This window comes from Triticum urartu, chromosome 5A (assembly GCF_056163025.1).
Source record: "Triticum urartu cultivar PI428250 chromosome 5A, HENAU_Tu73, whole genome shotgun sequence".
NCBI classification, from domain to species: domain Eukaryota; kingdom Viridiplantae; phylum Streptophyta; class Magnoliopsida; order Poales; family Poaceae; genus Triticum; species Triticum urartu.
The window spans coordinates 597,686,916-597,753,823 of NC_141877.1; the positions used below are offsets into that span (position 1 = coordinate 597,686,916).

The window sequence follows — 66,908 nt, forward strand, 5'->3', positions numbered from 1 at the left end:
AATGATACTTGACATTAGAAAAGCTTTAGCATATGAACTACACGATCTTATGCTATGCTTAGGATTGGGTCTTGTCCATCACATCATTCTCCTAATGATGTGATCCCGTTATCAATGACATCCAATGTCCATGGTCAGGAAACCGTAACCATCTATTGATCAACGAGCTAGTGAACTAGAGGCTTACTAGGGACATGGTATTGTCTATGTATCCACACATGTATATGAGTTTCCTATCAATACAATTATAGCATGGATAATAAACGATTATCATGAAAAAGGAAATATAATAATAATCAATTCATTATTGCCTCTAGGGCATATTTCCAACAGTCTCCCACTTGCACTAGAGTCAATAATCTAGTTCACATCGCCATGTGATTAACACTCAAGGTCACATCCCCATGTGACTAACACCCAAAGAGTTTACTAGAGTCAATAATCTAGTTCACATTACCATGTGATTAACACTCGATGAGTTCTGGGTTTGATCATGTTATGCTTGTGAGAGATGTTATAGTCAACGGGTCTGAATCTTTCAGATCCGTATGTACTCCGCAAATCTCTATGTCATCTTGTAGATGCAGCTACTACTCTATATTTGGAGCCATTTCAAATAACTGTTCTACTATACGAATCCAGTTTACTACTCAGAATAATCTGGATTAGTGGCAAAGTTTGCATCGGCGTAACCCTTTACGACGAACTCTTTTACCACCTCCATAATCGAGAAAATTCCTTAGTCAGTTACTAAGGATAACTTTGACCGCTGTCTTGTGATCCATTCTTGGATCACTCTTGTACCCCTTGACTGACTCATGGCAAGGCACATTTGAGGTGCGTTACATAGCATGGCATACCGTATAGAGCCTCTGACAAAGGCATAGGGGACGACCTTCATCCTTCCTCTTTCTTCTGCCGTGGTCGAGCTTTAAGTCTTAACTTCATACCTTACAACTCAGGCAAGAACTCCTTCTTTGACTGGTCCATCTTGAACACCTTCAAGATCATGTCAAGGTATGTGCTCATTTGAAAGTACCATTAAGCATTTTGATCTATCCTTATAGATATTGATGCTCAATGTTCAAGTAGCTTAATCCAGGTTTTCCATTGAAAAACACTTTCCAAATAACCCTATATGCTTTCCAGAAACTCTACGTCATTTCTGATCAACAATATGTCAACAACATATATTTATCAGAAATTCTATAGTGCTCCCACTCACTTCTTTGGAAATACAAGTTTCTCATAAACTTTGTATACACCCAAAATCTTTGATCATCTTATCAAAGCATACATTCCAACTCCGAGATGCTTACTCCAGTCCTTAGAAGGATTGCTGGAGCTTTGCATACTTATTAGCATCTTTCAGGATTAACAAAACCTTCCAGTTGTATCACATACAACCTTTCCTCAAAAATCGTCGAGGAAACAATGGTTTTTGGCATCCCATCTGCAAGATTTAACAAATAATGCAGTAATTGCTAATATAATTCCAACAGACTCTTAGCATCGCTACGAGTGAGAAAGTCTCATCGCAGTCAACTCCTTGAACTTGTCGGAAAACATCTTAACGACAAGTCGAGCTTTCTTAATGGTGACATTTGCCATCATTGTCCGTCTTCCTTTTAAAATCCATATGTACCTAACAGCCTTATGACCATCAAGTAGTTCTCTAAAAGTCTACACTTTGTTTTCATATATGGATCCTCTCTCGGATTATATGGCCTCGAGCCATTTTGGAATCCAGGCCCACCATCGCTTCTCCATAGCTCGTAGGTTCATTGTTGTCTAGCAACATGACTTCCAAGACAGAATTACGTACCACTCTGAAGTAGTACGCATCCTTGTCATCCCACGAGGTTTTGTAGTGACTTGATCTGAAGTTTCATGATCACTATCATAAGCTTCCACTTCAATTGGTGTAGGTGCCACAGGAACAACTTCCTGTGCCCTGCCACACACTAGTTGAAGAGACAGTTCAATAACCTCATCAAGTCTCCACCATCCTCCCACTCAATTCTTTCGAGAGAAACTTTTCCTCGAGAAAGGACCCGATTCTAGAAACAATCCCTTATTACTTTCGGATCTGAGACAGGAGGTATACCCAACTGTTTTGGGTGTCCTATGAAGATGCATTTATCCGCTTTGGGTTCGAGCTTATCAGCCTGAAACTTTTTCACATAAGCGTCGCAGCCCCAAACTTTTAAGAAATGACAGCTTAGGTTTCTCTAAACCATAGTTCATACGGTGTCATCTCATCGGAATTACGTGGTGCCCTATTTAAAGTGAATGTGGTTGTCTCTAATGCCTAACCCATAAACTATCGTGGTAATTCGATAAGAGACATCATGGTATGCATCATATCCAATAGGGTGCAGTTATGATGTTCGGACACACCATCACACTACAGTGTTCCAGGCTGTATTAGTTGTGAAACAATTTCCACAATGTCTTAATTCTGTGCCAAACTCGTAATTCACATATTCATCTCTATGATCATATCATAGATATTTTATCCTCTTGTCATGACGATCTTTCAACTTCACCCTGAAATTACTTGAACCTTTCAATAATTCAGACTCGTGATTCATCAAGTAAATATACTCAACATCTATTCAAATCATCTGTGAAGTAAGAACATAACGATATCCACTACATGCCCCAGCACTCATTGGACTGCACACATCAAAATGTATTACTTCCAACAAGTTGCTTTCTAGTTCCATTTTACTAAAAACGAGGCTTTCAGTCATCTTGCCCATGTGGTATGATTTGCATGTCTCAAGTGATTCAAAATCAAGTGAGTCCAAACGGTCCATTTGCATGGAGTTTCTTCATGCATATACAGCAATAGACATGGTTCGCATGCCTCAAACTTTTCAAAAACGAGTGAGCCCAAAGAACCATCAACATGGAGCTTCTTCATGCGTTTTATACCGATATGAATTACGTGGCAGTGCCACAAGTAGGTGGTACTATCATTACTATCTTTTGGCATGAACATGTGTATCACTACGATCGAGATTCAATAAACCATTCATTTTAGGTGTAATACCATTGAAGGTATTATTGAAATAAACAGAGTAACCATTATTCTCCTTAAATGAATAACCGTATTGCGATAGACATAATCCAATCATGTCTATGCTCAACGCAAACACCAATCTCGATGGTGCGATGCTTGATCATATCAACATTGGAAACACTTCCAACACATATCGTCAGCTCACCTTTAGCTAGTTTCCGTTTATTCCGTAGCTTTTATTTTGAGTTACTAACACTTAGCAACCGAACCGGTATCTAATACCCTGGTGCTACTAGGAGTACTAGTAAAGTACACATCAACACAATGTATATCCAATATACTTCTATCGACCTTGTCAGCCTTCTCATCTACCAACTATCTAGGGTAATTCTGCTCCAGTGGCTGTTCCCTTTATTACAGAAGCACTTAGTCTCGGGTTTGGGTTCAACCTTGGGTTTCTTCACTAGAGCAGCAGCTGAATTGTCGTTTCATGAAGTATCCCTTTTTGCCCTTGCCCTTCTTGAAACTAGTGGTTTCACCAACCATCAACAATTGATGCTCCTTCTTGATATCTACTTTTGTGGTGTCAAACATCGCGAATATCTCAAGGATCATCATATATGTCCCTGATATATTATAGTTCATCACAAAGCTCAAGCAGCTTGGTGGTAATGACTTCGGAGAAACATCACTATCTCATCTGGAAGATCAACTCCCACTCGATTCAAATGATTGTTGTACTCGGATAATCTGAGCACAAGCTCAACAATTGAGCTTTTCTCCCTTAGTTTGCAGGCTAAGAAAATCGTCGGAGGTCTTATACCTCTTGACGTGGGCACGAGCCTGAAATCCCAATTTCAGTCCTTGGAACATCTCATATGTTCTGCGATGTTTCAAAAACGTCTTTGGTGCCTTAATTCTAAACCATTTAGCATTACGCACTGAACTATCATGTAGTCATCAAAACGTGTATGTCAGATGTTCGCAACATCCATAGACGATGTTCGAGGTTCAGCACACTAAGCGGTGCATTAAGGACATAAGCCTTCTATGAAGCAATGAGGACAATCCTCGGTTTACGGACCTACTCCGCATAATTGCTACTATCAACTTTCAACTAAATTTTCTCTAGGAACATATCTAAACAGTAGAACTGAAGCGCGAGCTACGACATAATTTGCCAAGATCTTTTGACTATGTTCAGGATAATTAAGTTCATCTTATGAACTCCCACTCAGATAGACATCCCTCTAGTCATCTAAGTGATTACATGATCCGAGTCAACTAGGCCGTGTCCAATCATCACGTGAGACGGACTAGTCAACATCGGTGAACATCTTCATGCTGATCGTATCTACCATATGACTCATGCTCGACCTTTCGGTCTTCTGTGTTCCGAGGCCATGTCTGTACACATGCTAGGCTCGTCAAGTCAATCTAAGTGTTTCGCGTGTGTAAATCTGTCTTACACCCGTTGTATGTGAACGTTAGAATCTATCACACCCGATCATCACGTGGTGCTTCGAAACAACGAACTGTCGCAACGGTGCACAGTTATGGGGAACACCTTCTTGAAATTTTAGTGAGGGATCATCTTATTTACTACCGTCGTTCTAAGCAAATAAGATGTATAAACATGATAAACATCACATGCAATCAAATAATAGTGACATGATATGGCCAATATCATATAGCTCCTTTGATCTCCATCTTGGGGCTCCATGATCATCTTGTCACCGGCATGACACCATGATCTCCATCATCGTGTCTTCATGAAGTTGTCTCATCAACTATTACTTCTACTACTATAGCTAATGGTTAGCAATAAAGTAAAGTAATTACATGACGTTTATGTTGACACGCAGGTCATAAATAAATTAAGACAACTCCTATGGCTCCTGCCGGTTGTCATACTCATCGACATGCAAGTCGTGATTCCTATTACAAGAACATGATCAATCTCATACATCACATATATCATTCATCACATCCTTTTGTCCATATCACATCACATAGCATACCCTGCAAAAACAAGTTAGACGTCCTCTAATTGTTGTTTGCATGTTTTACGTGGCTGCTATGGGTTTCTAGCAAGAACGTTTCTTACCTACGCAAAAACCACAACGTGATATGCCAATTGCTATTTACCCATCATAAGGACCCTTTTCATCGAATCCGATCCGACTAAAGTAGGAGAGACAGACACCCGCTTGCCACCTTATGCAACTAGTGCATGTCAGTCGGTGGAACCAGTCTCACGTAAGAGTACGTGTAAGGTCGGTCTGGGCCGCTTCATCCCATGATGCCGCCGAATCAAGATAAGACTAGTAACGGCAAGCATATTGAACAAAATCAACGCCCACAACTACTTTGTGTTCTACTCGTGCATAGAAACTACGCATAGACCTAGCTCATGATGCCACTGTTGGGGAACGTAGCATAAATTCAAAATTTTCCTACGTGTCACCAAGATCTATCTATGGAGTCATCTAGCAACGAGGGAGGAGTGGATCTACATACCATTGTAGATCGCGCGCGGAAGCGTTCAAGAGAACGGGGTTGATGGAGTCGTACTCGTCGTGACCCAAATCACCGATGATCCTAGCGCCGAACGGACGGCACCTCCGCATTCAACACACGTACGGAGCAGCGACGTCTCCTCCTTCTTGATCCAGCAAGGGGGGAGGAGAGGTTGATGGAGATCCAGCAGCACGACGGCGTGGTGGTGGAAGTAGCGGGATTCCAACAGGGCTTCGCCAAGCGTTGCGGGAGGAGGGAGATGTGTCATGGGAGCGAGAGGGAGGCGCCAGGGCTCAGGTTTTTCTACCCTCCCTTCCCCCCACTATATATAGGGCCAAGGGAGAGGGGGGGCGCAGCCTTGGCCCTTCCTCCAAGGAAGGGTGCGGCCAGGGAGGAGTCCCTCCTCCCCAAGGCACCTCGGAGGTGCCTTCCCCCTTTAGGACTCTTCCTTTCCCTCTTCTCTTGGCGCATGGGCCTCTTGGGGCTGGTGCCCTTGGCCCATATAGGCCAAGGCGCACCCCCTACAGCCCATGTGGCCCCCGGGGAAGGTGGCCCCACCCGGTGGACCCCCGGGACCCTTCCGGTGGTCCCGGTACAATACCGGTGACCCCGAAACTTGTCCCGATGGCCGAAATAGCACTTCCTATATATAATTCTTTACCTCCGGACCATTCCGGAACTCCTCGTGACGTCCGGGATCTCATCCGGGACTCCGAACAACTTTCGGGTTACCGCATACTAATATCTCTATAACCCTAGCGTCACCGAACCTTAAGTGTGTAGACCCTACGGGTTCGGGAGACATGCAGACATGACCGAGATGACTCTCTGGTCAATAACCAACAGCGGGATCTGGATACCCATGTTGGCTCCCACATGTTCCACGATGATCTCATCGGATGAACCACGATGTCCAGGACTTAATCAATCCCGTATACAATTCCCTTTGTCTAGCGGTACGATACTTACCCGAGATTCGATCGTCGGTATCCCGATACCGTGTTCAATCTCGTTACCGGCAAGTCTCTTTACTCGTTCCGTAACACATCATCCCATGATCAAATCCTTGATCACATTGTGCACATTATGATGATGTCCTACCGAGTGGGCCCAGAGATACCTCTCCGTCACACGGAGTGACAAATCCTAGTCTCGATTCGTGCCAACCCAACAGACACTTTCGGAGATACCCGTAGTGTACCTTTATAGTCACCCAGTTACGTTGTGACGTTTGGCATACCCAAAGTATTCCTACGGTATCCGGGAGTTTCACAATCTCATGGTCTAAGGAAATGATACTTGACATTAGAAAAGCTTTAGCATACGAACTACACGATCTTGTGCTATGCTTAGGATGGGGTCTTGTCCATCACATCATTCTCCTAATGATGGAGAATGATGTGATCCCGTTATCAATGACATCCAATGTCCATGGTCAGGAAACCGTAACCATCTATTGATCAACGAGCTAGTCAACTAGAGGCTTACTAGGGACATGGTGTTGTCTATGTATCCACACATGTATCTGAGTTTCCTATCAATACAATTATAGCATGGATAATAAACGATTATCATGAACAATGAAATATAATAATAATCAATTCATTATTGCCTCTAGGGCATATTTCCAACAAATCAGAGGCTTGGTGTGCTAGGAACACATATGGAGTGGAGGTAATTAATCTACCAAACCATAGAATACTTCGCACATATGCATGACTGATTTGGGATGATTCCAAGGGAAACAAAACAAACCTTTCTCAAATTCATGGCGGCAACTTACATCGAGTGCACATGAATTAGAGGAAGTCACTTCTTTCATCCAAACATATGCTTCATGAACGAAACACGAAGATAATGCTTATAAAGTTTCCAATACTAGTGTAGCGTTTAACATGAATCATGGGGGAGACAAAATGCTGCTAGTGGGCTCAACAACAACTCATCGGTATTTCCATATCACTGGACTTCCACCATCATGTGAACGATGTGATAGTGTTGGTCAGACCAAAAGATGTAATGGTGTATGCTCGAGGGATCAACCACGAGTAAGACAACATTACGAACATCGTTGGTTCTGATTTGACTTGACGATAACCCATACTCAAGTCAAAGTTTTGTCAAGGCAATAGATCCAACAACTGATCACAAGGACCAATTGATGAAGATATCACCTTTCTTCAGCACACACACACACACACAAGGATATCCCTTAAGAGTGAACTAAGTAGATTAAGCTTTTATCTTCCAACTCTCCAAGTTGTTGTTTTAGCTTATCCAATTAGTCCAGGGGTATCCAACACAGGTTCTTGGGGAAAAGTGGTTTATCGGAAAACCAACTTGATCATGAACTCAACATAACGGTCAGGTGACAACCTGGTAACACTTCTGAGAAGATATTCAGAAAATCACGAACCACTGATATGTTACTAAGTTCGAGATCAATCTTGCTTTCAAGGCAAGACGATGTGATCAAAAGAGCAAGGGTTTGGCAAAATCCTAACTCATCGATCGAAGAGTGCACCAAAAATAAGGACTAGGTAGCACAATCTATCTTAGAATGATGATTCAATAACCAACACGCTAAGAGTGATATTAATGTCCATTAACTACCAAGCAACACGGTTGCTAGGAGTATTGATTTCGCACTTTATGGTTCACTTGTCGGTATTCCGGTTGCAACAACACGGAACCGAGGGATGAACAAAAATGGTAAGAAGTATCACTACGTCAAGAATTCATAAGAGAAGGTGCCATTCTCATGACGTTCCTATCATAAAGTGGGTAATACTTCTGGGTAGAATAGAGCAAAAGCTGGATGGCATTTGATCTGCAGAACACAACTACTTTGACCCAATCCTGGATATGGATGAGGTACTGGAGTTTTTTTCTCCTAGTCATTCTGAAATAGAATGGCTTGAAAGATCATGTGAATAACAGGCATCGATAACATCAATGCACAACTACTCCTGACTATCAATTGATAGACGGGGGTCAGAATACAACTAGAGAGGAACAACTCAAAGGAACATATAACTTTCTGAGTTGTGGATGCATAGATAGTATGTCGAATGAGTTCAACATATTTCTTCCGGATAACCCATGCAGAAAGGTAGGGTTGGCAGAGTCACAGCATAGAATGGAGAACTCATCAGGAGCACTCTGTCGTGACCTTTTGGTTCAAAAGAACTCCTGCCATAGGTGGTTCATAGTATTTGGAAGAAGGAAATACCACAGACCTCGAGGACTATCGCAAAGGTTACTAATATCCTAAAGGAACTATACCTCAACTCACCGGTTAGTGTGATTACACTAGCCCAAAAGGACATCAAGAACGGAAAGAAAGGGTTTGCAAATGCATCAGACTATGTAGAGACCTGGGATGACTCGGACAGCATAACGGCTGTAAATGCTCGAAAAGATTTGAGACATCTTGCAAAAATGGTGGCATAACCACTCAACATCACAATATCAAGGTTCTGAGGCCAGTTATGAATATATGGAAGTAGTAGGAACTGAACTGAGGCTTGAACTCAACAATCCTAGGCAACTATGGTTCAGTAACACGTCATCCTGATAGATAGATGAGAAGGCCTAGTTCTTAATCCCCGTAGAAAGATAAGATGACACGCATCAGAAGGTCATGAGGATAAGGAGTAAAAAGAGCCTTACGTTCCTTTCCACAACCAATTCCCTTATATAACTAAAGCATTTCTAGACTCAACTTCGACCAGTATGGCTTGGTAATCCTACAGGCAGTCGGGCTCTGATACCAACGCTGTTAGGACCTCGATTCCAAGTCACATCGATCTAGCCGGTAACACCTCATATCACTTTGCGGCCTCACGCACGGTATTCCCACGGGTGTCGCCTTACCATGGCCCGGGACCGTTTGCGCCTTTTGGCTCACGTATATGATAATGTCGCTAGCATCCATATGACAGAGAACCCGGGCCGACATGGCTAGTCGTGAACCCAAAGCGGCACTAACCTATGGGGACAGGCATACGTGAATCACATCGAGCATGTCGGTCAGTAGCGTGTGAATCCAGGCTGAAGCACTGGGCTAACAGGACTCCGGGAACCCGGGCTGTAGCAGGCTAGGCAGGACTCCGGATGTCACCGCGTGACATTTCCCCGAAGGGACAGACACAGGAACAAAGTGAAACACATGCCGGCCAGTCAAGTGATCTGAGCAGTAGTGCTGGGCTAGCAGGACTCCGGTGAACCGGGCTGTAGCGGACTACTATGGCTCGAGGAACACTAGACTACATTTCCCCATAAGAAAGGCTGCCAAGGATAAACAACTAGATTATCGGATCCCACACATACCAAGCATTTCAATCATACACACAATATGCTCGATATGTGTAAATACAACATGGCATCACAACAGAACTCTACAGCTCAAGTATTTATTCATTAGGCTCCGAGGAGCGAGATATTAAAAACATGGGTCTCATGACCCAACAATCACAGCATACAAATCAAGCACATGCGGAAGCTTAACATGTCTGAGTACAGACATCTATAAATGGAAAAAGGCTAAGAAGCCTGACTATCTACCAGATCCTGCCGAGGGCACAAGATCGTAGCTGAGGTATCAAGCTAAACGTCGAAGTCCACGCGGAACTACTAACGAGACTGAAGTCTCTCTGCAAAACATAAATTAAACAAACGTGAGTACAAAGGTACTCAGCAAGGCTTACATCAGAACTAAACTACATATGCATCGGTATCAACAAGGGGGGGTGGAGTTTAACTACAGCAAGCCAGCTTTGACTCAGTGGCTAACCTGAACTACGACTGCAAGTAACTCTTTTGAGGTGGCGCACACGAGTCCACATATTCACCATCCAATACACCACTATGGAACCACTCCCGTCTCCCTACGAGAAGGCCATCCATAGCACTCACACTTATCTTGCGAGTTTTAGAGTATCCACTTTCACTTGTCTATGAACTGTTATAGGCAACCCAGAAGTCCATTACCGCGGACACGGCTATTCGAATAGATGATGTTAACCCTGCAGGGGTGTACTTCTTCACACACGCTCTCACCACTTACCGCCGTTTACACGACATGTACTCGGCAACCTTCAAGCGGAAGCCCAACGAGGGTGTCGGCCACGGCCTACCTAAACACTCAAGTCTCTAGTCCAGGTTTATCGCCTATCCAGGTTCCATCCACAGGGAGTCCGGCCGAGGTTTCCACATACGGCCCCAAACGATGTGAACAGGGTTCCCGAGACACCAAACGGGCGCCCGGTACACCGTGCCACGGTGTATCTACCGCATCATAGCCCACCCCTAGGGTCAGCGCTTCGCACGGCCGCGAACACATATCCTATAAACACCAGAAACTAGTTGCAACTCCTGGACAGAGGACAAGGGTGATCAAGAAGCCGAGAGGGTCCATTGGTTTCGGGCCCAATGCATGGTAGTAACTGTTTCATGGATCACAAACACAGAACTCAGTTCCTAAGGATGGTTTCAATGAGACAACCCACCATGTACTCCTACATGGCCTCTCACCGCTACCTTTACCAAATCATGTTCACACACTTAGCTCTCAACAGTAGGACATGTTTACACACCTCCGATTCATCCCCGATGAACCAGACCTGACTCAACTCTAAGCAGTAGCAGGAATGACAAACAAGCATGAATGAGTAGGCACATCAGGGCTCAAACAACTCCTACTCATGCTAGTGGGTTTCATCTATTTACTATGGCAATGACAGGTCATGCAAAGGAAGGGGTTCAACTACCGCAGCATGTATAGTTGAATCATTGTTGTCCTAATGCAGTAAAAGAGAGCAGGAGCGAGAGAGTGGGCTTGTATCGGAATGAACAAGGGGGTTGTGCTTGCCTGGCACTTCTGAAGATAACATTGAGTCTTCATCAGTGTCAACGATCACAGCGTCGGAGCAGCGTATACCGAGAGGGAACAATTACCGGCAAACTAGGAAGAACACAATCAATGCGATGCAACAATATGATGCATGATCATGACATGGCAATATGCTGTTGATTGAGCTAATGCAACTAGCAACGTGTTAAATGAAGTTGGTTTGAACCCTAGGTTCAAATTCAAACTCCATATGTGAGAGTTTAAATTCCATTTATATGAATTGGCCTAAACAGCAGCCATAAGTTGCTCTAACATGCACGAAAATGCCATAAACAGATTCCTTGAATTTTTCTGATAATTTTTCATATATAATTTATTTCATTTGGAGTTACGATTGATTTTCTATGATTTTTAGAAGTTTTGGACATTTTCTGAAATAAATAAATCATTTAAGATTTATTTAAATTCCAGAAAAAGGATTACTGCGACAGCCTGACGTCATGATGATGTCACCAAGTCAACAGGGCTGGTCCGGGTCAAACCTGACCAGTGGGGCCCACTGGTCAGTGACCCAGGGCTGGTTTCTGTGGCTGACGTGTGGGACCAGGTCAACGGTGACGTGGCCAGGTCAAACTGACCGGTGGGGCCACGGTCATTAGCTTAAATTAAACAGGGTATAACCCTGTGGTTAACTAACGGGTGGGGCCCGTCTGTCAGTGTCTGTTAGGGAGGGATTAGTGGTGATTAGTCTTAATTAAGCGACCACGTCAGCGGTCGACGCCGGTGACCAAAAGCACGGCGGTGGCTCGCCGGAGATGCTCGGGACGGAGCTACAAAGCATCATTTCGCTCGTGGTTTGCGGCTACGGTGAGCTGGGAGACTCGCGCATCCAGCGGTGGAAACACCTCGCGCCGGGGTTGACTAAATCGGCGGCGGCGGCAACTTTTGCGGTGGCCGGAGTTCAGGCGAGGTCAGGGTTGGCGCTAGGGGGCACAGCAGGTCGAACGGGTGGGCACGCCCGGCTCCTGGGAGAGTGCTGAGCACGGGGCAAAGCTCGGGCGTGGGTGGCGGCAGCTGTGCCGTGGCGGCAATGAGGTACGGCGGCGGCGAGCTTCGGCCGCGGTGGTTAGTGAGGCTAGAGGAGGAAATAGACGGCGGGGAGAGAGGGGTTTGGTAGAGGAGCTCACGGCGAGGTCGAAGCGGAGCTCAGCTGGCTCGGGGACGACCGGAAGGTGACGAATTCGTCGATGGAGTCCGGCGGTCGTGCTCGGGGAAGACGACTCGTGGCGGCGATGTGGGGCTCCCGCGGTGACGTGGCTCGGGGTGGAAGAAAGAGGGGGTCGAGGCGGAGCCTCTGAGCCAGTTAGGGAGGCGAGGGGGAGGCGGTGGCTACGGTGGTGCACGTCGGCGGCGACGACGGCGTTCTCGGGCGTGAGAGAGAGGGAAAACTAGGGGAGGGGATGGGGACGAGAGAGAGTGAGAGAGAGCCGGGGAGGGTCGCGTGGTGCTGCGAGAGACGTCCAGGGGAGGAGGAGGCAGCCAAGCAGGAGGTGGAGGCTCGGGCACGGGCGCGTCGCCACGCCTCTGCCAGTAGGCAAAGGTTGAAGACGGCTCTGCCCCTGGTGGGCTGGGCCAGCGAGCTGGGCCGGCTTCAGGTAGGTGGGCCAGGTAGTCCTTCTCTCTCTCTCTCTCTTTTATTTTAGTTCTGTTTTCTATTTTCTGACATTTGTTTTGATTTAATTAAAATACTAAATCATTTTATAAAATCCTGAAAATAAATATGTGACTAGAACTAAAATATCCCAAACCACATAAAATGTTCCAGAATTATTGGACATGTATTATTTATATAAAATATATATATCCAATGCAAATAGTTATTGAATTAATTCAAAGGCCCAAAATAAATATCTCTGAGATTCCAAAAATATTGCTTTGAGTTTTTACCTCTTGCCAATATTTTCAGAGACTAAGAGGAACATTTTCTTGGACTTCTTTGAAAAGATTTTAATATTGATTATTTTTGAAGTGATTTATGAGGGTTTCAACTAACCTCAATTCTACTTTCAGAATTTAGACATGATGCATGATGCTCACTCAGGTAAATAGCTACAAGCAAATTCAAGGGTTGTGATAGCCGGCACCTGGAGGGAGAAACAAACGCGTCGGGTCTACACGGAGGGGATCTTGCTGTGGGTCAGGCCCGGATGTTGCTCCAATGTGTTCCTATGGGCTGACCTAACACAACCGGCTAGAGAGGTCCAGTGGTCAAAGCCCGTCCGTGCAGAGTCAAAGGGCTAGATCCCGTGGTCAAACGCTACAGGGTTAGGCGAGACGGGGACCCTGGGTGTAGCAATGCCACCGGAGCATCGCACCGGGCCCTCATACATGAGGGGTGGTGTGGTGGCATGTCCGAAGAGGCGGCACACGTCTCCTGGTTGTGCCCCCCCCCCCCCGTCACTAAGGGCGCCGCCGCCGGCACCTGGAGGGGAAAAACGGACGCGTAAGGGCTACACAGAGTGGATCTTGCTGTGGGTCTGGCCCGGATATTGCTCCAAAGTGTTCCTTTGGGCTGATCTAACACAACCGGATGGATAGGTCCACTGCTCAAAGCCCGTCCGTGCAAAGTCAAAGGCCTAGATCCCGTGGTCAAACACTACAGGGTTAGGCGGGACGGGGGCCCTTGGGGGATAGCAATGCCACCCGAGCGTCGCACCGGGCCCTCATACATGCGGGGTGGTGTGGTGGCATGTCCGAAGAGGCGGCACGTGTCTCCGGGGTGTGCCCCTCACGGACAGCGCCGCCGCCGGCACCTGGAGGGGGGAAACGGACGCGTCGGGTCTACACAGAGTGGATCTTGCTATGGGTCTGGCCTGGATGTTGCTCCAAAGTGTTCCTTTGGGCTGACCTAACACAACCGGGTGGAGAGGTCCACTGGCCAAAGCCCGTCCGTGCAAAGTCAAAGGGTTAGATCCCGTGGTCAAACACTACAGGGTTAGGCGGGATGGGGGCCCTTGGGGGTAGCAATGCCACCGGAGCGTCGCACGGGGACCTCATACATGCGGGGTGGTGTGGTGGCATGTCCGAAATGGCGGCACGCATCTCCAGGGTATGCCCTCCCTCACGGACGGTGCCGCCGCCGGCACCTTGAGGGGGGAAACGGACGCGTCGGGTCTACACGGAGGGGATCTTGCTGTGGGTCTGGCCCAGATGTTGCTCCAAAGTGTTCCTATGGGCTGATCTAACACAACCGGATGGATAGGTCCAGTGGTCAAAGCCTGTCCGTGCAAAGTCAAAGGGCTAGATCCCGTGGTCAAACGCTACAGGGTTAGGCGGGACAGGGGCCCTGTGGGAAAAGCAATGCCACCCGAGCGTCCCACCGGGCCCTCATACATGCGGGGTGCTGTGGTGGCATGTTCGAAGAGGTGGTACGCGTCTTTCGGGTGTGCCCCCCTCACGGACGGCGCCGCCGCCGACACCTGGAGGGGGGAAACGAACGCGTCGGGTCTACACGGAGGGGATCTTGCTGTGGGTATGGCCCGGATGTTGCTCCAATGTGTTCCTATGGGTTGACCTAACACAACCGGGTGGAGACGTCCACTGGTCAAAGCCCATCCATGCAAAGTCAAAGGGCTAGATCCCGTGGTCAAACGCTACAAGGTTAGGCGGGATGGGAACCCTGGGTGTAGCAATGCCACCGGAGCGTCGCACCGGGCCCTCATACATGCGGGGTGGTGTGGTGGCATGTCCGAAGAGGCGGCACGCGTCTCCGGGGTGTGCCCCCTCACGGACGGCGCCGCCGCCGGCACCTAGAGGGGGGAAACGGACGCGTCGGGTCTACACAGAGTGGATCTTGCTGTGGGTCTGGCCCAGATGTTACTCGAAAGTGTTCCTTTGGGCTGACCTAACACAACCGGGTGGAGAGGTCCACTGGTCAAAGCCCGTCTGTGCAAAGTCAAAGGGTTAGATCCCGTGGTCAAATGCTACAGGGTTAGGCGGGACGGGGGCCCTGGGGGATAGCGATGCCAGCGGAGCGTCGCAGCGGGACCTCATACATGCGGGGTGGTTTGGTAGCATGTCCGAAGAGGCGACACGCGTCTCCGGGGTGTGACCCCCCTCACGGACGGTGCCGTCGCCGGCACCTGGAGGGGGGAAACGGAAGCGTCGGGTCTCCACGGAGGGGATCTTGCTGTGGGTCTGGCCCGAATGTTGCTCCAAAGTGTTCCTATGGGCTGATCTAACACAACTGGATGGATAGGTCCACTGCTCAAAGCACGTCCGTACAAAGTCAAAGGGCTAGATCCCGTGGTCAAATGCTACAGGGTTAGGCGGGACGGGGGCCCTGGGGGTTAGCAATGCCACTTGAGCGTCGCACCGGGCCCTCATACATGCAGGGTGTTGTGGTGGCATGTCCAAAGAGGCGGCACGTGTCTCCGGGGTGTGCCTCCTCACGGACGGCGCCACCGCCGGCACCTGGAGGGGGAAACGAACGTGTCGGGTCTACACGGAGGGGATCTTGCTGTGGGTCTGGCCCGGATGTTGCTCCAATGTGTTCCTATGGGCTGACCTAACACAACCGGCTGGGGAGGTCCAGTGGTCAAAGCCCGTTCGTGCAAAGTCAAAGGGCTAGATCCCGTGGTCAAACGCTACAGGGTTAGGCAGGACGGGGACCCTGGGTGTAGCAATGCCGCCGGAGCATCGCCCCGGGCCATCATACATGAGGGGTGGTGTGGTGGCATGTCCGAAGAGGCGGCACGCGTCTCCTGGTTGTGCCCCCCCTCAGTGAGGGCGCCGCCGGCGGCACCTGGAGGGGAAAAATGGACGCGTAAGGGCTACACAGAGGGGATCTTGCTGTGGGTCTGGCCCGGATGTTGCTCCAAAGTGTTCCTTTGGGCTCATCTAACACAACCGGATGGATAGGTCCACTGCTCAAAGCCCGTCCGTGCAAAGTCAAAGGCCTAGATCCCGTGGTCAAACGCTACAAGTTTAGGCGGGACGGGGGCCCTTGGGGGATAGCAATGCCACCCGAGCATCGCACCGGGCCCTCATACATGCGGGGTGGTGTGGTGGCATGTCCGAAGAGGCGGCACGCGTCTCCGGGGTGTGCCTCCTCACGGACGGCGCCGCCGCCGGCACCTGGAGGGGTGAAACGGATGAGTCGGGTCTACAAGGAGTGGATCTTGCTGTGGGTCTGGCCTAGATGTTGCTCCAAAGTGTTCCTTTGGGCTGACCTAACACAACCAGGTGGAGAGGTCCACTGGTCAAAGCCCGTCCGTGCAAAGTCAAAGGGTTAGATCCCGTGGTCAAACGCTACAGTGTTAGGCGGGACGGGGGCCCTCGGGGGTAGCAATGCCACCGGAGCGTCGCACCGGGACCTCATACATGCGGGGTGGTGTGGTAGCATGTCCGAAGAGGCGACACGCGTCTCCGGGGTGTGCCACCCTCACGGACGGTGCCGCCGCCGGCATCTGGATGGGGGAAACGGACGCGTCGGGTCTACACGGAGGGGATCTTGCTGTGGGTCTGGCCCGAATGTTGCTCCAAAGTTTTCCTATGGGCTGATCTAACACAACCGGATGGATAGGTCCACTGCTCAAAGCCCATCCGTACAAAGTCAAAGGGCTAGATCCCGTGGTCAAACGCTACAGGGTTAGGCGGGACGGGGGCCCTGGGGGATAGCAATGCCACCCAAGCATCGCACCGGGACCTCATACATGCGGGGTGGTGTGGTGGCATGTCCGAACAGGCGGCACACGTCACCAGGGTGTGCCCTCCCCCCACGGACGGTGCTGCCGCTGGCACCTAAAGGGGGGAAACGGACGCGTCGGGTCTACACGGAGGGGATTTTGCTGTGGGTCTGGCCCGGATGTTGCTCCAAAGTGTTCCTATGGGCTGACCTAACACAACCGGGTGGATAGGTCCACTGCTCAAAGCCCGTCCATGCAAAGTTAAAGGGCTAGATCCCGTGGTCAAACGCTACAGGGTTAGGCGGGACGGGGGCCTTGGGGGGATAGTAATGCCACCCAAGTGTCGCACCGGTCCCTCATACATGCGGGGTGGCGTGGTGGCATGTCCGAAGAGGCGGCACGCGTCTCCGGGGTCTGCCCCCGTCACGGACGGCGCCGCCGCCGGCACCTGGAGGGGGGAAACGAACACGTCGGGTCTAAACGGAGGGGATCTTGCGGTGGGTCTGGCCCAGATGTTTCTCCAATGTGTTCCTATGGGCTGACCTAACATAACCGGGTGGAGAGGTCCACTGGTCAAAGCCTGTCCGTGCAAAGTCAAAGGGCTAGATCCCGTGGTCAAACGCTACAGGGTTAGGCGGGACGGGGACCCTGGGTGTAGCAATGCCACCGGAGCGTCGCACCGGGCCCTCATACATGAGGGGTGGTGTGGTGGCATGTCCGAAGAGGCGGCACGCGTCTCCGGGTTGTGCCCCCCTCACTGACGGCGCCGCCGCCGGCACTTGCAGGGGGAAAACGGACACGTAAGGGATACACGGAGGGGATCTTGCTGTGGGTCTGGCCCGGATGTTGCTCCAAAGTGTACCTTTGGGCTGATCTAACACAACCGGATGGATAGGTCCACTACTCAAAGCCCGTCCGTGCAAAGTCAAAGGGCTAGATCCCGTGGTCAAACGCTACAGGGTTAGGCGGGACGGGGGCCCTGGGGGATAGCGATGCCAGCCGAGCATCGCATCGGGCCCTCATACATGCGGGGTGGTGTGGTGGCATGTCCGAAGAGGCGGCACGCATCTCCGGGGTATGCCCCCCTCACGGACGGCGCCGCCGCCGGCACTTGGAGGGGGGAAACGGACGCGTCGGGTCTACACGGAGGGGATCTTGTTGTGGGTCTGGCCCGAATGTTGCTCCAAAGTATTCCTATGGGCTGATCTAACACAACCGGATGGATAGGTCCACTGCTCAAAGCCCGTCCGTACAAAGTCAAAGGGCTAGATCCCGTGGTCAAACGCTACAGGGTTAGGCGGGACGGGGGCCCTGGGGGATAGCAATGCCACCCGAGCGTCGCACCGGGCCCTCATACATGCAGGGTGGTGTGGTGGCATGTCCGAAGAGGCGGCATGCATCTCCGGGGTGTGCCTCCTCACGGACGGCGCCACCGCCGGCACCTAGAGGGGGGAAACGGACGCGTCGGGTCTACACGGAGGGGATCTTGCTGTGGGTCTGGCCCGGATGTTGCTCCAATGTGTTCCTATGGGCTGACCTAACACAACCGGGTGGAGAGGTCCACTGGTCAAAGCCCGTCCGTTCAAAGTCAAAGGGCTAGATCCCGTGGTCAAACGCTACAGGGTTAGGCGGGACGGGGGGCCTGGGGGGTAGCAATGCCACCCGAGCGTCGCACCGGGAATTCATACATGCCGTACGGTGTGGTGGCATATCCGAAGAGGCGGCACACGTCTCCAGGGTTTGGCCCCCTCCAAGTGACGGCGGCACTGCCTTGCGTGCAGGGGGGGCACACCGCGGAGCCCCAAGACGGGTGTCTACGCATGCCTGAACACTCTCACATATGCATCGGGACCCGTGCGATGTTTCGGTGACATAGCTAGACCCCGAATCCCCCCACTAACCAGAATTCCCTCCGTGTCGACCGTTACCCCCCTCCGTGACCCGGCAATAGCAACGTTCGTAATGGGGGGCAATCGATATACCATCGGGGTATGTTTTTTAGATAAGGCATAATTATCTTATGCAAAAACAAAAACTAAAATAAAGTAAAAATAAGAAAACAAATTAAAAATCTAAAAATAAAGTAAAATAAATGTATGCCGATAGCCAGGCCGTCGGCATATCTGTGCACATAGGGTGGTGCAGTCTCACGGATCGATGACGTGGCATGGCACACGAATCGATGACGTGGCAAAGGGGCCTATGCCGACGACTATGCCGTAGGCATACCTTTGCCATAGATAGCATAAAGCAAAATTAAAAATACAAGTAAATAAACATATGCTGACGGCTAGGCCGTCGGCATAGGTGCCCACACGGATCGATGACGTGGCAGAGGGCCATGTCTATGCCGACGGCTATGCCGTAGGCATACCTCTGCCATAGATATGTCGACGGCCGCCGTTACCTCCCGTCGGCGTAGTTTCAACGCCATCATACGGTCAGCGCTGACCTGGTAGGTGGGCCCGGGCTATGCCGACGGGTCCCGTAGGCGTATCTTGAGCGGTCCCGACGGCCTCGTCTATGCCGACGGGATGGATGTATGCCGACGGCTTTTCTACGCCTACGGCCAGTCCTTGGCCGTCGACATAGGTCCATCTATGCCGACCAGGGCCGTCGGCATAGACGAGGCCGTCGGCGTAAGCAGTTATAGCAAATTGGGTTAAAAATTCAAATTTATATTGCGTTTCCAAGATGATGATTTCAGATTAAAAAATCTCTAAAAGATTCAAAAGGAACATGATAACCAGATGTTCTCCAGTTGTTGTTATTTACATACCGACAATAAAAGCATTCATTTTAGGCCAAGAAGAAAGGATGCAGTAAAAAATTAAGCTTTCGTAGTAAAAAAATAGATTGTGAACAATTTTTCACTCAATGAATTTTTTGTAAATTCGTGAAAGTTTTTAAATTTTGTGTTGTTTGTAATTTGCTGATATTTTTAAAACTCTCAGTAAAATCAAATTGAAGAAATTCTTGAAATTGTTTCAAATTTCGTGAACTTGTTTTAATTCATGATATTTTTTAAAACAATTCACGAGCTTTTTTGTTAAATTTTGTGAACATTTTTAAAACTTGTGAACTTTATTTAAATCCATAAACTATGTATGATTTCCCAATTCGTTTCAAAAAATTCATAAAAAATCACACTTATTTTTTATAGGACATCAATGAACAACAGAAAATTTTGGGCGAAAGAAAACATGTGAAGAGCCGGCCAGAGTGAGCGAGAGGGCATGGCTAAGCGAGCGCTACAGCGAGATTGGGCCAACTTACATGAGGAGGCGCGTGGGAGCTGGTTGGCCAGTTGGAGCCTTAAGCACTGGAAAGGACCTCTCCCGGATGAGCAGATGTGTGAGAGGGAAAATTTGACCAATTTGATCTCTGGACAAAATCAAATCACAGAATGAACTATCCGTGAAACTATTTCACGTGGCTGATCTTTTTGTGTGATGCCCGACACGAAGGCGCCACAGTATATTGTGCAACACCTCATAGATAGGCGCTACATGCTTGGCCAGCATTGCACCCCAGACTGTCTAAAAATTGTTACGTCATTGTGCAGAGCCTAAGAGCTAGGCGCTGCACTGTATAGTGCGGCGCCTAACTCTCAGGCGCTGCACTAGTGGTTGTACAACAAAATGAAGCAACCAGTACTAGTGCAACGCCTAGAAGCTAGGCGCTACACTGTATAGTGTGGCGCCTAGCTCTCAGGCGCTGCACACTGACTTAGTAATTTCCGGATCACACGGGTGCGACGCTGGCCAGGCGTGTAGCGCCTATCTATGAGGCGTTACATAATATAGTGTGGCGCCTTCGTGTCGGACGTCACACAAAAAGGTCAGCCGCGTGAAATAGTTTCACGGGCAGTTTATTCTGTGATTTGATTTCGTCCATAGATCAAATTTGTTAATTTTGCCGTGTGAGAGAGACGTGAGCGCTCGATATGACTCATTGTAAGCCATACATAGTCGCACCCCTGTGTTGCGTGGTGAGGGCTCTCGAGGATGATCTGGTTGTTACACAGGGGCGGAACCAGGATTTGGGTTGTGGGAGGGGGGGGGGCAAGCAAAGTTGAAAAAAAATTAACAACCGAGGATCTAGAGCCCCGCTCCCGCTCCCGCTAGGGTTCCCCCCGCCGCCGCCCGCCCGACGCGGCGCCCCGCTCCCCCACGCCCGCTTCCCCGCTCCCGTTCCCCCGTTTCCGCCGCCGATCCGCGCGAGCGCGGGCGCTCCGCCCCGCCCCTTCCCCCTTTCCCCTCCTCCTCGTCCAGCCGCCTCCACCGTCTCCCCGGAAGGCGGCCGGGGCGGCGCCCGCCCCCCTCCCTCCTCGTCCGCCCACCTTCATCCCCCTCCCCCCGCCGCCACTGGCGGGCGCCCCCGGATCTTGCTGGGTGGTGTCGGCGGCGGCGGATCGTTCCTTCGCTGCGCGCGCTCCTCCTTCATGGGGTGAGGGGACGCGGCGGTGCTGCTCGGCCGGTGGCGGTCCGGCGGCACTCGCCATGGTGGTGCCGCCTCTTGGCGGCAGGGCGGTCCGGTGGTGCTGGTCGGCCGGCAGCATGTCCCCGGCCCAGATCTGGGCCGTAGGGTCCCGTTTGGGTCCTTGCGGGTCGTCTCCGGCGCGACCGCGACGCCATATGTATGGGGAGGCAGGGGAGCGGCTTGGACTGGGACAGTGACGCTGGCGGCATGCTAGCTGCTGCGCGGAGGTGGGAGTTGTCTGGGCCTTTGAGGGCCCGGCCGGGCCTGTGGGGCCACGGGCCCGGTAGGCTCCTGCTATGGCGTCCAGTCGGCTATTGTCGTGGACGGTGGAGGTGGGTCCCTCCCGTATGCCGACGGTGCTGCTGCACTAGTCCCGGCTCCTCTTCTTCGTTGTGCAGGCCATCTTCGCAGTGCTGTGGTGAGACGGCGTGGGAAGCTTCATGTCCGTATTGGCGCTGGGTGGTGGTCGGTTTGGTGGCGAGCTCCGAAGTGCCTGAGGTAGAGGATGGGATTGGGAGAAATCCCTGTTGGTTTGGCCGACACCAATGTGGTGGCGCTTGAGGATGCCGCCAGACCTTCCTGGAGGGCTTCGGGGCTACCCTTCCTCTCTCCTTGTCGCGTACCAGGGGAAACCCTTGGCGGCAGCGTCGTCATCGTCGCGTTCATTCTTGGAGGTGTTGATTGGTACCGGCGCTTCGGAGTCTCGGAGCTTGGTGGGCGATCTCCAGTGGACGCAGTGGTCGCGAGGCTTCGTCGTTTTTCTCGATCCGCTGTTTTCGGCATTTGTTTCTTTTTCTTTTCTTTTGGGCGTTCTTGTGCTGCTTCCGCCCCAGCACCTATCGTTGGATGTATCGGATGGTTGCTTTGGAATACAAAGCGGGGGAAACCCTTTTTCTTAAAAAAATTAAGAACCTAATACTATATTTATATGTAGCTTCGAACTTTGAATGCATATAATATAGTTAAATTTGTATTTGTTAATAATTTACCCTACATTGTCAATAAGATCAAAATTACTAATAATTTCATGTCGTCAATACCTCCCCTTGCGCGCTAGCGCAACTCTGTAAACTGGCCTTCTTGACGCTTTGAGTACCGCATTCATGTGGGGAGCTCTCCCCAGGTGATTGTTCAAAAAAATAAAACTAATGACTTTAATAAAAGATAACTTAATTGCTAGATAATTCCCTATGAATGTTGATTATCATGCAATTCAAAACAAGTTGTCTCCAATCGGACCAGGATTGGTAACTTGCACATTAGCCTCGTTAACGATATCAGTAAGTTGGGAAACTCAAGACAACATGCTTAAAAATCGAATTAAGCATGCGGCTACACTGAAGAAGGGATTGTTAGCGCTCCCCCGCTCCTAGCCCCGCTACCCCGCTCCCTATTGCGCCGGTGGCCACTCCGGCCCCGGCGGCCACGCCTCGCCCCCACCGCCGGCTGCCACTCCGGCCCCGGCGGCCCGCTCCCCGTCCCATGGACGTCTTCCCTCCTCCTCCGGGGGGCCTGCACCCCACGCCACGCTGGCTGGAGTCCAGCCCCTCCTCGGCTGGATCTGGTTCGACCGCCGCGTCGTACCGGGACGCCCTGCTCGCCTCCCCACCTGCTCCCCCCTCCGGTGGTGGTACGCCTCTTGACTCCACCGTCCCGCGATTTCCCGGGCCACAGTCGGAGATCCACCGCGTCGACCCCCCGCCGGAGGCCCCCTGGAGCGTCGCTGGACGCCAACGCCGGAAATGCCAGCGCCGCCCCCGTACGCGCCGTCCTGCCGGACCTGCGCGCCCCCGCTCCCCGTCCTCGGCGAGCGAGGAGTGCCCCCGCTGCCTCTCAAGGTCCCGAAGCCACCTGCTTGAGGAGTGCCGCCGCGACATCCGGTGCCGTAGGTGCCGCTTCTACGGCCATGTGGCGCGCGTCTGCACCGCGCCCCGCGAGCGCCTCCCCGCCCAGAGCCTTGTGAAGCGGCCTCGCACCTCCTCTCCGTCGACGAGTTTGGGCGGGTCAAGCCCCACCGCGTCCTCCGGGCGGGCTTCCCCCTTGCCATCTCCGGCACCCTCCCCACGGCCGTCTCCACCACCCTCCTCGAGCCCGGCCCCCTCCTCCTCGTCGGGCACGCCCACTGTCATGTCTGGACACCCTGCGCTCCGGCCGGCCGGTGCCACCTGCTTCCTCCCCCGTTCTGCCGAAGTTGAGGCCGCGGAGGCCAGTCTCCAGCATGTCCTGATCGCCACCGTGGCTGGTCGCCGGACTGGCGTCTCCTGCGCCGACGTTACGGGACTCGTCAGCGGGCGTTTCGACATCCCCGCGGACATGTTCTCGGTGCATCGCCACGGGCCGGCGCAGTTCTTGCTCCGGTTCTAGAGGATGGAGGACCGTGCGCGCGCGTCGGCGGGCGTCGCTCGCGGCCCATGTTTCCGCCTTCTCTTGCGCCCCTGGAGTCGCTTCGACGGCGCCCAGGCCGTCTCCCTGCGTTTCAAAGTGGATCTCAAAATCTCCGGCATCCCCGACCACGGCTGGCACCTCTCCTCCGCCGTGACTCTGCTGGCTCCGTTCTGCAAAGTTAACGAGCTCGCCCCTGAGACTCGCGATGGCTCTGACATGTCTGTCTTCAGGGTTTCGGCCTGGACTCCCAACCCGGATGGGATCCCGCGCTCCTCCGACCTCTACCTCCTGGAGAACGACGCCGTGATCGCCGGCGCCAACCCGGACGTTGCGGAGAGGTTTGCTTTGGAGGTTCTGCGCTACCCAGTGACGATCCATGTTACCCGCTCCACCGACTTCCGCCTGCCGCCCCCCCCCCCCCCCCCCCGCCTCCTACAGATGACTCCGACCCCTTCGACGTCCCTCCGTCTCCGTCGTGTCCCGGGCCATGGCCACGTCACTATGATTTCCCGCGTCGCTCCGGGAACTGTGGTGACGCGCGGCCACCGCCTGGCCGCGGCGGTGGCACCTCCGACGCCGGCGTGCGCCGTCGTCACCGGCGCCCTCCTCCGCCCCCCGCGACTGGCATGGGATCCTTGGATCCCACCCGTTGCCCGCTGACGCACCTGCTCGGGCCCAGGGGAAAAGCCGCCATGTCTCGCGGCAAAGCCGCCTTGACCGCGGTCCGCGCGTGGAGACAAGCCCGCTAGCCAAGACCGCGCCTTTATGCCTGACCCCCGCACCTCTGCTACTGACTTGGCGACCCCACCAAGAGCAGATGCCACATGTGACACCCCCAGACCCCACCGCCGAGGCTTCCGGATCCCCACACTCGCCCCGCATTGGTGGTTCTACTCTGGTGGTCCCGCCCTGCGCCCCGTCCGTCCCCCGCGCGAACGCCGCCCAATCCCCTGTGAGACAGCGACACGATGGACCGGATCCCGAGGCATCTCCTGCCTCTGCCCCGCGGTCCCCTGCCCCCCGGGCCGCAACACCGGCTCCACCATCCCAGGCGACCCCACCACGATCCCCCAGCCTGCTTTCGGCCTCCGCCACCCCCTTCTCACCACGTGGCCAGTCCCCCAGCGCCCTGGCATCTCCTGGCCATGTTGATGACGCTTCGGCTGCCCAGGCCCGTGAAGTTCAAAATTTTGTGGCTGGAATCCTGCTGCGATCTGCGCCCGTGCTACCTACTCTAGGCCCCAAGCGCAGGAGGAAGGAATTGCCTCCAAACTTCACTCCCAGACGCAGCCACCGCATCGCCAAGGCTGATCGGGGCCTAGACTCGGAGGCTAAGGCTAAGCGTGTGCTCCTTCTACGGCTGGGCACCATCCGCGAGAACGAGCCCCTCTCCTCCGCGGATATCGAGCGCTACAGCAAGCTTTTCGAGCAGCCGTTGGCCGAGGACGTTGTGCAAGCATTTGCGGACTACTACGGATGGCACATTCCTCCAGGCTCCCTCCCTGTCCAGTGCAGCTCCACCTCGGTGGCTTGCGGCATTGCCGCCAACTAGTTTCGCCGTGCCTTCTCCTCTCGGCCTCCATCCTTCCCCTATGGAGTGCACCCTTAAGACTGTGTTTTGGAACGTCTGTGGCCTTCATTCTAAGGCTAAGCGCACTGCGGTCCGCTCTGTAATTTCCTCGGTTTCGCCGAACATTGTGTGCCTTCAAGAAACGAAACTCGATTCATTCTCGTTGCCCCTTGTTGTGGAGACGCTCGGCCCATGCTTCCTGGATTACTTCTACCTCCCGGCTTCCGGCACCCACAGCGGAATCCTTCTTGCTTGGAACCGCAATGAGATCGCTATCTCTAGCCCATACATTTGTCAGCACCACATCACGGCCCTCGTCTCTACCACTTCGGGCGCGCATCCTTGGTGGATCACCGGGGTCTATGGCCCGCAGGACGACGATGAAAAGATCTTGTTCCTCGAAGACTTGCAAGATACCCGCGATTCTCGCGCTGGCCCCTGGCTCCTCGGCGGTGACTTCAACCTCGTTTCCTCCTCTAGCGACAAAAGCAACGGCCGGATTAACAGACGCACCTCCAACAGATTCTGTCGCTTCATTGCCGATATGGAGTTGCGCGACGTCTACATGCACGGCCGCCGCTACACTTGGTCCAATGAGCAGGACTCGCCCACGCTTGTGCGTAACGACCGCTTCCTATGCACCTCTGAGTGGGATCTTGCGCACCCACATGCCATCCTCCGCTGCCTTGCCTCGACGGTGTCTGACCACTGCCCGCTATTTCTCGACTGCACTCCGCACTCGGCTGGCCTGAGACGTTTCCACTTCGAGCGGTATTGGACCAAGCTTGAAGACTTTCAGGAAACGGTGAAGGCTGCATGGGGCTCTGTCCACGACCCTGACCCCTTCCGGCGCGTATACCTCCGCCTCAAGATCACGGATCGCCGCTTCCAGAGTTGGGGCACTTGCACCCATGGCCACGTCTCCTTGCAACTTATGATCGCGCGAGAACTCATTGCCCGCCTTGATGCGGCCCAGGACATCCGGGCTCTTTCCCCCTCTGAGATCTGGCTTCGCCGCAATCTGAAGCGCGCCTAGCTTGGTCTAGCCTCGCTTGAGAGATCCATCGCCCGCGAGCGGGCGCGATTTGGATGGCTAAAGGAGGGCGAGACTAACACCGCCTTCTTCAAAATTCACGCGGCCCACAGGCACCAGAATAACCACATCCTCTCCCTTCGGCACGAGGGCTCTACAATCACCGATGAGCAGGACATGGCCAAGGCGGCCTACCATCACTTCTCCTCGCTCCTTGGCACTCCAAGACCCCGTGATTTCTCCCTCGACTTGCAACAAATCGACGACCGCTCCTTTGATCTCGAGGAGCTCGAGCTTCCTTTCACCGAGGCGGAAATCTGGTCCGCGGTCAAGGCGCTCCCCCGTGGAAAAGCCCCGGGCCCCGATGGCTTCACGGCTGAGTTCCTCGTGGCGTGCTGGGACACGATCAAAGCCGATATTTGCGAGATTTTCGACAAGTTCTACTCCATGAACGGGCGCAGCCTCCAGCGCCTCAACGAAGCCCTAATCATGCTGATCCCAAAGAAGCCGGATGCCTCCTCTCTCTCGGACTACCGCCCCATCAGCCTAATCCACCTGATCATGAAGCTCATTGCTAAAGTCCTCTCCCTGCGCCTCGCTCCTCGCCTGGGCCAGCTCGTCTCCACCAACCAAAGTGCATTCATCGCCGGGCGGTGTGTGCACGACAATTTTATGCTGGTCCAGCAGACCGCCTGCCAGCTCCACAACCTCCGCGTGCCTCGCGTCCTCCTCAAGCTCGACATTGCACGCGCGTTTGATACGGTCTCTTGGGCTTTCCTCCTCGACGTGCTACGCCACCTGGGCTTCGGTCGTCGGTGGATCGAGTGGATTGCCATCTTACTCTCCACGTCCAAAACATGCGTCCTCATCAATGGATCCCCCGGCCCTCCCATCGCGCACGCTTGCGGTCTGCGTCAAGGCGATCCTGTTTCCCCAATGCTATTTACGATTGCCATTGATGCTCTCAACTCCCTCCTCCTCCATGCCCACCGCAGCGGCCTTCTTCAGCGGCTCACCACTCGACACGCCTCTTCGAGCATCTCACTCTATGCCGACGATGTGATCATCTTCTGCCACCCGTCAACCCGTGATCTTCGGGTCATTCGGGAGCTGCTTCGTGTCTTTGGCGAGGCTTCCGGGCTCTGCACGAACTTTGCCAAGTGTTCGGCAACCCCAATCCGCTGCGACGACCCCACGCGTGATTCCATCGCATGCGAACTGGCCTGCACTATCATGGACTTCCCTATCACCTACTTGGGCATTCCCCTCTCGCTCCGGAAGCCGTCCACCTCGTCGCTCCGGCCGATCATAGAGAAGCTGGCCAAGAAGCTTTCCTCCTGGCGGGCGATTCTCCTGTCCCGTGGTGAGCGTCTCACCCTCGTCCGCCACGTGCTGTGTGCGATCCCCTCCCACATCATGGTCGTCATCGCTCTCTGTCCGACGATCCTCAAGCAAGTGAACCACACGATCCGCGAATTCCTCTGGCATGGTAATAAGGAGACCCGCGCTGGCCACGGGCCAGTCAACTGGCAGCGCGTCTGCCAGCCCCTCCATCTCGGCGGACTCGGCATCCCGGACCTCCATCGGCAAGGGATCTCTCTTCGTGTGCGCTGGCTATGGCTGCAGCGCACCGACCCGGCCAGGCCGTGGGCACACCTGCACCTGCCCTCCGATACTGACTCCTCCGCCATCTTCCACGCGTCCACGTCCTGGACTATCGGTGATGGCAGGTCTTGCCGATTCTGGACGGATGCTTGGATCGACGGCATGGCCATCGCGGACATCGCCCCTAACCTCCTTCGCCTTGTCCCCCGACGGCGTCGCAAACGCACTGTGGCGGAGGGGCTCCAGGACCGCTGCTGGATTGCAGACTTGCGTGGCACGCTAACGCCCACTGCCCTGGTGGAGTACGTCCAGCTCTGGACTAGGCTCCGTCACCTCCACCTGTCTACCTCCCCTGACCGTCTAGTCTGGCGCTAGACTGCGGATGGGAACTACTCTGCCAGATCCTGCTACCGAGCCCTCTTTGCCGGCTCCATATCCGCCCCTTTCTGGCGCCTCACCTGGAAATGCTGGGCCCCACTGCGCGTCAAGATGTTCACCTGGCTGGCCGACCTTGACCGCTGTTGGACTGCCGATAGACTGGCGCGCCACGGTCTCCCCCACAACGACAAATGTGCCCTCTGCGACCAGCACGTCGAGACCATGCAACATATCATCACCGCCTGGCCTTTCTCCAGGCAGGTTTGGCATGATGTCCTATCTTGGGTGCACGCCACCGTCCCCCCCTCCGTCCGGTCCCGAGGAGTTCCTCCCTTGGTGTTATGCCATGATCATGAGCTCCCCCACTGGACACCGCAAGGGGCTTGCCACCCTTGCAACCCTGACGGCCTGGTCCATCTGGAAGCAGCACAACCGCTGTGTCTTCGACGGCGAGTCCCCCTCCACCTCCCGGCTTCTTGAGCTTATCCAGAACGAGGCGCGTTATTGGGCTAGGGCTGGCGCTCACGGTTTAAATACGCTGCTGGCATAGGTCCCTAATCTTGTACCCGGGCTGAGCAACCCGTCACCACCGCTCCCCGCTCCTTGTCTTGCCTGCGTGCTGGACACCGAGCCCCCCTGTATCTTCACCTTCTTCCTATCAATGAAAAGATACGCCCTATAGCATATTCGCGAAAAAAATCGAATTAATCTCTGTGATGTTTGGCGGCGCTTTTCTTTTCATACCCGCCTAGCAAATCAACCAACCAAAAGAAATCTAAAATGAACTAGAATCGTAATTCACCATTGAAATAACTATAATAGGATTTAGAATTTCAATGCATCTATGATAAGAGTTGAGAGAGATTAGCATGGAGTACTTGTGATGCTAACCTTTGGCTGTTGACTCGGAGTATGGGACGTTAGAGAATTGACGGGAATATGCAGGATCGCTCATCCCGGACCCGGAGCCCGTGTCTCTCTTGATTGGGCTTTATTATGGGCCATTGCCGGTTTGCCCTTTTGCAGATTTTATTATTCTCTGTTTGAGTTCCAACTTCCAAGTGTTGTAACTGTATTGAGGCCGTTTCGTTAGTCAGCTGGTTTTACCAGAAAATAAATCAAACACAGTGTGTGCCCTAGTGCAAACGTCTGCTGATCCAATGCACGCACCCTTTATTATCTGCAAAAAATGATGATTTTCCGCCATATTTGCTTGATCAACTCTAGGGGCAAAGAACCACGCATGCACAAAACAATGTGGCATATATTGTACCGAGCGTCGAGAACCGGCTCTCGGTAATATGAAAGAAACTGACGGAGCTGTCAGTTGCGAACGGGCATGCCACGTGGCTCCTCTTTGCCGTATGTGGCTCTCGGCGTCTTCACTGTTTGCCGTGCGGTCTTGTTCTCCGTGAGCCCGTGATGGCAACGTTAGCTACTTGCCGTGAAGCCAGGTTTTCCGAGTGTGGCTCTTGGCGTTGTTTACTTTACCGAGTGTCCGTGTTTTGGCTCTCGACGAAGAGCCTGGCACCCCACGTATACGGAAATTCCAGTAGTGCACGCACATGTTCTTCCCTACTTCACAAGACACCGACTCTCCTTCTCCTCCTGTTGGCGCCACCGCCAATCATCCCCGTCTCCTATGGCTTTTGGGTCTTGGAGGTGTGGAGGATCTCGAACCCCTAGCGGTGGGAGGAACTCCACTCTCGTTTTTTTTGGGCTTTGTGCCTGGGTTGAGGCTTTGTGGTAGTGGCGATGTCCCTCAGTAGGAATATTGTCTCCCCCGTTCGATCCCCTATCCCGATGGTGCGTGTAGCAACATTGGAGTGTGCGTGGACATGTCTTCGTCAGGTCTCATGAGATTCAGTCATTGTTGGTCTTCGATTTGCGTTGCTGGAGGGTGTGTGGACATGTGTCTCCGTCGGATTTCATGAGATTCAGTCAGTATTTGTCTTCGATGGATATTTTTGGATCCAGACTCCGTTCGTCTTCATTTGGGTGTTTATAAGTTTGATCCTTCTGATCTACGAATCTCTCCATCGTCGATGATTGCTATTCTGGTGCACTAGTCCCATGTGGCCTTTACATACATCTAGTCCTTCTGGAATGCTGCAAGAAATCCTTCGCCGTTGCTCTGGCCAGAGCCAGGCTGATGAAGCAGGAGCTGTGGGCTAAATACATGATGAAGCTGGCGCGCGAAGGTGCAAAGGAGGATGACTTGGTGCTGGAGCTGCTAGTGTAGGTCGTTTGTGTTGAGTTTCCCGGGTGTGGCATGCGTATGCCTCTGCCACTAGGGGTTAGATGATCAAGCCCGTGATTGGTCTGGGGGTTTCAGTTATTTGTCGTTCTTCGTGTCTTTCCTTTAGGATTTTGCTGGGGTTGATACCTTTTGTCCTCCCTCGCGTGCTGTAATCTTGACATTGTTAGTTTCGTTTTCTATGAAAATGGAACCGGGGCGTAGGCCCTTTCCCTCTAAAAAAAGTTTTGTCTGGCTTAGGTGATGAAAGGGCGACGATGATGACATGCATTCTGCTCGCTCCAGTGTTTATTGTCGTTGCTAGATGATCCATGGACCTGGTTGTAATTTTTTTTACTTTTAATGCTCTTTTTACTGCCATGATTGAATGAATATAACAGAAGTTCCTCTTTAAAAAATGATGATCTTCCTCGCGCTTCGGTCAACGTGACCCAAATCAATACTCGGGCACAAACAAAACCTTCCATGTGCCAATGCTCCATCGCGGCTCCTTTCACCTCTCACCAATGGCAGAGCGCTGCAACGCAATGGCGTATCCCCGTGAAGGTATCCTTGTGGAGCTCCACCAAAAGATCTCCGCCTCCCTCCTCCCAGTAGTTGTGGGCGGAGATTTTAACCTCATCCGTTCTCCGGATGAGAAGAATAATGATAGGATTAACCTCCCCCGGATGCAATTGTTCAACGACTGGATCGCGGAGCTCGGCCTCCGGGAGATCGAGCGGACGGGGGCGCGATTCACCTGGACTAACCGCCAGGCCGACCTGACGCGATTCGTCTTGGATCGTGTCCTAGTTTCCCCTGAGTGGGAATTGAGGTGCCCCCTGACCTCGCTCCGGGCGATTACCCGGATTAGGTCTGACCACGTCCCTCTCCTCCTATCCTCTGCGGACGAGCGCCCCCCCTCCCGCCGCGGTTTAGGTTTGAGTCCTTTTGGCTCAACCAGGCCGGCTTTCGGGATGCGGTCTCTGCTCGTTGGACTCTTGCTCGCACCTCTCCCCATCGCTCCATGTCCGCCGTTGACTCGTGGCACTTCTGCGCCAAGCTTGCCCGCCAATTCATGAAGGGCTGGGGCGCTAATCTTGGTCGTGACCTCCGCGAGCGTAAAAGATCTCTCTTGTTGGCTATTCAGGCTCTGGACGCCCGGGCCGACTCCTCCGGTGTAACACCCCGGATGTAACTTTCCCTTTTTGTACTCCAACTCTTGCCGTTTCCGGCGTTAAGTTATATTTATTTCTTGGGTTCGGGTCTTTGTCTCCGTGTGTTGTTTTCGTTTTCATGCATCTCATATCATGTCATCATGTGCATCGCATTTGCATACGTGTTCAACTCATGCATTCGAGCATTTTTTTCCCCGTTGTCCGTTTTGCATTCCGACGCTTCGTTCTCCTCCGGTGGTCATTTCTAGCTTTCTTTCGTGTGTGGGGATTAAACATTTCTGGATTGGACCGAGACTTGCCAAGCGGCCTTGGTTTACTACCGGTAGACCGCCTGTCAAGTTTCGTATCATTTGGACTTCGTTTGATACTCCAACGGTTAACCGAGGGACCGAAAAGGCCTCGTGTGTGTTGCAGCCCAACACCCCTCCATTTTGGCCCAAAACCCACCAAACTCTGCTCCATGTCCTAGAGCGTTCGATCACGATCGCGTGGCCGAAAACCGCACCTCATTTGGACTCTCCTAGCTCCACTTATGCCTATAAATAGTCCCCTCCATTTTCGGATCCCTCTCCCCCACGAAAACCCTAAAATTCCCTCGCGCTGGCCGGACGTGTCCGACCTGGCCGGACGAAATCGCTGCCGCTGCCTCAGCCTACCAGATGCCGCCACGTGGCGGGCGGACCACTTCCCCGCCAGCCGCTCCCGCCGGCCCTCCCGGGCCCGAGGCGGGCCAGCTCCCGCGCCTCTCCGGGCCAGTCCCAGCCGCCGCCTCGCGCCCGTCTTCCCCGACGCCATGGAGCCGCTCCGCCGCACGCCACCTCGCCGGCGAGCCCCGCCGTCGCCGGCCTCGCCTCGCGCCGCCACCTCCGGACGCCACCGCGCCGCCGCCGCTCCACTCCGCATCGGCCGCCGCCTCCTCCCCGGATCCGGCGCCCCCAAGTTCCTCTCCGGCCTCCCCCCCGCGGCAAGTCCATTTTCGGCGGGCTCCAAGTCCGGCAACTACAGTAACTCCGGCGGCCTCGGTTCCCGTGCAAATCTGGATCTGAGATCTAGAGCGGTTGACTTTCTCTCCCGAAACCCTAATTTTTTTATGCCTACTTTGACCTGCCGTAACTTTGCATCCGTAGCTCTGATTTGGGCATATAGTATATCAAACTGTTCGTCTCGACGAGTACATCATTTCATTACAGTGCATCATTTTCATTTGAGTTCATCTTGATGCCCAAAATGCTGTTAGAAGGAGGCTTCGTGAGTTAATTGTCAGATCTGCTAGTTCATCTTAGACTTTTGTCATTTTTTCCATGATTATTGTGTGCATGATATGCCTGTGAGTCCTTCATATGTTTTGTTAAGCATTTTGTCTTCTTTCCAGAGGTGCGACCCATGCATTTTTAGGATGTGTGTGGTGACTTGTGCAAGCTTGCAAAGTGAGGCACCCGGTAAATCTGTTTTCAGGGACTTAGTTGTTTTCACTAAGTCTGGGATATTTTAGTTCATGATGCCATGTGTTCAGCTTGTTTCCTAGTGATCCGTGCCTCTTTTGAGGATGATCAGTAAAGGAGTTTTTTTAATCATGTTATGCTCTATTCATCCATCTCTTTGTTTGCAATTATGGAGCACCCGAGCTTGAGTCAATCGAGCTCTACTTTTGCTTCGTTGTGAATCTGGGCAGATCGTCAACTCGTTTGCGATTTTGCCGATGCTATTGTAGTTGATCCGTGCATGCCATGCCATTGTTCTTGCCATGTCTAGATAGCATTTTGTGCCTTCTTAATGGATGTATGCGTGCATTGCCATGACTTGCACCGTAGTGAGTGCATCGAGCTCGTTTACATGCCTTCGTGAGTTATATTTCAGCATGTCTCAGTTTTCACTAAGTCTGAAAACTGATTGTGTTTTAGCCATGTTCGTGTGCCCGTTAGTATATTTTGTGAACCCTTTTGGCCCCAGGTCACTTTGGGTATTTTGTTAAGCTTGTTGAGTAGCTCCATGCCATGTTCTTCTTTTTCATAATCAGATCATGTATCATGTTGTTTTGCTGCTCCGAAGAGGGCTTCGTGATCTGAAATTTCAGACAAGTGTTAATTTCACTAAGTCTGAGATCTGTTTTGCATTTGCGTTTTTGACATGCTTGTTTGAACCTCATAATGGATGAATTGGCCGAGGCTCAGTGCTAGTCTTTTGTTAAGCATCTTGTGTGAATCCCTGCCATGTATTTTGTTGTCATGTTTGTGTTGGAAATATGCCCTAGAGGCAATAATAAATTGATTATTATTATATTTCCTTGTTCATGATAATCGTTTATTATTCATGCTAGAATTTTATTGATAGGAAACTCAGATACATGTGTGGATACATAGACAACACCATGTCCCTACTAAGCCTCTAGTTGACTAGCTCGTTGATCAATAGATGGTTACGGTTTCCTGACCATGGACATTGGATGTCGTTGATAACGGGATCACATCATTAGGAGAATGATGTGATGGACAAGACCCAATCCTAAGCATAGTACTAGATCGTGTAGTTCGTATGCTAAAGCTTTTCTAATGTCAAGTATCATTTCCTTAGACCATGAGATTATGCAACTCCCGGATACCGTAGGAGTGCTTTGGGTGTGCCAAACGTCACAACGTAACTGGGTGGCTATAAAGGTATACTACGGGTATCTCCGAAAGTGTCTGTTGGGTTGGCATGAATCAAGACTGGGATTTGTCACTCCGTGTGACGGAGAGGTATCTCTGGGCCCACTCGGTAGGACATCATCATAATGTGCACAATGTGATCAAGGAGTTGATCACGGGATGATGTGTTACGGAACGAGTAAAGAGACTTGCCGTTAACGAGATTGAACAAGGTATCGGGATACCGACGATCGAATCTCGGGCAAGTGTCGTACCGATAGACAAAGGGAATTGTATACGGGATTGATTAAGTCCTTGACATCGTGGTTCATCCGATGAGATCATCGTGGAGCATGTGGGAGCCAACATGGGTATCCAGATCCCGCTGTTGGTTATTGACCGGAGAACGTCCCGATCATGTCTGCATGGTTCCCGAACCCGTAGGGTCTACACACTTAAGGTTTGGTGATGCTAGGGTTATAGAGATATTAGTATGCGGTAACCAGAAAGTTGTTCGGAGTCCCGGATGAGATCCCGGACGTCACGAGGAGTTCCGGAATGGTCCGGAGGTAAAGAATTATATATAGGAAGTGCTATTTCGGCCATCGGGACAAGTTTCGGGGTCACCGGTATTGTACCGGGACCACCGGAAGGGTCCCGGGGGTCCACCGGGTGGGGCCACCTGCCCCGGGGGGCCACATGGACTGTAGGGGGTGCGCCTTGGCCTATATGGGCCAAGGGCACCAGCCCCTAGAGGCCCATGCGCCAAAGGGACAAGAGGAGGGGAGAGTCCTAAAGGGGGAAGGCACCTCCGAGGTGCCTTGGGGAGGATGGACTCCTCCCCCCTTGGCCGCACCCTTCCTTGGAGGAAGGGGCAAGGCTGTGCCCTCCCCCTCTCCCTTGGCCCTATATATAGTGGGGGGAAGGGAGGGCAACCATACCTAAGCCCTGGCGCCTCCCTCTCCCTCCCATGACACATCTCCCTCCTCCCGCAGCGCTTGGCGAAGCCCTGTTGGAATCCCGCTACTTCCACCACCACGCCATCGTGCTGTTGGATCTCCATCAACCTCTCATTCCCCCTTGCTGGATCAAGAAGGAGGAGACGTCGCTGCTCCGTACGTGTGTTGAACGCGGAGGTGCCGTCCGTTCGGCGCTAGGATCATCGGTGATTTGGATCACGACGAGTACGACTCCATCAACCCTGTTCTCTTGAACGCTTCCGCGCGCGATCTACAAGGGTATGTAGATCCACTCCTCCCTCGTTGCTAGATGACTCCATAGATAGATCTTGTTGACACGTAGGAAAATTTTGAATTTATGCTACGTTACCCATCAGTGGCATCATGAGCTAGGTCTATGCGTAGTTTCTATGCACGAGTAGAACACAAAGTAGTTGTGGGAGTTGATTTTGTTCAATATGCTTGCTGTTACTAGTCTTATCTTGATTCGGCGGCATCGTGGGATGAAGCGGCCCAGACCAACCTTACACGTACGCTTACGTGAGACCGGTTCCACCGACTGACATGCACTAGTTGCATAAGGTGGCTGGCGGGTGTCTGTCTCTCCCACTTTAGTCGGATCGGATTCGATGAAAAGGGTCCTTATGAAGGGTAAATAGCAATTGGCATATCACGTTGTGGTTTTTGCGTAGGTAAGAAACGTTCTTGCTAGAAACCCATAGCAGCCACGTAAAACATGCAGACAACAATTAGAGGACGTCTAACTTGTTTTTGCAGGGTATGCTATGTGATGTGATATGGCCAAAGGATGTGATGAATGATATATGTGATGTATGAGATTGATCATGTTCTTGTAATAGGAATCACACTTGCATGTCGATGAGTATGACAACCGGCAGGAGCCATAGAGTTGTCTTAATTTATTTATGACCTGCGTGTCAACATAAACGTCATGTAATTACTTTACTTTATTGCTAACCGTTAGCTGTAGTAGTAGAAGTAATAGATGACGTGACAACTTCATGGAGACACGATGATGGAGATCATGATGATGGAGATCATGGTGTCATGCCGGTGACATTGATGATCATGGAGCCCCGAAGATGGAGATCAAAAGGAGCAATATGATATTGGCCATATCATGTCACTATTTGATTGCATGTGATGTTTATCATGTTTATGCATCTTGTTTACTTAGAAAGACGGTAGTAAATAAGATGATGCCTCATTAAAATTTCAAGAAAGTGTTCCCCCTAACTGTGCACCATTGCGACAGTTCGTTGTTTCGAAGCACCACGTGATGATCGGGTGTGATAGATTCTAACGTTCACATACAACGGGTGTAAGACAGATTTACACACGCGAAACACTTAGGTTGACTTGATGAGCCTAGCATGTGTACAGACATGGCCTCGGAACACAAGAGACCGAAAGGTCGAGCATGAGTCGTATAGAAGATACGATCAACATGAAGATGTTCACCGATGATGACTAGTCCGTCTCACGTGATGATCGGACACGGCCTAGTTGATTCGGATCATGTAATCACTTAGATGACTAGAGGGATGTCTATCTGAGTGGGAGTTCATAAGATGAACTTAATTATCCTGAACATAGTCAAAAGGTCTTCGCAAATTATGTCGTAGCTCGCGCTTCAGTTCTACTGTTTAGATATGTTCCTAGAGAAAATTTAGTTGAAAGTTGATAGTAGTAATTTTGCGGACTAGGTCCGTAAACTGAGGATTGTCCTCATTGCTTCATAGAAGGCTTATGTCCTTAATGCACCGCTCAGTGTGCTGAACCTCGAACGTTGTCTATGGTTGTTGCGAACATCTGACATACACATTTTGATAACTACGTGATAGTTCAGTTAAACGGCTTAGAGTTGAGGCACCGAAGACGTTTTGAAACGTCGCGAAACATATGAGATGTTTCGAGGGCTGAAATTGGGATTTCAGGCTCGTGCCCACGTCAAGAGGTATAAGACCTCCGACGATTTTCTTAGCCTGCAAACTAAGGGAGAAAAGCTCAATTGTTGAACTTGTGCTCAGATTGTCTGAGTACAACAATCGCTTGAATCGAGTGGGAGTTGATCTTCCAGATGAAATAGTGATGGTTCTCCGAAGTCATTACCACCAAGCTGCTTGAGCTTCGTGATGAACTATAATATATCAGGGACATATATGATGATCCTTGAGATATTCGCGATGTTTGACACCACAAAAGTAGAGATCAAGAAGGAGCATCAATTGTTGATGGTTGGTGAAACCACTAGTTTCAAGAAGGGCAAGGGCAAGAAGGGATACTTCATGAAACGGCAAATCAGTTGCTGCTCTAGTGAAGAAACCCAAGGTTGAACCCAAACCCGAGACTAAGTGCTTCTCTAATAAGAGGAACAGCCACTGGAGCAGAATTACCCTAGATACTTGGTAGATGAGAAGGCTGGCAAGGTCGATAGAAGTATATTGGATATACATTGTGTTGATGTGTACTTTACTAGTACTCCTAGTAGCACCAGGGTATTAGATACCGGTTCGGTTGCTAAGTGTTAGTAACTCGAAATAAAAGCTACGGAATAAACGGAGGCTAGCTAAAGGTGAGCTGACGATATGTGTTGGAAGTGTTTCCAATGTTGATATGATCAAGCATCGCACGCTCCCTCTACCATCGAGATTGGTGTTTGCGTTGAGCATAGACATGATTGGATTATGTTTATCGCAATACGGTTATTCATTTAAGGAGAGAGTAATGGTTACTCTGTTTATTTGAATAATACCTTCAATGGTCTTACACCTAAAATGAATGGTTTATTGAATCTCGATCGTAGTGATACACATGTTCATGCCAAAAGATAGTAATGATAGTACCACCTACTTGTGGCACTGCCACTTAAGTCATATCGATATAAAACGCATGAAGAAGCTCCATGTTGATGGATCTTTGGACTCACTCATTTTTGAAAGGATTGAGACATGCGAACCATGTTTGTTGGTGTATATGCATGAAGAAACTCCATGCAAATGGACCGTTTGGACTCACTTGATTTTGAATCACTTGAGACATGCAAATCATACCACATGGGCAAGATGACTGAAAGCCTCGTTTTCAGTAAAATGGAACAAGAAAGAAACTTGTTGGAAGTAATACATTTTGATGTGTGCAGTCCAATGAGTGCTGGGGCATGTAGTGGCTATCGTTATGTTCTTACTTCACAGATGATTTGAGTAGATGTTGAGTATATTTACTTGATGAATCACGAGTCTGAATTATTGAAAGGTTCAAGTAATTTCAGGGTGAAGTTGAAAGATCGTCGTGACAAGAGGATAAAATATCTATGATATGATCATAGAGATGAATATCTGAATTACGAGTTTGGCACAGAATTAAGACATTGTGGAAATTGTTTCACAACTGATACAGCCTGGAACACCATAGTGTGATGGTGTGTCCGTACATCATAACTGCACCCTATTGGATATGATGCATACCATGATGTCTCTTATCGAATTACCACGATAGTTAATGGGTTAGGCATTAGAGACAACCACATTCACTTTAAATAGGGCACCACGTAATTCCGATGAGATGACACTGTATGAACTATGGTTTAGAGAAACCTAAGCTGTCATTTCTTAAAAGTGTGGGGCTGCGACGCTTATGTGAAAAAGTTTCAGGCTGATAAGCTCGAACCCAAAGCGGATAAATGCATCTTCATAGGACACCCAAAACAGTTGGGTATACCTCCTGTCTCAGATCCGAAAGCAATAAGGGATTGTTTCTAGAATCGGGTCCTTTCTCGAGAAAAAGTTTCTCTCGAAGGAATTGACTGGGAGGATGGTGGAGACTTGATGAGGTTATTGAACCGTCACTTCAACTAGTGTATAGCAGGGCACAAAGAGTTGTTCCTGTGGCACCTACACCAATTGAAGTGGAAGCTTATGATATTGATCATGAGACTTCGGATCAAGTCACTACCAAACCTCGTGGGATGACAAGGATGCGTACTACTTCAGAGTGGTACGTAATCCTGTCTTGGAAGTCATGTTGCTAGACAACAATGAACCTACGAGCTATGGAGAAGCGATGGTGGGCCTGGATTCCAAAATGGCTCGAGGCCATAAAATCCGAGAAAGGATCCATGTATGAAAACGAAGTGTAGACTTTGGCAGAACGGCTCGATGGTCGTAAGGCTATTGAGTACAGATGGATTTTAAAAGGAAGACGGACAATGATGGTAAATGTCACCATTAAGAAAGCTCGACTTGTCGTTAAGATGTTTTCTGACAAGTTCAAGGAGTTGACTACGATGAGACTTTCTCACTCGTAGCGATGCTAAGAGTCTGTTGGAATTATATTAGCGATTACTGCATTATTTATGAAATCTTGCAGATAGGATGTCAAAACATTGTTTCCTTGATGATTTTCTTGAGGAAAGGTTGTATGTGATACAACCGGAAGGTTTTGTCAATCCTGAAATATGCTAATAAGTATGCAAAGCTCCAGCGATCCTTCTAGGGACTAGAGTAAGCATCTCGGAGTTGGAATGTATGCTTTGATGATGATCAAAGATTTTGGGTTTATACAAAGTTTATGAGAAACTTGTATTTCCAAAGAAGTGAGTGGGAGCACTATAAAATTTCTGATAAATATATGTTGACATATTGTTGATCAGAAATGACGTAGAATTTCTGGAAAGCATATAGGGTTATTTGGAAAGTGTTTTCAATGGAAAGCCTGGATTAAGCTGCTTGAGCATTGAGCATCAAGATCTATAAGGATAGATCAAAACGCTTAATGGAACTTTCAAATGAGCACATACCTTGACATGATCTTGAAGGTGTTCAAGATGGATCAGTCAAAGAAGGATTTCTTGCCTGAGTGGTAAGGTATGAAGTTAAGACTTAAAGCTCGACCATGGCAGAATAGAGAGAAAGGACGAAGGGCGTCCCCTATGCTTAAGACGTAGGCCCTACAGTATGCTATGCTGTGTACCGCACCTGAAATGTGCCTTGCCATGAGTCAGTCAAGGGGTACAAGAGTGATCCAAGAATGGATCACAAGACAGCGGTCAAAGTTATCCTTAGTAACTAGTGGACTAAGGAATTCTTCTCGATTATGGAGGTGGTAAAAGAGTTCGTCGTAAAGGGTTACGTCGATGCAAGCTTAACACCTATCCGGATAGCTCTGAGTAGAGATACCGGATACGTATAATGGAGCAACAATTTAGAATAGCTCCAAGTAGAACAGTTATTTGGAATGGCTCCAAATGTAGCGTAGTAGTTGCATCTAGGAGATGACATAGAGATTTGTAAAGCGCACACGGATCTGAAAGGTTCAGACCCGTTGACTATAACCTCTCTCACAAGCATAACATGATCAAACCCAGAACTCATCGAGTGTTAATCACATGGTAAATGTGAACTAGATTATTGACTCTAGTAAACTCTTTGGGTGTTAGTCACATGGGGATGTGACCTTGAGTGTTAATCACATATCGATGTGAACTGGATTATTGACTCTAGTGCAAGTGGGAGACTGTTGGAAATATGCCCTAGAGGCAATAATAAATTGATTATTATTATATTTCCTTGTTCATGATAATCGTTTATTATCCATGCTAGAATTGTATTGATAGGAAACTCAGATACATGTGTGGATACATAGACAACACCATGTCCCTAGTAAGCCTCTAGTTGACTAGCTCGTTGATCAATAGATGGTTACAGTTTCCTGACCATGGACATTGGATGTCGTTGATAACGGGATCACATCATTAGGAGAATGATGTGATGGACAAGACCCAATCCTAAGCATAGCACTAGATCGTGTAGTTCGTATGCTAAAGCTTTTCTAATGTCAAGTATCATTTCCTTAGACCATGAGATTGTGCAACTCCCGGATACCGTAGGAGTGCTTTGGGTGTGCCAAACGTCACAACGTAACTAGGTGGCTATAAAGGTACACTACGGGTATCTCCGAAAGTGTCTGTTGGGTTGGCACGAATCAAGACTGGGATTTGTCACTCCGTGTGACGGAGAGGTATCTCTGGGCCCACTCGGTAGGACATCATCATAATGTGCACAATGTGATCAAGGAGTTGATCACGGGATGATGTGTTACGAAACGAGTAAAGAGACTTGCCGGTAACGAGATTGAACAAGGTATCGGGATACCGACGATCGAATCTCGGGCAAGTGTCGTACCGATAGACAAAGGGAATTGTATACGGGATTGATTAAGTCCTTGACATCGTGGTTCATCCGATGAGATCATCGTGGAGCATGTGGGAGCCAACATGGGTATCCAGATCCCACTGTTGGTTATTGACCGGAGAACGTCTCGGTCATGTCTGCATGGTTCCCGAACCCGTAGGGTCTACACACTTAAGGTTCGGTGACGCTAGGGTTATAGAGATATTAGTATGCGGTAACCAGAAAGTTGTTCGGAGTCCCGGATGAGATCCCGGACGTCACGAGGAGTTCCGGAATGGTCCGGAGGTAAAGAATTATATATAGGAAGTGCTATTTCGGCCATCGGGACAAGTTTCGGGGTCACCGGTATTGTACCGGGACCACCGGAAGGGTCCCGGGGGTCCACCGGGTGGGGCCACCTGCCCCGGGGGGCCACATGGGCTGTAGGGGGTGCGCCTTGGCCTATATGGGCCAAGGGCACCAGCCCCTAGAGGCCCATGCGCCAAAGGGACAAGAGGAGGGGAGAGTCCTAAAGGGGGAAGGCACCTCCGAGGTGCCTTGGGGAGGATGGACTCCTCCCCCCTTGGCCGCACCCTTCCTTGGAGGAAGGGGCAAGGCTGCGCCCTCCCCCTCTCCCTTGGCCCTATATATAGTTGGGGGAAGGGAGGGCAACCATACCTAAGCCCTGGCGCCTCCCTCTCCCTCCCATGACACATCTCCCTCCTCCCGCAGCGCTTGGCGAAGCCCTGTTGGAATCCCGCTACTTCCACCACCACGCTGTCGTGCTGTTGGATCTCCATCAACCTCTCCTTCCCCCTTGCTGGATCAAGAAGGAGGAGACGTCGCTGCTCCATACGTGTGTTGAACGCGGAGGTGCCGTCCGTTCGGCGCTAGGATCATCGGTGATTTGGATCACGACGAGTACGACTCCATCAACCCCGTTCTCTTGAACACTTCCGCGCGCGATCTACAAGGGTATGTAGATCCACTCCTCCCTCGTTGCTAGATGACTCCATAGATAGATCTTGGTGACACGTAGGAAAATTTTGAATTTATGCTACGTTACCCAACAGTTTGGTGGCTGTAGCATGTTCATCTCATTGCATTTAGATGCCTACTTTCTGTAAATCGTAGACCGGTGTCATTCTTAAAACGCTTGCCATTTCCAAACCGTAACTCCGATTCCGGCGTTCTTTATATCGTTTTCAAGCGATTTCATCTCATCTTTCCAGTGGCACCCTTGGAATTCCAAGTTGAGGCCAGGTTCATGCATTTCCTGTCATATCTTGCATTTTGCATCCCGCATCGCATCCCGCATAGCATATCATCATTTCATCATATTGCTTGTTATTGCACGTGGTTGATTGTATCCTTGTTGCTTGTTTGTCTTGTTTGGGTAGAGCCGGGAGACGAGTTCGCTACCGAGGAGCCCGTTGAGTGTGCTTTTGAGGATCTAGTCAATTCTGACAACTGTGCAGGCAAGATGATCATACCCTCGAAATCACCACTATCTTTGCTATGCTAGTTTTCTCGCTCTTTGCTATGCCAATGCTACGATGCCTACCTTTTACTTGTCAGCCTCCCAATTGCCATGTTGAACCTCTAACCCACCTTGTCCTAGAAAATCGTTGATTGGCTATGTTACCGCTTTGCTCAGCCCCTCTTATAGCGTTGCTAGCTGCAGGTGAAGATCGGAGGCCGTTCCTTGTTGGGACATCATTTATTTACTTGTTGGGATATCATTATATTGCTGTGTTACCTTAATGCATCTATATACTTGGTAAAGGGTGGAAGGCTCGGCCTCTCGCCTAGTGTTTTGTTCCACTCTTGCCGCCCTAGTTTCCGTCATATCGGTGTTATGTTCCCGGATTTTGCGTTCCTTACGCGGTTGGGTTATAATGGGAACCCCTTGATATTTCGCCTTGATTAAAGCTTGTCCAGCAATGCCCAACCTTGGTTTTACCATTTGCCACCTAGCCTTTTCTTTCCCTTGGGCTCTGCAGACTCAAGGGTCATCTTATTTTAACCCCCCCCCCCGGGCCAGTGCTCCTCTGAGTGTTGGTCCAAACCGTCAGCCGCCGGTGGCTACCAGGGGCAACTCTGGGCTGGCCTACCGGAAGTTTAGACAATCTGAGTGTGCCCTGAGAAAGAGATATGTGCAGCTCCTATCGGGATTTGTCGGCACATTCGGGCGGTGTTGCTGGACTTGTTTTAACCTGGTCGGAATGTCTTGTTGTACCGGGATACCGAGTCTGATCGGAGTGTCTCGGGTGGAGGTCTATTCCTTCGTTGACCGTGAGAGCTTGTCATGGGCTAAGTTGGGACTCCCCTGCAGGGATTGAACTTTCGAAAGCCGTGTCCGCGGTTATGGGCAAATGGGAATTTGTTAATGTACGGTTGTAGATAACTTGAATTAAACTTAATTAAAATGAATCAACCGTGTGTGTTACCGTGATGGCCCCTTTCCGGCGGAGTCCGGGAAGTGGACACGGTGTTGGAGTTATGCTTGCGCAGGTTGTTCTTCTAGATTCTCGATCGCGCTTTGCCTCCTCTTCTCGCTCTCTTTTGCGTATAAGATAGCCACCATATATGCTAGTCGCTTGCTGCAGCTCCACTTATATTTGCCTTATCCTTCCTATAAGCTTAAATAGTCTTGATCGCGAGGGTGCGAGATTGCTGAGTCCCCGTGGCTCACAGATACTGTAATTCCAGATGCAGGTCCAGGTGATTTCGCTCCAGGTGACGAGTACGAGCTCAAGTGGGAGTTCGACGAGGACTCTCAGCGTTATTATGTTTCCTTTCCCGATGATCAGTAGTGGTGCCTAGTTGGGGTTCGATTCAGGGCCTTGTCGCATGTTGGGTTTTCTTCTATTTTGGCGCCGTAGTCGGGCCATGAGTGTTTGTATGATGGATGTTATTTATGTACTCTGATGTGACGTGGCGAGTGTAAGCCAACTATGTATCTCCCCTTTTATTATATATATTACATGGGATGTTGTGATGATTTCCTAACTTGCGACATTGCTTTCAATGCGGTTATGTCTCTAAGTCGTACCTCGACACGTGGGAGCTATAGCCGCATCGAGGGCGTTACATCTGGGCTCTCCCCAGATGAGTGGATGCTGAGATATGATCTTGAGGATCAACTCTCCTCCATCTACACAGATGAGGAGGCATACTGGAGGTTGCGTGGTACCCAAAGATGGGTGCTCCACGGCGATGCGAACACTGCATATTTCCAGGCTGTTGCGAATGGCCGACGCCGGAGAAATTCCATCCACTGCTTGTGGGAGGATGACGCCCCCCTTGTCCGCCCCGCGGCCATTCGGGCTCATGTAGACGGCTTCTACAAAGCCCTCTTTACCCCCACCCTTGGGGTGGGGCTAGTCTCGCCCCCGACACTTGACGGGGGTGGAGTTGGTTTCCGACGAGGCCAACGCGGCCCTTGTTGCCCCCTTCGCCAAAGAAGAGGTACTCGCGGCCATTAAAGGAATGAACCCCTCCTCGGCCCCGGGTCCGGATGGCTTGCCCGTTACATTCTGGCAGACAGTCAAACCTGAGGTCATGGCCCTCTTCGAGGAGTTCTATTCGGGATCTATGGACCTTGGTCGCCTCAATTATGGGATCATTACCCTCATCCCAAAGGTTCCGGGCGCCTCTGATATTTGCCAGTTTCGTCCCATCACCGTGATTAACGTGATATTCCGGATCCTGGCCAAAGGGTACGCCAATAGGGTGACCCTGCTTGCTAACTCGATCACTCACCCGAACCAATCGGCCTTCATCCAAGGCCGGTTTATTTTAGATGGTGTGTTTGTCTTCCATGAAGTCCTTCATGAAGTTCGGGTGAAACAACATCGCGCTGTCTTCCTAAAGCTGGACTTTCATAAAGCTTATGATACTGTGCACTGGCCTTTCCTTCGGGAAGTGCTGCTGCGTAAGGGCTTTGACGACCGCTGGGTGACTCGCATGATGCAATTAGTCTCCTGTGGGCGGACCGCGGTGAACATCAACGGCGAGATTGGGCCATACTTCCCCACTCTCTATGGGGTGCGTCAGGGGGACCCGTTCTCGCCGTTCCTGTTCAACATGGTGGTCGATGCTCTGGCCGCCATCCTGGACAAAGCCAAGGGTGCCGGTCATATTCACGGCATTGTCCCCCGCCTAGTCGGAGGGGGAGGGGTCTCCCTCCTTCAATACGCGGATGACACCATAATAATGGTTGAAGGTTCTACTCAGGACGTGGCTAACCTGAAGTTCCTCCTCCTGTGCTTCCAGCAGATGTCGGGCCTAATGATCAACTTCGATAAGAGCGAAGTGATGGTTCTTGGTTACCCTCCGGTGGAAGCTCAGGCTATCGCTGACCGACTTAACTGTCGGCTGGGTTCTTTCCCCACGACCTACCTGGGGATCCCCATTAGTGATTCGCACCTCACCGTGGCGGACCTCCGTCCCACGGTTACCCGTATGCAACATCGCGTCGAGCCTTGGAATGGGCGCTGGCTATCGAAGGCTGCGCGTGTGATTCTCATCAACTCCTCTCTCGCCAGCCTTCTTTGGTACCTCATGACCTTTTATAGCCTCCATGAAACGCTGCACATGGAAATTGCCAAGTACCAATCCAGGTTCTACTGGGCTGGCGAGGATGACAGACAGAAGTACCATATGGTCAGTTGGCCGGACATATGTAAACCCAAGGACCAGGGGGGTCTGGGGATTTTGTCCTCCCGACGCATGAACATCGCCCTCCTGACCCGATGGCTATGGCGTATTGCTAATGGTGACGGAGGGCTTTGGTTCACCATCATCCGGAACAAGTACCTCCGTGGACAGCCTCTGGCTTTCTGTCAGCGTTTGGGCGGATCCCAGTTTTGGCAGGCCGTCATTCAGATGCTCCCTGTGCTTCGCATTGGCACGTCCATCTCGGTTGGGTCTGGGTCCATGACCCTGTGTCTGGTTTGATCGGTGGATCGGCGACACCCCTCTGGCCGCCCGCTTTCCCGAGCTCTTCGCCATTGCTGTTGACCCGCGGGTCTCTGTTGAGACGGCCCTTATTGACTTAGGGCGCCTCGCGTTTCGCCGCCCTTTTGGCCCGCCCGAAGTGGCCGCCTGGGATGCCCTCCTCGAGGACATCGCCCTTCTCCCGATGAACGTCACCGACACCCCGGACGCCATCTCTTGGCGCCTAGAATCTTCCGGACGCTTCTCTACTAAGTCCCTACACGCGGCCATCGCGCCTTCGCCCGCCCCCGAGCCCTTCAGTTTGATCTGGGATATTCGCCTGCCACTGAAGATTAGGATCTTCCTTTGGCAATGGATCCGTGGACGCCTCCCCTCCGGAGTCGAAGTCCTCAAGCGTAACGGACCTGGAGATGGGCTTTGCCCCCTGTGCGGCACGGTGGAGGATGCTAACCACATCTTCTTCGCGTGCTCCACGGCCCAGTTTCTTTGGTCCAGTTTCCGCGAGACGGTTGGTGGACAGTGGTGCAATTCCAATTTCCCCGACCTTCTCGCAGAGATCCATGCCTCCCCCCCTCGCTACCGACATATCCGTTGGCTCTGTGTAGGGGTCCTCGCCTGGACGCTGTGGACTGTCCGCAATAAGCTTGTCATCCAAAAGGTTACTCTCAGACGTGCTACTGACGCCATTTTTAAAATGTGTGGGTACCTGCAGCTTTGGCGGCCGCTTAGCCGCCCTCAGGATCGGGACGTCATCAACACCCTCCTCGCCGACCTTCAATCGCTCGCCTTCTGCCTGGCGCCACCGCTTCCGCCCCCCCCCCTCCCCCCCCCCCCCCCCCCCCCGAGCCCGACTAGTTGCAGTCGTTTATTTCTGTTCTGGGGCTTGTTGAGCTGTGCCCTTAGCATTAACCCTTATGGATCCTGTGTGCTGTATGAACTTTGTGTGTGTGTGTGTTTGAACCTATGTGGATTGTTGGCTTGGGCATGTGCTTTATTATAATATAAAGCGGAGCGAAAACCTTTTTCGGTTAGGTAAACGAGGGAGATAAATATATCGCAGGCAGGACAGGACAGGACGCAAACATATAGTAGATCGAGATGTCCCGTGTTAGACATAAACACACACTTACACAGAGCGTGCATGCATGTGTCCTGGTATGTTCAGTACTCCATACTGAGTCGGTTAATATTAGAATATCAGAGTCGGTCACCGAGTATTCCTCCAGAACGTACATCAGGCCTTTACATACGCCAGGGATTGTAGGAAATCCCGTGAGTTGAGTTCAAATATCAATCAATAAATCAAAAGAAACAGGACCGATTCCAATCGGTTCGACTGTTTCACGTGCGTACGCTTGTGTTCCGTTCCGGCCGGCGGCAAGAATCAATCGAGTCACGCTGCTTGTGTACTACTCCTACGTACGTGCCTTGTGGTCTCTACATACATAAGCTAGCTATATATATACTCGGCCGATTAGAGGAAAGGAACTTCCTTGTGTCCGTCGTCCAGACACCACTCGGCGCTGGGGCTATGATGAGTTGGACTGATGAACCGGAGTTCCCAAGTGCACCTCTCGCCACAGATAGGCGCAGCAAAATCTTTCCTCCCGCCAGCCCTCCATCTTACTCCGAGTCCAAGACCAAGCCCGCCTCCATAATGGCAGAGCCCTACGAGATCCCTGCCGCCATGATCGCTGAATCCGAGAAAAGGTCGTACGTGCTCAAGATAGACGGATACTCGATGGCCAACGCGCTGCTCAAGAACGGGGAGTGCATGACTTCCGCCCCATTCAGCGTTGGAGGCCACAACTGGGTCGTGAGATATTACCCCAACGGCTATCCTAGGCACTGTGACAATTATATCTCTCTCTATGTACAGCTTGAAGCTGCCGATGCCGAGGACGTGAAGGCGAAGGCCAAATTGAAGCTCAGCGTACTCGACAAGAATGCAAATCCGGTGCCTTCGTACAGCCGTACCATCCCTCTACACACCTTCTCAAGGAGGGCTCCAGACCGTGGCTACCATGACTTCATCCACAAGGCTGGCATTGAGGTATCGCCGCACCTTAGAGACGATTGTCTCACCATCAGGTGCGATGTCACCGTCGTCAAGGACATCGACCAAGAAGCAAGGATTCCTCCAAGCGACCTCCACCGGCATCTCGGCGATCTCCTACAGAGCAAGGATGGAGCGGACCTGACTTTTCAAGTCGGCGGACGGACATTCCCGGCTCACAGGTGTGTCCTCGCAGCTCGGTCATCCGTGTTCAAGGCGGGGCTCCTCGGCGCCATGGCGGAGAGTTCCTCTAGTACTATTGAAATTCGTGACATGGAACCTGATGTGTTTGAGTACTTGCTCCATTTCATATACACCGACTCGGTTCCTCTACTTGATGTGGTGATGGCCGGGCATCTACTCGAAGCGGCTGACAGGTACGACATCGGTAGGCTGAAGGTGATATGCGAGGACAAATTGTGCAGTCATATTGATTCCAACATGGTGGCGACCAGCTTGGCTTTGGCCAAGCAGCATGGTTTCCGTCGTCTCAAACAAGCTTGTTTGCAGTTCCTTGCTTCTCCCTCCAATTTGAATGCTACGATAGCAAGTGATGGCTTTAAGCATCTGCTATCCAGCTGCGGCTGGTCTGCTTTTGAGGAGCTGAGAGATAGAAGTAGCCGGCTGAATTCAGAAAAGGATATTATCATGACATTCCGGAAGTAATGCTTCCGTAGTAGTATTATTAATGTCATCCAATTTTTTATAGTAAAAAATGATTATGCTCTCCACGTATTTTCTTTTCAAAAAGAGAATAATCCCCGGTCTCTGCATCGATCGATGCATACAATCATTTTTAGCAAATTATTCAATAAAGCCTTATAAAATAAATACACGAATCAACTAAAAACCACCTTCCTGACAAAAGTTATTGTGATACCTGCAAGCTTTGACGATGTGACTTGACCTTTGCATCAAACACACATCATGTAATCCGATGGCCTCGCCAAGCCGCCCGCCGGTGAGCCGGGAGCACTCACCGGTCTAGCAAACCCTCAATGCGCATTCCATACGCATGCTCTGTAATCCGCTGCCACCATCTTTCGTCGTCTCATCTTCAGGAGTGGTTAGTACATTGACCTTATCAGTCCCTTCTGCCGTTGATGTCACCATGATGTCAGACAATGCCACCCTCCCGTGCGTGCCCCTCAACACGCGTCCGTCGCCCAGACTCCGTTGTACCATGCAGCTGATACCCGCCGTCATCAATGCGATACATGCAACACCGCTTCTTCTCTTGTCCCCTCGAGGCAGCACCGCTCCAAACAGTGCCCCCAAGACGGAGACGGCCTTGAAGGCACTGTCATAGTCCGACCCGAGAGACACAAAACTAGGTTTTCCTTGGAGCAGTTGAAACGCGGTGACGACGATTGCAATCGACGATGCCTTTGGCAAGGAGACGACGCCCACGGCCCCGTCGTCGTCCTCCATGACCGAGCTCGACATGGGTTTCACCGGAAGTTGTGCCACACTGAACTAGTAGCTGCCCGGAACCGCGCTGTGACTGCGCGCATAGTAGCCGGAACGCCGGCAGGGATCTAGCATCCCTCTTCGACCCTTTATCTGTTGCCGTCTGGCCACGGGCCCCATTAACGACGGATCTGGGTGGAGGCCAGATCCACGGCACACGGCCGCCCACCATAGCCAGGGAAGCGTGCGAGCTCATGCGGGCATGGAGGCGAGCGCCACCGCTGCATGGCCAGGAACGTTGTCCTGGTCGCTGCGCGCACTCACCCCGCTGGTCTCGCCCCAGCCAATCACGAGGGTGGTTGCCGCATCCGCCGCCCTCGGCAGGGACCGCGTCCAGGACTACGACGCCCGGAGAATGATGAACACCTGAACCGGAGCACCATTGCCTCGAGCACGCACAACCGGACCATGCATGTGGGCCTCCCAGCGCATCCGACACCATGCGGCCGCTCGCTGGAGAGTGTGGAATCCCTGCTGCCGTCACCCCGTAGATCCTCCCGAGGCATCCCGTGGGCCGCTGCCGATGGGATCCAAGCTGGGAAGGAGAGGTCCACTCAAAGAACGCCCCGCCGTCTTCGTCCCGGACCCATGCAGGCTTTGCCGGCAGGGCCTCAGGCGACGGCGAGACAAGGAAGAGGTTGGTGGGAGACATGTGGCGGTGCAACTAGATCGCCCCCGCGGTGACCCAAGCGGGGCAACCCAGGGGTTATCTAAAGGGAAACGTTTACCTCCGGACGACCGGCCGAGCGCTCGGCCGGTCGCTCCTCGCTCGCTCGCTCTGTCACGTAGGAATAGACTAGCACATGCTTCGGGTGGGCCTGCAGCTTATCTCTTCCCCGCTGCACTTTTTTTTCTTTTTTTTCTGGGCTTATTCTTCGTCTCGTCTTGTCACTTTTTCCTCTCGCCTTACCTCCTGCATCTCAAACAGCTCTCCCACAGATGCTACAACCGAACAGATATTTTGCTGGAATCGATGGTAAATTTTGCTAGAAACAGTGTTGACTTTTTGCTGCATGGGTGATACAACTAGTTCTGTGTAACCCACAAAGCTGCAACCGACACCCGAGAAAGCTACAACCAACCATGAAAAAGTTTCAACCAGAGATAATCTAGGGCCGGCCAGTGCTGCAACCGTTGACAGAAAAAGCTTCAACCGTAGATGAGAAAAGCATCAACCAGGCACCGTGAAAAGGAAAAAGCTACAACCGTTGACTAAAAAAGCTTCAACCGTAGATGCAAAAGTTTCAACTAGGACATTGTGCAACAAAAAAAGCTGCAACCACTAACAAAAAAACTTCAACTGTAGATGCAAATAGCTTCAACCGGCGATGGAAAAAAGCTTCATGGAGGCTCGGGTTTTCACGAAAGCCACAACAGCCCAATGAACTGCTACATGAGTGCTTTTTTAGTTGTAACTATAAACTAAAAAATATGCTAGAAACATATAACTATTTTGCTTCCATAGTTTTTCCGTTTTTGTTGTGAGCTTTTTTGCACAATGCAACATATGTTTTTTTTCATTGTAAAGGGAACGAAATTTATGCTACAAACATTCAACTATTTTTTTGTTTTGATTTTTGATTTTTGTTGTGAAGTTTTACTGCAATGCTACATACACAATACATTTTAATAACAAGTGCAGATTTTCTGTGTACATTTTCGATTGAAACTATTGAGTGTAGATAGCAGAGCGAAGTCACATCATCATTTTGATGGGCTCCACCCACCTGATAACATGCAACCTCCACTGCATGGCCCTGGCCCTGATGCATATGAAAAAGCGACTTCCTAATAGTGCAAGTGGACCAGCGTGCATACACAGAAAAAAAAACGACATGCGCCGCTTTTATTCCACCAGTTTAATCGAACGGATTAAAATAATCGGATCGGCGGCTGGGGCGCGACCGGCCGAACTGTTAGGCCGGCGCACCGACGCCTAGTGCTCGCCTTATCTAAAAGGATATATTTTCTTACTGGTATGGTTGCGTGTATGTTTAAGAAGAAAAATGTTATTCACATGTAAACTAATATAAGACATTTTAAAGATATAAAAGTCTTATATCCGTTTATAGTGGGAGTACTTATCAATCATCCAATCATCCAAGGCATGTTCTAAAAAACAAGGAAAAGCACAATAGTTGGAATTACGTGGATAAGTTGAGGCTTTTACTCGATGAGGACTATGACTCAGAATTACCAGGTAAAACTAATTTCTTGATACTACAATAAATAGAGCAGTTCTCAAATGCAAAAATGCAAAAGTCACAACTGAGATGTACCGGGTAAAATTGCTCAGGAGAAATTCATAAATGAGAATACCATAGATATCCGTAAATCCACGATGACTAATTTTCTAAAATAAACTTGATAATTAATCACTTAGTCCTCTCAACTGTTTTGTCATAAATCACCAAAACACATCTTCTAAATCACTTTCCTCCTATTGACCCTCAATGAGAAGCTTATCTAGGTTGAGTTCTTTCAGCAGGGGATGTTGATGCACTGGAGTCCCCTTCGTGCTTGATCACCTTCTCTCAACCTTCAGCAGAGGATGTCGATTCCCCTTTAACGATGCAGTCTTGCCTGGTCTCGCTGATAACAATATGAACCAACATCATAGTCCTCATTGACATGTGTTTACCTAACATCATGGCAAAACAATCCTCATCAGCTACATTAAGGAATTTCTTTTGAATGTTGTCATAGTACCAGGGTTACTTCTCAAATTGCTTGAGCATATTCGTCCAAGTTATTATGCTAAAGTTTATGGTCAATTCATAATCAAATATGCTCCTAACTACGATGCTACCATCACGCAGGCGATCGGTGCGACGCCCATGCCAAATCTTCATCATAATTGGAACATTGTTGGTCGTGTCATCAGTGAGGTGGAGGCATTATATGAGTGCATAGAATGTGATTGGAAGTGGAGGGAAGAAAGAAGGGCTATATGCACCAACAATTAGGTATGTGCCACCATCGACCGTCCTGGCAAATTATCACGCATGTACCACTATCGAGTGCTGCTGGTGGACCTCAAGTTTAACTAGAGCTTTTGAAATAAAGAAAACAAACTCGGTTTTAGAGGGAAAGCAAGTCTCTTTACAAAAGAAGTTGAAATAAGAGGTAAATGCATCATTGGTGCTTGAACTTGCCACGAATGTGCACTTTGATGCCTGAACTTGCAAAATACATTGAACTAGTTTCGTAACTTGGCATGGACGTGCATATACGGTTCAACTCTTGTTTTTGTACGTCCATGACGCCGACGAGGCACTCTAGGATGTAAGGGACAAGGCGTGTAGCCTGTTTTTTTTGCAGAAAACCCTCTAGAATAAAAAAAATCTTACAAAAAGCCCTCGGAGAGAAACTGATAAATTGCAAAAACAAAGTATTAATCTATTAATAAATGAACTGGTCCTGGGTTTGAAACCTGCGCGTGCCTAGCCAATCTACCTGTTCAAATTTAGTGTCAGGAAAGGGTTCATACACTTTATAAACATAAAGCTAAACAATGTAATTAAAAAATTATTCCAGCAATATAGTGCCACTGCTTTGAACCTGCAACCAGAGGCTATATAGTTGCCGCATGTACCACTATAACCAATGACGTCGAATGGTAAAATGATTAATTTAGGTTTATAACATAACGAGCCCGTATGGCTAAAATGGACCACAGTGTGGATCAAGTTTCAATGGGTTTGTTCTTTTTCATTTCATTTTTTAGAAACAAGTTAATTATTATCACCTACAAACAATATACATGTATGTAAAACAAATTATGTTAAAGCGTTCATATAATTTCTTAGAATACCCACGCAGTAATTTAATAGAAATACACATAATAAAATTATGAATTAGAATAAAATTTATAATTTGAAAAAATGTTTGTAACTTTCGAAACATTCATATATTAAAAAATCATATAGTTCTAATTTTTCACATTTTTAATAAACTATTTATGCAGTATATCAATGTGTTCATCCTTTAACAAAGAAATGTGTTGTTTTAAAAAGTTTACATAGTATATAAGTTTGTGTGTGTTTCTAAAAAAATACAAGCCTAGGTGCCATTAGACTGCGAATCCCTACATGAATAATACCTGAATCATATAAACATTTTAATCATTCATAAATATTTTCAATTTAATGAATATGCTTTAAAATAACACATGAATTGTTTTTCAAATGGCACGAAGATTTTTGCATTATTTTGAAAAATTATGTTTGTTATACAGTCATAAAGAGTACTTGTACTTTTGATATATGACAACTCATTGGTTGGAGTGGCATCCGTGCTTGGTCTACAAGCTTTGTTCTGATGTTCGGGTCACAGATCCGGTGTTGTTTTTGCTGGATTATTAAATTCTATTTATTTTGTTCAGCCAAATATTTATAAAGATTAAGAATCATTAAATATCAGCAAATGTGAAGTTGTCGAGTGGCTAGCCGCGTGCACTTGACTGGTACGTCGTTGGTTCGATCCAGCACACCAGTTTTAATTTTTATCTTATAGTTATACTCCCAGCTTTTATTTTATAATTTGTCAGTTTTGTCGTGAGGGCCTTTTTGGTAAGAAAATAATTCTGGGGTTTTCCCACAAAAAAACAGGCCACGCGCCCTTGTCAATGACAGTGGGCCCCATGGCATGTTGGCGTGCCTTCTCAGCTTCGTGGACGTATACAAACGCCATTTAAACCGTATATGCACGTCCATGCCAAGTTATTGAACCAGTTCAATGTATTTTGCAAGTTCAGGCACTAAAGTGCACATCCATGGCAAGTTCAAGCACCACTGATGTATTTACCTCTTGAAATAAAGAAAAAACTAAAGATAATGAGAGATTGTTTCAACTAGAGCATGATGATCCGACTCAAAGAAAAAAATACTAGAGCATGATGTCAGATCCCATCATCTCTCCCATGATCCTTCATCAAGTGCTCTATCGAAGTCACTCCTCCATGATCAGCGGCGTCCGTAGCCTAGGCCCCAAAAGTTTGATTCAACGCAATTGCACAATCGACCAGTCCTGCTCCAACTCCAAAGGCGATCCTAGTTTAAAATATCAATATTTTGTTAAGATGTTAAACGTGACCACGACAGAAAAGATGTTGTATTTCTGTCGTTGGTGTTCCAATGCTCCTCTTGCACTCTTGCCCGTTCTTCCCAAAATGGTCAGGATGCTTCTAATAAATTGCACCATTACCTGATCAGGGCGAATGCAGTCTCAGCCGTCCTGCCTCCTGCCTGAGCCCATCTCGGCCGTCCGTTTTTCTAACAGCGTCTGGTAAAAACCATCCGGCAGAAAACCTAACTCGCTGTCCGCTCTACTGCTTCCGCCGCCACCCTTCCCCCCGCGCGTCTCTGCCACCACCTCCAATCCCTAGCGCCGGCGGCGGCGGCCGTGCTTCCAGCGACATCACTGGACAGCGGCGAGAATGAATAGATACAGATAGAGGGAACAAAACTAGTCCTCCCTCTGGCGAAACTTGCATCCTACTCCAAAGTCCAAACCCACCTCCAGAATGGCAGAGGAATGCAAGATTTCTGCTGCCATGGTATCTGAGGAAAGGTCTTATGCGCGGTCATATGTGCTCAAGGTAGATGGATACTCAAGAGCCAAGGCGCTACTCAAGAACGGCGAGGACGTGGCCTCTACCCCTTTCAGTGTTGGCGGCCACGGCTGGGCCGTGCGCTACTACCCAAACGGCAACGATGATGATTCTACCGATTTCATCTCTCTTTATCTCGAGCCTAAATCTGCCGATGCTGAAGATGTGAAGGCGAAATTCACGTTCAGTGTACTTGACGAGGATGGAGAACCGGTGCCCTCATACAGCTGTACGCACCCTATACATACCTTCTCAAGCAAAGGTGATAACTGGGGTTACCCTAACTTCGTCAAGAAGGCTGATCTGGAGGCATCGGTGCATATAAGAGACGACTGTCTCACCATCAGGTGCGATGTCACCGTTATCCACGGCGAAGAAACAACTGTTCCTCTAACCGACCTGCACCAGCATCTTGGTGACCTCCTAAAAAACAACAAGGATGCAGCAGACCTAACCTTTCAGGTTGGTGGACAGAGTTTCTCGGCCCATAGGTGTGTCCTCGCTGCTCGGTCGTCAGTCTTCAAGGCGGAGCTCCTCGGCACCACGGAGGAGAGTTATGCAGCTAGTCCTATTGAAATCCGTGACATGGAAGCTGATGTGTTCAAGTCCTTGCTCCACTTCATATACACCGACACAGTTCCTCCTGTGCTTGATGTGGTGATGGCTGGCCATCTACTTGTTGCGGCTGACAGATACAACATCGGCAGGCTGAAGATGATATGCGAGAAGAAATTGTGCAGTCACATTGATTCCGGCATGGTGGCAACTAGTTTGGCATTGGCCGAGCAGCATGGTTTCCATGCTCTCAAAAAAGCTTGTTTAAAGTACCTTGCTTCTCCGTCCAATTTGGAGGCGATGATGGTGAGTGATGGGTATGAGCATCTGAAATCTAGTTGCCCATCTGTTTTCAAGGACCTCGTAGCTGGAATCCTCCCGGCTGAACTGAAAGCAGCAAAGGATATTATCATGACAATGTGGAAGTAATGCCTACAGAACTATTATCATATATGTCATCCATATTTTGGTAGTAATGGTTATGCTACATTTCCATGTATGGTTGCCAGTGTATTTCTGAACAAAATTGTTAGTATTAATCATTCAGTCTAATCTATGTTCAGGTGAGTAGAATGGTTCTTCTCGTCACCGTTGCCCTGTTTTGTAGTGACTGACTACAATGCTAGGTTGTGTGGGTCCTTCAAGTAGCACTATTAGATGATGGTGTTTCTTTCTTTGTTCGGTTATTAGCAGTTTAGCACTCATGTCTACTTTCACACTGAAAAACTGAATGTGAAATATGGATGCCATGTCTGTGGACCATGGGATCTTGTGTTGTAATTCAGTTGAAAGCACTAAGCCGAAGTCTTAACAGTTTTTCAAAATGAAATATTGGTATTTAAAAAAAGCACTAAGCCGTAATCCTCAAGCATTTTAATATTGTTATCCTCTGTTAGCTAATATACTAGTTTTGACGGGCATTGGTTATTATTTCCCTCTGAACAGTGCTGGTAGTGTTGCTGTGCACTTGTTATGCTCTTGGGGCCGGGTTGTTTGGGTTCAGTTTTAGGAAACTCGATTTTAAAGGAGAAAAAAAGGTTATTGTAGTTTTCTGTTAAGCACGACTAGGGCAGTTCTGTTGTCTGCTAAATACAGAGTGGTTGTTGTCTTGAGAAAATGTAGGGCGAACAATCTGAGTACAGTAAAAACTATCTTCAAATCTCTTGTTGCGGTCGGTATAATCGGCGTTCAGGTCGTTACGTTCAGCTGGATTGTACTATCATTGGTGTCCTAATCGATTGCACATACTTTCTGGTCACGCGAACGCGAACCTGGCTAATTGGCTCTTTGTTGCTGATTTTGTTCACACAAGAAGGGCCGTGCCATTTGTCGTTGAAAGGTGTAGCCTCTGGAGGTGAAAAGTTTTACTCCCTCCTTTCCGGTTTATAAGGCTCAATTCAAAAATCTCACCAACCAAGGTAGATGGTGAGTGGTGGAATAGTTTTTATAATTTGCAAAAGTACCTAATTAATGCTCTTGTTTTCCTCAAAAATTTATGTTTATTAATGTATTAATTGTAATGCATGCATGCATAAAGTACATGCATTGGTCAATTTTCTCTTAATACTTGCATGCAATTATTTAATGCACCTTGAAATCTGAACTTGTGATGGGGAACAACCAAATTGAGCCTTATAAAATGGAAAAAAACTCAGATTTTGAGATAAGCCCTATAAACCGGAAAGGAGGGAGTATTTGTTCATTGAAAGGCTTAATTCTCGATTCAGGGTCACATGGAAAATCATTAGTGCTGCATGCATTGCATCGGCAGGTGAAAAGGTTCCCTAGTCATTTGCAGTGCAGTGGAAGGTAAACGAGTAGTAGTAAATGGCAGGCAGCAAATGTGCGCAGGCGCTCAAATCTAAATGGAGATGCGAACAGGCCACTGTTTTCGTTTGGCTGAATGTGAAATGAAGGGATCCAACTTCCCAAGTCCTTTCTATATATATTGATCGAGCGAAATTCTTATCTCATCAGTCTTCCATCCTACTCCAATCCACCAATCCCGCCTCTAGAATGGCAGAGCAGTGCAAGATCTCTGCTGCCATTGTAGTTGAGGAGAAGTCGTGTGTGCTCAAGGTGGATGGATACTCAAGAACCAAAGCCCTAATCAAGAACGGCGAGTTGATGACTTCTCCACGTTTCAGTGTTGGAGGCCACGACTGGGCCGTGGAATACTGCCCAAATGGTTTCGCTACGAATTGTGCTGATTCCATATATCTTTATCTTCTTCAATCTGCTGGTGCCGAAGATGTGAAGGCGAAATTCACGCTCAGTGTACTTGACAAGAATGGAGAACCAGTGCCTTCATACAGCCATGCCAACCCTATGCGTACCTTCTCAAAAGGTTCACCCTGGAGCTACCCAGTCCTGATCAAGAAGGCTGATCTGGAGGCATCGGTGCATCTAAGAGACGACTGTCTCACCATCAGGTGTGATGTCACCGTCATCCATGACAAAGACACAAGGGTTCCTCCAAGCGACCTGCACTGGCATCTCGGCGATCTGCTCAAGAACAAGGATGCAGCGGACCTCATCTTTCAAGTCAACGGACAGACATTCTCTGCTCACAGGTGTGTCCTCGCTGCTCGCTCATCCGTCTTCAGAGCGGAGCTCCTCGGTGCCATGAAGGAGAGTTCTACAGCTACTCCTATTGAAATCTGTGACATGGAACCAGATGTATTCAATTCCTTGCTCCACTACATATACACCGATTCAGTCCCTCCGATGCTTGATGTGGTGATGGCTGGCCATCTTCTAGTGGCGGCCGACAGGTACAATATTGTCAGGCTAAAGCAGATATGCGAGGAGAAACTGTGCAATCACATTGATTCCAACATGGTGGCAACTAATTTGGCTCTAGCAGAGCAGCATGGTTTCTGTCATCTCAAAGAAGCTTGTTTGCAATTCCTTGCCTCCCCATCCAATTTGGAGGCAATGATTGCAAGTGAGGGTTACGAGCATCTTAAGTCCAGCTGCCCGTCTGTTCTCAAGGAGCTCATAGCAAGAATCCTGCCGGCTGAACTGAAAGCGGCAAAGGATATCATCATGGCAATGTGGAGGTAATGCCTACAGTACTATCATCATGTAGACATCCTAATTTTAGTAGTACTCCATGTATGGCTGCATGTATGTTTCGAAACAAAAATGCTACTTATCAATCGTATTCAATCTACTCATGTGAGTAGAATGGCTATCATTTTCCTTTCTTGCTAGATAAAAGAAAGCATTATTGAGACTTATCCATTGTGTATTTATTTAATCATTAAGTCTGATTGCTGTTATCTTCCTCTATTCTTCTCGTGCAAGTGATCTTTTGTAACAACCCCAATGTATGCAGCCGGGATAAGCCCCGCAATATAACTACAATCATGTGGCCCTGTACGATGGCGAGACGCTTCTGCCAATTTTACACATTGTGTATTAGTTTACTTATTGATGAGTCGATTACTTCATGCATGCCGTTCTTGCTTTGTATCGTCACCGCCACGGCGCCGCCCTGTTTTGTATCGACCGACTACAACGGTAGTTTGCACATGTCCTTGATACATTATAACATTAGATGCTTGTGTTGCTTCATTCTGTCCGGATATTAGCAGAGAATAGTTGCTGCAGTGGTTGCATGGCTTTTCATTGATTGTCAGCTCCTGAACCACTCCAAGGCAGACTGACGGAGTGTGATAGCTTCAGCTGTATTGGCATCAAGAACCTGATTCAGGGGGCAATTAGAATGTGAGGCCCCTGATAGGTTGCACAGGAGAACTGAGGTAGGATTGGGGAAACTGGGGAAGAACAGAGAAAGGAGAAGAGCGGACAGAGAAACAGAGAGGGAGATGCAGACATTTTTATTCTTCTTCGATAAACAACAACCAAGCAGTATACACCAGGTTTAAGCACTGGACCCATTCATCGCACACAGTCCGCACACCACAGTGGATTGGGTCCAACAATCCCACACTCATCGTTCATCATCATCTCTGATATATTCAGAGTAGCTAGAGGACTTGACACCGAAGCAGCACCAAAATCATGGACGATGGCACCGCATGATCCTTATTATTCCTGAACTGTCTGCATGGGAGTAACCAGCATAAACATTCAGTAAAAGCATACCATGGGGTGGTTTCCTCTGACCACTACGCCTCGGAGGTGTTGGTTTGTTGCCAAGGTGTTGATGGCCACCATCGATTTGGAAGGGTTCTGCACACGCTCGCCATTCCTTTTCTGCCACCTCTCCCACCATATGCACCAACAGGCTGTAGTGACAAAATCCTGAAATGTACAGTAACTATGTACTGCTCCTGCCATTTTGGATCAGAGGAGAAATTCAAGTACACTGGACCCAGTCACCCAGGGGTACCATTTATCATCTTTTCGATGCCAAGTTCCTTGCAAAGTCCAAACACAGTTTGCCCTTCCACACGTAAAATGTACATGTCAAATATCTTCAGCATCCTTTCTGCAGACATGACATAACGCAGAGTTCATCATATGCCTGTTCGTGAGCATGCAAAACATGGAATTGTTCCATGTAGGCAGCGCCAGATAAAGATCTTCGCTTTCGTAGGTAATTTGAGTCTTCATAATAATTTCCACATAGGGTGCGCGAAGGAACTTCCCTGTACATTTGTGCACCACGATTTCTCACCATGCGCTGTTCCCACTCATTATGTTGTTGATTGTTTTTTGAGCTGGAAACTGTAGAACAACATAATGAAAAAAAATCAAATGTTTTTTGGGCCAAGAATTCTCTCCTAAGGGCTCCATTTTCATTGGTCACACAAGCAACGACACCTGATGAATAAATAAATAAATACGAAGGATAAAAATGAAAAATCCTTGTAGTGTTGCTAATGTATTTGGCAACTGGCTACATGGGATTGATCACAGGTTTAGAACCCTTCTCAGAGTGGGAGCGCTTACCGTTATTTGGTCGTTTTGGCTCTGTAGAAATGATAAGGTTTTTAACGATAAAAGTACTTCTCATATGCAGGTTATCTACAGATGTACCGGGACTCTTCGTTTATGGTCCTCTCTACAACGTGTGAAGAATCAAGACCTGTTTATGAAGGTGTGTACACGATTGGAGGCTACGGCGAGGGATACTTTTACCCAACATCGGTGGCAGCATGATCTTAGGATTGGCCTCCCTCCGCTTTAGGCGTTATACGGATACTACATGTTTTCCTTGTATTTTGCCTTTTTTTTCGAATGAGAGGATATTGTTTGGCTGTGTGCATCTTAACTATGCAGAGGCTGAGTGTAATGCTTAAATCTTTTAAGTAATAAAGCGCCCTTTTTTGAAAAAGATGCAACCCAATAGTCATTTTTTAGGGGGACAACCCAATAGTCAGAGGCCCAAGGAGAGATGAAGCCCACTCATGCTATCCATCATGGACTAGACATCAACACCTCCATGAACCAAGTGCGTAGACACAAGAAGACTAGAATAGCCTTACTTTCCTTTAATTTTAAGGGTAATTTAGACTTTCCAAGAGTTTACTCTTTTTCCCTTGCTTTTCCCATGGGTCAAGTGTTGGTGGTTATTTGTACAAGGTCCTAGGCCTATAAAAGGTACCCCGTGGGTCACAGGTAATCCATCTCTCATGTTAGGATAATGGAGCTCTCACTCAATGTGAGACCTAGACTCCCTTTGAGACGATCCTGCAGGCCTAGTGAATTTCCCTCCGGGGTGCAGGCTCGTAAAGGAAACATCCCAAGGAAAGCTTGCCCCGTGTCGACGATGGATTGGCATTTGGTTGAGTGTTCATCAATACTTGAGGTCCCTCAACGGGGTTATGCTTCACTCAGAAGAGTGTTGTCAAACCTGGTTATAAACACTTGTCCCACTCCCAAGTATACATTGACCCGTCGAACGGCCGTCGTATGTGATCCCTTGCGTGGTTGCCAATTGAGACCCTCGTTAGCATCGTAGCATGTCAATCTGATCACTGAAGAACGCCCGCCCCGTTCTCTATGTTGTTTTCTACTGCAAAAACATTGGCTTCGTCCGTGGGGATCGACTAACTAAAGTTGTGCCCCTTCCAACTTTTCGTGAAAAAACCCAATCGTCCATTCGAGAACAAGTCAAGATCACCTCCCTGTTGAAATGTAGTATGGGCTATAGACCCCATATAAAAATTTCAGAAAATCTCTAAAGGCCCATGTGGGTAACATGACCAGGTGATAGGAAGTCGCGTCGTGTTTCATGAATGAGCCGAGCTGAGGTCAGACCTACGTCATGTGTGCGCTTAATTTTTGCCGGTCAGCTTAACAAATGTAGATGTCAGATTCTACAGTAGCTATTTCGCATAGCCGACCGACAGACCGAACCGAGATGTGTCGACCCATTTGTAGATAGAGACAATACTATAAAACCCAGTTTTGGGAACCGAGATGTTCACATTTCTAAAAATATTCGCAAATTTGAAAAATGTTCGTTTTTTTTGTTTTCAAACAATATTCAACAGTTGTAAGAATTTGCTTGAAAAAATGTTCAGTTCTTCAATTTCTTTAGAAAATTATTCACAAACCTTTGAAAAATGTCCCTGTCTAAAAAATTTGTGTTTTGAATTTTCTCTTAAATTTGTTAAAAAAGGTTGCCATTTTAAGAAAAAACATGTTTTGAACAAATGTTCTCAAAATGTATTTTTTTGCATTTTCAGTTATTGTTCACATTTTTGAAAAAAATCGCAAACTATAATAAGTGTTAAAACTTTTGAAAAATTGTTCGCATAAGTAAAAACATGTTCCCAAATATTTAAGAATGTTCAAATTTCTTATTTTTTTAAAAAAATCACTATTTTGAAAAGGACAGTGCTAACTTCCTGCCGACAGGAATTCTGCAACAGATCCGCACGCTGTCCAAACGAGTGCATTGCGATGCCTCCACATTATTTCACTTCCTTCTGCATGTGCCTAGCATTCCCTCTTGATTAGAGTAACTAATTACATGCATGCAGTAAAAGACAGAATTGATGATGTCATCAAAGATTCTTCCCAATGAGAAAATTCAAAATGTTTTGTTGCTCAAACCGTCGCTCTGATTGAAAACCCGTTTTTACATAAAAGATTCGTCGCTAAGGGACCTTCGAAACTAGATCCCATATTGATATGTTCCGACGACTTTTTTTTAGATCAAAAGTTATCAGGCCTAGGCTAAGTATGTTATCACATCTCTCGTTCATAAGTTACCATCTTGTTTATAAAGAAATCACCGGAGCATATAAATGGTCAACCAACCTTCTTCCCACGTGCAAATGAACTAGAGGACATAATTGTTGATGTCATCCTAGATTCCTCCCTATTTCAAAACTTCAAAATGTTTTGTATCTCAAACCGTCGGTTTGATCGAAAACCCTATTTTCACATAAAAGATTTGTCGCGACGAGACCTTCAAAACTAGATCCCATATTGATATGTTCAAATGACTTATTTCGGTCAAAAGTTACCACTTCTAGGCTAAGTTATTATGCATGTGCGACATATGTTACCACGTTGTTTACATAGATATCACGGGGGGCTGCGAGGTTCTTTGATCGAATCAGCTCTTTGCGTTTACTTTCATCCCATCCCACTCTCTTTATTCTTTCGTTTTAAGAAAAAAAGAAGGAATTTTAAAATCCTTCTTATCCTTCTATACAATCCAATCATGCAGTCTAGCTCTACTTTACAACGATATATCTAGCTTTTAGTTTTGTTGAACTGCGCTTATCTCAGGAAATGAGGATAACTTAACGGAGCCCAAACTCATTTGAAATAGGTTTTCTAGCCTTTGGCTTAAATAAAAGATGCAATCCATTTCAGTGTATGTCACTGAGTTCACCATTGCAGTTGAGACGTCAGGCATTTGAGCGTTCCCTAGAGTTTGGTTCAAAGGCTAAGGACTCAAGGCCGCCTTCATAAGGGCACATAAACCTGGTTTCTCTAACCTTCTTATCAGGTGATCAGGTTAAAGTTACCGCAGTGTTTGTGCATGAGTTATCACATATACAATGTGTATATAGTACCAAACTATTTACACAAATGTTATCGGGGGTATGTTTTTAAACAACCCCTCACCAGAGTTATCAGGACTTAGACACATAAGTTATCAGGCCTGCGATGTGTGATTATCATGCTATTCACACAAAAGTTACCTGGGGATACATCAACCCCTCCCCTCATGCCAAAAGTAATCATGACCGAGATACATAAGTTATCAGGTCTGCTTTTGTGAGTTACCATGTTATTCGTATAAAAGTCACCAGGGTGATATTTCATCAACCACCCCTGCCCCTTGGGCGTCAAAGTTACCGAGGGCATATTTCATCACCCCTCTTCCGGCGCGAAAATTACCATGAGGGTGCACATAAGTTATCATAACTTCGGGACGTAAAAAATATCATGTTAACAGTGCGGCTCGTTTCGCACGCATGGCGGCACACTCACGAGAGACTCGGCGCGTGTACGCGATCATCTTAACTCACCATGCAACTAAAAAAATTGATCGAGCCCACGCGCGCCAAGTCGCCGAAACAGATCTCGATCAGCATGGTCTGACCTGACGTCATGCATGTATGAATACGTCCCAAGCTCCGCGCAATATCTATCTATCAGCCAAATAATTTCGTTTCAAATATACCCGTGCATCATCAACGAAAGGATCACGTACGTGTATGCACATGCATGCCTGCCTCCAGAACATCTTCATTTACGTATACTTTATTTTTTCCATGAATTTAATTTCGTACAGTGGTGGGCTGCTGGCATGCTTCATGCATGCATTGCTAGCTAATTATCCATGTACGTAATTAACGAAGCACTCCTGCATGGCGTTGATGCAACTGCAAACTGGGCTGAGACTACGGGATCACTTTGAATCGGGGGTCAATGAATGCTTAGCAGGCTAGGAGACCACGGGACCACGCGGACTAAACAACAAATCTGGAGGCAGAGACCGACAGCGATATGCATGCGTGAGGCGGAGGACCACGGGAGCGACAACGACAGCATGCAGAATGGCCACCGCGCGATCATGATCCAACGTTGCCTGGTGTCGTCTGGATTTGTTGCAAACTGCCAGTCGGCAGGATTTTAGCTTTTTCGTTTTGAAAAAGTGTTGGAAAAATTTAACAATGTACACACTTTGTTATAATAGCAAAAGAGCTCGTGCGTTGCAACGGGAGAGAAAGCATAACACACGCTCTTAACTCAACAATCATCACTCAAGACCACAATAGGTCCATCTCCTTTATTTCTTGCGAGGCATCATATTTGTGTTACCGCTTATCCTCCTTCTCACCCTCGCCGACGATGCCCTCGGCGTTCACAAAAAACAACAAAAAATGTGTGTTGAATATGGTGAATCCTAAGGCGTCTCTCTCTCCCTCTCTCTCCTCCCTCTCCCTCTCTCTCTCTTTCTCTCTCTCTCTCCTTGCGACATTTTTCAGAGGTATGCATGTGTAGTTATCGATGTTTTCTTTTTCGTATATGGTTATAGTGGGGTGTTTATTTGCAGTCCGGATCGCCGCTGGTATGAAAAAAAACAAATCTTGCGCTATAAATTATAAGTCTGCTTCCATAACAATATTTAAAAAATATTTAACAGGTAAAATTAACATCATATTTAGATTCCACATATTTTTCTAATAAAATTTCATATATAATATGTTAAAATCGAAGTTACGGTTTAAAAGATACAGATAATTTAGAAAATCATTTGGTTTGACTCAAATATATTCCAAAATAATATTTAAAAATACTTAACAGGTAAAATAATCTCATATTCATATTCTACATATTTTTCTAATCAAATTTCATATATAACATGTTTAAATCAAAGTTATGGTTTAAAAGATATGGATGATTTTAAAAAGTATTTTTTGACTTAAATATGATCCGTGGATGAATTACCTAAAATATTAGGGGGGGTTTCGAAAAATATAAAATAACAGTTCGGGTGTGACTTAAATTCGGACGGCGGGTTGATTTCAAGAAAAGACAGGGACTTTTGTGTAAAATACGAAAATAACGATTCGTTTTAACTTAAAACAGGACTGCGGGTTGAATTCTTTGAAATAGAGGGACTTTTCTAAAAAATGCCATGACGGACGAAAGAAATCCAATTTGCTTTATTATTAGGTAAAGAAGAATGAGATTCAATCATTTGAATGATTCAAATTCAACATGCACAACAAATAAATCATGAACACACATATAGCTGTATCGATCAAGCAAATCAAATTAAAACATGCATACAACTCATACAAGAGGCACCACATCAATCAAGTTTGATCCAAAATCACCAAAACACAACATGTCTTATGTTGCGGATCGAGCCCAATAGAAGGCATGCAACAGGAACTCAAACACTATAATCACCAAAGTAATCATGACCACCTCCATCATCACCACCATTCACACTTCTTATTGCGTTGCTGGAGTCGTGGGAGGCGACCTACCATCGTCGGAGACGCCGCAGCCTTGCCACCGACCTCGTTGCCGGAGTTGGTTGTCGGTGCGGTGGCCCAAGTAGGTTCTTGG

At 49.0% G+C, this 66,908-nt stretch overlaps 4 protein-coding genes across 7 annotated transcripts; all 4 read left to right on the top strand.

The window, feature by feature from the left end:
- Positions 1 to 25,548: 25,548 nt before the first annotated feature.
- LOC147973204 (uncharacterized) lies at positions 25,549 to 26,562 on the top strand. Its single transcript, XM_087524604.1, has one exon. It carries the CDS (start codon positions 25,549 to 25,551, stop codon positions 26,560 to 26,562), a length of 1,014 nt encoding a protein of 337 aa, XP_087380730.1.
- Positions 26,563 to 30,536: 3,974 nt separating this feature from the next.
- On the top strand, positions 30,537 to 49,414 carry LOC125507453 (BTB/POZ and MATH domain-containing protein 1-like). 2 transcript variants are annotated; one of them, XM_087524669.1, is made up of 4 exons: positions 30,537 to 30,637; positions 33,194 to 33,204; positions 33,310 to 33,330; positions 48,147 to 49,414. In XM_087524669.1, the coding sequence occupies exon 4, from the start codon at positions 48,224 to 48,226 to the stop codon at positions 49,412 to 49,414; it is 1,191 nt and encodes a 396-aa protein (XP_087380795.1). In that variant the 5' UTR covers positions 30,537 to 30,637; positions 33,194 to 33,204; positions 33,310 to 33,330; positions 48,147 to 48,223. The 2 variants fall into 2 exon arrangements, with proteins under 2 accessions (XP_087380795.1, XP_087380796.1); XM_087524670.1 differs by lacking the exons at positions 30,537 to 30,637; positions 33,194 to 33,204; positions 33,310 to 33,330 and having other exon boundaries at positions 48,350 to 48,409; positions 48,734 to 49,414.
- Positions 49,415 to 55,727: 6,313 nt separating this feature from the next.
- On the top strand, positions 55,728 to 56,813 carry LOC125506120 (BTB/POZ and MATH domain-containing protein 2-like). 2 transcript variants are annotated; one of them, XM_087524672.1, is made up of 2 exons: positions 55,743 to 55,796; positions 56,124 to 56,813. In XM_087524672.1, the coding sequence occupies exons 1-2, from the start codon at positions 55,743 to 55,745 to the stop codon at positions 56,811 to 56,813; spliced, it is 744 nt and encodes a 247-aa protein (XP_087380798.1). The 2 variants fall into 2 exon arrangements, with proteins under 2 accessions (XP_087380799.1, XP_087380798.1); XM_087524673.1 differs by having other exon boundaries at positions 55,728 to 56,813.
- Positions 56,814 to 58,394: 1,581 nt separating this feature from the next.
- On the top strand, positions 58,395 to 59,450 carry LOC125506121 (BTB/POZ and MATH domain-containing protein 2-like). 2 transcript variants are annotated; one of them, XM_087524674.1, is made up of 2 exons: positions 58,401 to 58,454; positions 58,764 to 59,450. In XM_087524674.1, exons 1-2 carry the CDS (start codon positions 58,401 to 58,403, stop codon positions 59,448 to 59,450), a joined length of 741 nt encoding a protein of 246 aa, XP_087380800.1. The 2 variants fall into 2 exon arrangements, with proteins under 2 accessions (XP_087380801.1, XP_087380800.1); XM_087524675.1 differs by having other exon boundaries at positions 58,395 to 59,450.
- The last annotated feature ends 7,458 nt before the right edge of the window (positions 59,451 to 66,908 follow it).

What these genes read in the sequence shown, in the direction of transcription:
- LOC125506120 (XM_087524673.1), top strand. Translation starts at nt 55,743, where the DNA reads ATGGCAGAGGAATGCAAGATTTCTGCTGCCATGGTATCTGAGGAAAGG.
- LOC125507453 (XM_087524669.1), top strand. Translation starts at nt 48,224, where the DNA reads ATGATGAGTTGGACTGATGAACCGGAGTTCCCAAGTGCACCTCTCGCC.
- LOC147973204 (XM_087524604.1), top strand. Translation starts at nt 25,549, where the DNA reads ATGGAGTGCACCCTTAAGACTGTGTTTTGGAACGTCTGTGGCCTTCAT.
- LOC125506121 (XM_087524675.1), top strand. Translation starts at nt 58,401, where the DNA reads ATGGCAGAGCAGTGCAAGATCTCTGCTGCCATTGTAGTTGAGGAGAAG.